At 47.3% G+C, this 62602-nt stretch overlaps 3 protein-coding genes across 3 annotated transcripts; 2 read left to right on the top strand and 1 right to left on the bottom strand.

The window, feature by feature from the left end:
* Positions 1-24193: 24193 nt before the first annotated feature.
* Positions 24194-24508, top strand: EI90DRAFT_3022343 (uncharacterized protein; the record flags this gene model as incomplete). The annotated part of the gene is made up of 1 exon (XM_039057758.1): positions 24194-24508. One exon carries the CDS (start codon positions 24194-24196, stop codon positions 24506-24508), a length of 315 nt encoding a protein of 104 aa, XP_038908582.1.
* A 1483-nt stretch (positions 24509-25991) lies between these two features.
* On the top strand, positions 25992-26324 carry EI90DRAFT_3022342 (uncharacterized protein; the record flags this gene model as incomplete). The annotated part of the gene is made up of 1 exon (XM_039057757.1): positions 25992-26324. The coding sequence occupies one exon, from the start codon at positions 25992-25994 to the stop codon at positions 26322-26324; it is 333 nt and encodes a 110-aa protein (XP_038908581.1).
* Positions 26325-35452: 9128 nt separating this feature from the next.
* On the bottom strand, positions 35453-36018 carry EI90DRAFT_3136055 (uncharacterized protein; the record flags this gene model as incomplete). The annotated part of the gene is made up of 2 exons (XM_039064766.1): positions 35453-35517; positions 35568-36018. The coding sequence occupies 2 exons, from the start codon at positions 36016-36018 to the stop codon at positions 35453-35455; spliced, it is 516 nt and encodes a 171-aa protein (XP_038908580.1).
* Between the last annotated feature and the right edge of the window lie 26584 nt (positions 36019-62602).

Below are 62602 nucleotides of genomic sequence, written 5' to 3'. Positions count from 1 at the left end.
GGGGGGTTCGGGGCGCAGCCCTGATGCCCTCTGCAGGAGCTAGAGTCCGAAGAACGCGTGGGTGTGCGAGGAACGAGCACCCCACGGGTTTAAGGTCTCTAGTATATAATAAAGTCAGGTTGAATATATTGTTCTATTCAGTTTTTGAATGGGTCAATTCAGTTTAATTAACGTAAGCAATGCAGTTCTCTGAGCCGTGGGACCTGTTTCAATGTTAACAATTGTACTAGATGACCTATCTTGGTGTAATAATAAAAGATGGAGGGGACGTTTGAGCGATTCCAGTGCAAAAGACCCCATGAAAAACGGTTGAAAACTGAGGGAGATACGAGTGGTGGCCCATCCCAGCGCGAAGTGTGTGCGTGGGAAACAGTCTCCACGGCCTCATACAGAATGTTTGACGATATGTACCAATAATACAAAATATAGAGGACGCTAATAGAAGCTCATTAAAAAAACCCGACGAAAAACGAATGAGATTTGACAGAGATATGCATGTACATGTCTTTTGTGTGTGAAAAAATGTGAAAATCCGATCTACTGCCTCATAGACCCTCATTCGCGATTGACGCCAATAATATAAGATAATAAGGGCGTTGTTACAGGTATGTAAGAAAAAAGACGGTGAAAAACGAATGATAATTGACAGAGATACGAATGTATATGCTTTTTTTTGTGAAAAATTGTGAAAAACCATCCCACTGCCTCATGAACGCTCATTCGCGACTTGCACCAATAATAGCAAATGACCAAAGAATTAGTTCGGGCCCATTACAAGAAACCCGACGAAAAACGAATCAAAATTGACAGAGATACTGATCTACATAGTTTATTTGTGGAAAGATCGTGCTACTTCCTCATACACGCTGATTCACGACATGCACTAACAATACCAAATGTAGAGAAAGTTAATCCGAGCCCATTAAAAAAAACCCGACGGAAAACGGTCAAGAACTGAGGGAGATACCAATCCAGTGTCAGCTCCGCGGCTGATCTGTGCGTGGGAAACGGTCCCCAGCACCCTACAAATGTTTCAAAAATATATAAAAATACCAGGTACTTGCGCTAATACTATATAAAATGGTTCGCAAAATTTCAGGACATTCAGCCCAGTATCAAGCGAGATATAATAAATTATGTGATTAATTTTCACTTGGCACCCTCAAAATCGCATAATATCGAGTTGAGGTAATAATACAAATTGTAGAGGACATTAATGCGCGCCCGTTGAAAGAAACCCGAAGAGAAACGAATAAGAACTGACAGAGATACGACTACAGTGTCACCTCTGCGCATGATTTGTGCGTGGGAAAACGGTTCCCAGCGCCTCACAGATGTCTTAAAAATATAGAAAAATGCCGAGTACTTGCGTCGATACCATATGGGATAGTTCGCAAAATTTCAAGACATTTAGTCCAGTATCAAGCGAGATATATGGCATTTGTCCACTTTGCTACCTTTTCAATTCAATGGAACAAGTCATGTGACTTTGATCGGTGATCGGATCAACATCTCTCTCTCTCCCTCTCCCTCACACACTCTCTGGGCTCTCTGCTAACTGTAGCACTCAATCTTGCGCTTGGGATATCCCCAATATTGAGCAACTCAACACTCTGTTGCCACTTCTGGGGGAAATCTTGCAAAATCTTGCAAAACTGCGATCACAATGTGAGATTCCCTCTTAAACTCAATCATCAACTGTGTTTCATGCCCAAACTTTAGGGCTGATGAAAGACAATCACGGCCTGAAGTACGAATACAATGAACACCAAGCCCTGAAACTTTTCGACGTACACACCGCTCAGAAAACCGTGATGAACGCCGCCTCCATTCTCCAACAGGACGGCGCGCTCCTGCTCCTCCCCAGCAGCCCCTTCAGCCACTGCCACATGATCGGTGGGCACAGGAGTTAGACCGCATAAATCAGGGAGATGCTGCAGCTCTTGAACGCTTGCAAATATACAATCAATTGCCCCCTCATCCACAACGCAATGCATGTGGAAGGCCCCGTGGAAGGCCCCGTGGTCGAGCAGGCCATGTTCGTAGCCAATCTTTGCCAAGCCAAGGGGGGCATGGACCACAACAGGGTCCTAGAGGTGGTATCGCAAGCTGTGCCCAATCACTTGGCCGCCGCTTCCCCTCTCCTCCACCAGCACCACGTGCACGTGGTCACAATCTCCCTCCTTCCCCACTTCGTCACCCAGTACCCCTTCATCCAGATCATCAGATCGTCCAGCAGTATTGGCTCCCATATCAAGAGGGTCCAAATATACATACTGCATCAGACAATCTCGGTGGAATGAATGTTCGTTGCCCCCAATGTGGCGCTTTGCACTGGGAGAGGGAGAAACTTGCAAATTCACGAGTCAATCACCCACATTTTGGGTCTTGCTGTCTGCAAGGAAAAGTTCAACTCCCTCACCCACGTCCCCCACCTCCACTGCTCCAACGTCTCCTCACTGTGCACTCTCACTCTGCAAATGAATCGGAAGCATTCAAGACCAAAGCCCAAGAGTTTCGAACAAACATTCGTCGCTATAATGCTGCACTTGCATTTGTCTCATGTGGGATGAAAGTCGAGGATGGTTTTGTGAATCGCATGAACCAGCGAATCCCAGGTGCTGGGCCATACACGTTTCAAGTCCATGGGACGTTGTACCATCGCATCGGCTCACTGCTGCCACAACAAGGGGAACAACCAAGATATGCTCAACTCTACATCTATGATCCCCAGGACGATGCAGCAAGACGCCAGATGAACCAGCTCCGTGTGGATCAGAATGCAGACCAAGACCCACAGCTCATGCTTGACCTGCATGATCTCATGGTGGAGCATAACCCTTGGGTGCAAGTATATAGGTGAGTCATGCAGTAAGCTCTTATCCAAAGAAAACAGTGCACTTATATATTGTAAAACAGAACTGGGCATGAACGAATGCGCGATACCCCTCTTGATCGGCGTGACCTCCCTCTACGCATCCATGTTGACATCCAGCAAGATCAACGGCGCTATAATGCTCCTGTCGTGGATGAGATTGCAGCCATCATTCCTGGAGATGGTACAGATGCTGACAACACCCGTGACATCATTTTACATCGAGTTGGTGGCCCACTTCAGCGCATTTCTGAGACTCATCCTGCCTATACTCCCCTCCACTATGTCCTTCTTTTTCCATATGGAGAGTGTGGTTGGCATGTTGGAATCCCTTTCCACAATGCCCAAGCTGCTGATGAGGGTGAAGGTCAAGATGATGAGCGCAACAATGATGAGGATGAGGGACCAGGCATCGCTGTGGTGCAGAGGAAGGTCACTAAAGTCTCTCACACTCGATTCCACGCCTATCGCCTGTTCAAGCGTGAGATCCAAAATCAGAACGGTCAGTGGGTCTCAGACTCAAGCCTTCTTTTGCATGGTGGTATGTAATTCTAAACTATATATATATGATCACTTCACTCACATGTTATTGTAGGCCGCTTATTCCTACAGTATTTGGTCGATCACTGGGCTGCAAATGAGCAGATGCGACTCAACTGGATCAGGGAAAACCAGAGGACCATTCGTGCAGAATGCTACCAAGGTCTCATCGATGCTGTTCGCAATAATAATGACCCTGCTCAGGTCGGTCATCGAATCATCCTCCCTTCCTCCCATCCTGGCAGCGTTCGCAACATGCTCCAGCTCTTCCAAGATTCCATGGCCATCACCCGCTTCTTTGGCTTTGCATCATACTTTGTCACAGTCACAGCCAATCCCCAGTGGCCAGAGGTTCAAGCCGCTCTCGAACCTGGCCAGAAAGCTTCTGACAGACCTGACATCGTTTGTCGAGTCTTCTATCAGAAGCTACGTGCATTCCTCAAAAATCTTGACAAAGATCCTCTCTTTGGCAAGACAATTGCACGTATCCATGTCATCGAGTTCCAGAAGCGTGGCCTTCCCCATGCTCATATCCTCATTTGGGTCCAAAATGAGCATCAGCCAAGGGATGGTAATGACATCGATGCCGTTATTAGGGCTGAAATCCCTGATCCACAGACAGAGCCTGCCTTATATGCATTGGTCGTCCAGTGCATGGTCCATGTCTGTGATCGCAACCGGTGCCTTGATGATGGTGGACATTGTGAGAAAGGTTTTCCCAAACCCTTTCAAGATTCTACAACCTTGGATGAAGGTGGTTATCCATGCTATCGCCGTCGGGATGATGGGAAGATAGTCGAGAAGGCTGGCAAACAGCTGACCAACAGGCATGTCGTCCCCTACAACCCCCATCTCTTGCTCCGTTTGGGATGCCATGTAAACGTAGAGTTCTGTGCAAACATGTATGCAGGTGAGTATCCCCCACCCAACTATCACTGATATGTGAATGCTGAATTTCTCACAATATAAGCAACCAAGTACATCCACAAGTACCTTGCAAAGGGTCCAGACCATGTAACTGTCATGCTTGGTCGGGACGATGAAATCAAGGTCTACCTGGACACTCAGTGGATTGGTGCATGTGAGGCATTCTGGCGCTTTATGGAGTATGAGCTCCATGTCCACAAGCCCAACATCGTTCGTCTCCCTGTGCATGAGGAGGGTATGCAGCATGTCATGTTTGGTGAAGAAGATGATGTTGAGGAGACTCTGAGGCGCAATCAGCAGACAAAGCTCACAGCCTACTTTGCAGTAAGTGATTTGCAATATTTTTGGGTACATACAACACCAACTAATTTTTTCTATCAAAGGCCAATTCTAACCGGCATATTCGAGGTTACGCAAGGCACTTCCTCTATCAGGAGTTTCCCCAGCACTTTGTCTGGATGAAGGGAGACAAGGTTTGGAAGCCACGTACTCGACCTGCCATTGCCATTGGCCGCATGTTTGCAGCTGCACCAGCTTCAGGTGAATGCTTCTACCTTAGGCTGCTGCTTACAGTCGTTTGTGGTGCCACTGGCTTTGAGAGTCTCAGGACTTTTGATGGTGTCATCCATCCAACCTTTCGCCAAGCCTGTCTTGCCCGTGGACTGCTTGAGGATGATGGTGAATGGCGCCTTTGCCTCAGAGAAGCAGCTCTCCTTCAAACTGGATCGACACTTCGCCGACTCTTCACCTCCATCCTCCTCCACTGCAATCCCTCTCAGCCTGAAGCCCTCTGGAATGAGTTCCGTTCCAGTATCTGTGATGACCTCCAACGAATCCTTATTCTGAGGAGGTTACATGAAGCACCAACCCAGGAAGAGGTCTATGACTATGGCCTTCACTTGATCAAAGTGTTGATGCGTCAGGCTGGAAGAGACATGGCCATCTCCTGTCCTTCTATGCCCCATTCACAGATTGACTGGGATCACATCATTGGCAATCCTCTCTTAGCTCAGCACAGACGCTATGACCATCATGCACTTCATCAGGAGGTTCGTCATGCACTTCCATTGCTGAATGCTGAGCAGCGGATCGCATTCGATGCCATCGTTGCAGCTGTTAGGGATGCAAGGGGAGGTGTCTACTTCGTCCATGGTCCTGGAGGCACAGGCAAGACCTTCCTCTACAACCTCATTGCCAAGGCCATTTGTGGCAGTGGCCAAGTTGTGTTTTGCACTGCCTCATCTGGAGTAGCTGCTATTCTTCTCCATGATGGTGCCACAGCTCATTCTACCTTCAAATACCACTCCTGATACATGAGGATTCCACCTGCAATATCCATCGTGATTCTCCATTAGGTGACATTCTCGCTACTCAGACTGTGTTATGCATCTGGGATGAAGCCCCTATGCTGTCATGTTATATACCTGAGGCTCTCGACAGGACTTTGCAGGAGTTACGCAACAATAATTGTCCATTTGGAGGTGTGACCATGGTGTTTGGAGGAGATTTCCAGCAAGTTCTGCCAGTCATCCCAAAAGGTTCAAGAGAAACAATTGTGGGTCAAACCCTCTGCAAATCTCCCATCTGGAGAAACCTCTTGGTCTTCCATTTGACACGGAATATGCATTTGGAGAATGGGGCACTTCCTGAGGTCATCCAATTTGCTGCATGGCTCCTTGATCTGGGTCATGGACGCAACCAACACTCCCCAACTCATGTTCAACTTCCCCAATCCATGGTCATTTCAAGAGGTGCCACACTTGAAGACCTTATCACAGTTGTATATCCTGACATTGCCACTGCTAACCACCCAGATCAGTACTTTTCTGATCGTATGATCCTTGCTCCACGCAACGCTGATGTCCATGACATCAACAACCGGATCTTGGAGAGATTTCCAGGGGAGGAGACAATTTATCACTCTGCAGATTCTGCTATTGTTGAAGAGGGTGTTGATCATCCAGATCCAATCCCTGTGGAGTATCTTAACTCCATCAATGCATCAGGTATTCCACACTCAAAATTGGCACTGAAAGTGGGATCTCCAATTATTCTCCTGCGCAACCTCTCAGTGACAGATGGACTTTGCAATGGAACACGCCTGTGTGTGGAGCATTTGGGAAGGTGGGTCATCCAAGCACATATCCTTGGAGGGTTTCATCATGGGAAAGTTGCATTCATCCCAAGAATGACACTCACACCATCTGTCAAAAACCCGTCGGTTATGGAAGAAGGGGTGAATGCGTGAGTCCGAATGCAGGCGGGGGCTCAACTAGAGGGGGGTCCGAGGGCTCCGGTGATGAACCGAAGCGTCTCAGGGAGCCCGGTTCTGCTGGATGGTACAAGAGGCTCTAAGAAGGACGCGGCCTCAGCGACTCGGAGGGAGTGCTGTGCCTCCGTTACGTCTCTGTTAGTCCTTGTATTTCTTATGTCTGAGGTGTCTTGTAGAACAGAGACAGGAATCACTCAGAGGGACTTTGGGTGGCATTTTAGTCGAGATTAGAACTGAGGAACTACAGGTTCTAATCTATGTGTATTTATAAAAGTGGATAGGGAGGACTTTAGTCAAAGCCCGAAATGACAACACGGGGAAAACACCGAAAGGTACCGAATGATACCGAGAGGTACCGAAAGGTTCCGAACGATATCTAAAACGGGGAACCGAGGTGTCGGGCCAAGGAGGGCGGAGTTGGAGGCCGGAAAATGAATGGGGAAGACAAATGGGGAAGGGGGGTTAGCCGACTGAATGGTAGTAAGAAGGTAGTCGTGCTAAGAATGGAAGATGACTAATAAGTGATAGCGTGAAGGAGATCACCGTAGGATACGGTTAGCTCCGAAAGCGGAGTTGCGTGTCCGAAGGATGTTGGGTGACTCCAATAAATGAAGTAGGCGAGGGAATGGTTTAAGGACATGTCACGGGATGTCGGAGGTCCATCAGGATATCGGAGCAAATCCAGGGTCTCCGAATGTTCCGACTCGGGACCGAGGTTCCGGGATGGGAGTAGCCAAGGTTCGGTGTGCCGCAACCAGACCGGAGCTGAGACAGCCAGGAGGGAAGGTGATTTGGAGAGTGGGGAGGCATGGTGTAGGGGATGGTGAAGTTGTTAGGAAGGTGTGATGTGGTGGGAGTGTGCGGGGTCGGGATTCCGGGATATGACACCATCGGACTTGGGGGAATTCAACTTTATCCTGCAACGACGCCAGTTTCCAGTTGCATTGGCATTTGCTATGACGATAAACAAGGCACAGGGACAGTCTGTGAGGAATGTAGGAGTTGATTTGCATGCACCATGTTTCAGTCATGGACAACTTTATGTGGCACTGTCAAGGGTGACATCTCCTGAGAAGATTAAGGTAATTTTCCCCCCTGGACAACATGATCGTTTGACACCAAATGTAGTGTATCATGATGTTCTAATTGGTTAATAAATATCCCATTGCATCTTGACTTTCACCAGGGGGACTATATAACAAGAATGACGTTGCATGGGGCGGAGCCCCTATGGGGTTTGGGGCAGCGCCCCAAGCCCTCCGCAGGAGCGGGGTTCAGGGCGGAGCCCCGAGGCCCTCCGCAGGAGCTAGAGACCGCTAAACCTGTGGGTGTGCGAGGAACGAGCACCCCACGGGTTAAAGGTCTCTAGTATATAATAAAGTCAGCTTGAATGTATGGTTCCATTCAGTTTTTGTATGGCTCAATACAAATTAAATTCATAAGCAATTCAGTTTCGCAACCCGTGGGAGCTGTTCCAATGTTAACAATTGCACTAGATAACCTATCATGGTGTAATAATAAAAGATGGAGGGGACGTTTGAGCGATTCCATTGCAAAAAACCCCATGAAAAACGGTTGAAAACTGAGGGAGATACGAGTGGTGGCCCATGCCAGCGCGAGTTGTGTGTGTGGGAAACAGTGACCACGCCTCATACAGGCTGTTTGACGATGTGCGCTAATAATAAGATATGTAGAGGCTGTTTGTAAGAGCTCATTGAGAAAAACCCGACGAAAAACGAATGATATTTGACAGAGATATGCATGTACATGTCTTTTGTGTGTGAAAAAATGTGAAAATCCGTCTTACTGCCTCATAGACCCTCATTCGCGATTGACACCAATAGTATAAGATAATGGGGGCATTGTTACAAGTATGTACGAAAAAGAACGGTGAAAAACGAATGATAATTGACAGAGATACGAATGTATATGCTTTTTTTTGTGAAAAATTGTGAAAAACCGTTCCACTGCCTCATGAACGCTCATTCGCGACTTGCACCAATAATAGAAAATGGCCAGAAAGTTGGTACGGGCCCATTAAAAGAAACCCGACGAAACACGAATCGAAATTGACAGAGATACTAATGTACATGCTTTATTTGTGGAAGAATCGTTCCACCTCCTCATACATGCTGATTCACGACTTGCACTAATAATACCACATGGAGAAAAGGTCAATACGGGCCCATTGCAGCAAACCCGACGAGAAACGGTCAGGAACTGACAGAGATACCAATCCACTGTCAGCTCCGCGGGTGATCTGTGCGTGGGAAACGTTCTCCAGCACCTCACAGGTGTTTCAAAAATATGTAAAAATATCAAGTACTTGCGTTAATAATATTTAGAGTAGCATGCAAATTTTCAAAACATTTGGTGCAGTATCAAGCGAGATATGATAAATTAGTCCATTAAATTTCACTTGGCACCCTCAGGATCGCAGGATATCAGGTTGAGGTAATAATACACATTGTATAGGGCATTGACACGCGCCCGTTAGAAAAAACCCGAAGAGAAACGAATAAGAACTGACAGAGATACAAATGTAGTGTCTGCTCTGCGCGTGGTCTGTGCGTGGGAAACGTCTTCCAGTGCCTCACAGCATGTTAAAAAAATATGAAGAAATATGAAAAACTTGCGTTGATAATATATAAATTAGTATGCGAATTTATAAAACATTTGGTAAGGTATTAAGCGAGATATAAGAATAATACCATACAGTTTTGTGTGGGAAATAAGAAAATCGCCATAGTCTCCTCGGGATCGCCGAACGACGAGTCGGACTAATAATACAACATGTAGAGGACATCAAGACGCGCCCATTGAAAAAAACCCGACGAGAAACGGATGAGAACTGACAGAGATATGATAGGTTTATGTGAAAAATCACGTGTATATGTTTAGTTTGAGGAAATTCACGTGAGTAATTGAGTGTAACCTCCCACAACTTTGTTCGTGCACAGACATAAGCGAAAAAGTACTAATACCCCCACTCAAAACCAGTTTACACCCCCTCATGGGAGCAATTCTTTTTTGTTCCCATGTGACTTTGGCATGTAAAATAGATAAAATAGATAGATAAATAGATAGAATAGGTAGATAAATAGGTCATAATAGTCGTAAATAATAATAATAATAATAATAATAATAATAATAGTAATAAATAGTGAATAAATAAATAATTATAGTAGTAGTATTTTTGTTGTATAAGTTATTGTTTTTTGTCGAAAAATTGGCATGTACAATAAATGGTAGTATTGTTTTTTTTTTGTATTTTCGCTATTAGCATGTAAAATAGATAAATAAATAGGAAGTAAGTTGAAATCCGGAGTTTCCAACAACAGAACCAAATGAACTAAGGTTCCAGATAAGGTAAAAATTCGAAAAAATTCACGGCAATGTGGGACAACATGAAATAGAAACATCCAAAACAAGGTATCCTATATAGAATAAAATCTGAAAAAATTGCGGCAATGGGGGAAAGCCAAGAAAAATAATACCAAGGTATTCTATGCAAATTAAAATCCAGAAAATTCATGGCAACATGGGACAGTATAGAATAAAAAGATAGAAAAATAAAAGTAAGGTGCTCTCTATAAAATAAAATCAAAAAAATTCACGGCAACATGGGGAACACTGTTTTATAAACTTACAAGGAATTTCATGTGATGGGGAGTGGTTGGGGTGGTGGGTTTGGAGAAATGGCCAGAAAATGAAGAAAAACAATGCAGGGGCCTCACTCCCAGTGGATTGGGGAAGGTGTTTCTCATTCCTGTGCATGACTAATGGAGCGGGGTTTGGGGCGCAGCCCCAAGGCTCTCTGCAGGAGTGGGGTTTGGGGCAAGGCCCCAATGGCCCTCCGCAGGAGCAGGGGTTCAAGGGGCTGGCCCCTTGGTGCATAAATAATCACCATATATCTCATTATTTCTTTAGCACATGGGGAACAATAATAACAAGGATGTCATTGCATGGGGCGGTGCCCCAATGCCCTCCGCAGGAGCTAGAGACCGCTAAACGCGTGGGTGTGCAAGGAACGAGCACCCCACAGGTTAAAGGTCTCTAGTATGTACAAGTTGAACTTGACTGTTTGCAGTCACAAATTTTCATGCAAATCCGATGTGTGGAAAGGTCAAACTTGTTGCCGTTGCATTGAGGGTAAACGTGCATTGAGTGGTCAATTACTGTATACGAGCCATCACAGTTGGCATACCGATCAAGAATATTCGTAGTAGAAAAGAAAGATAACACTTATAGACTAGTACATGATCTACAGAAGCTCAATAGCAAAACCATCAAAGATGCTGGCTTGCCACCGCGTGTTGATGACTTCGCAGAACAATTTGCAGGTCATTCAATTTACGGGATTGCCGATCTTTACTCTGGGTATGATGCATGCACGTTAGCTCCTGAAAGCTGTCACTTGACAGCTTTTCATGGTTTTAGCTTAGGTCCGCAGCAGCTCACATGTCTCCCACAGGGATTCACGAACTCAGTGATTGAATTTTGTAGAAGATCTTACCATATAATAAAGGGAATGGCAGACAGAGCGGGGGTGTTTGTTGATGACATTGCACTCAAGGGACCTCCAACCCTGTACCAAGGAGAGACCATCCCTGAGAACCCCGAAATCCGCCGATTTGTTTGGGAATATGCACAATCGCTGCACAAGTTACTAACGAGAATCGAGATCAGCGGAGTTACTATTTCAGGTAAGAAATTTGTATTAGCAACCCCCGAATTACAATTAGTAGGAAGAAATGTGTCCATAATCGGACAAACCATAAGTCATGGTACCCTATCCAAGATCCTTAAATGGGAAAGTTGCCAGAGTGTCTCATTAGCAGTAGATAGCACACAGAGTGGTGTAGGATGGGTGTTATTCCAAAGGTTGGAGGATGGAATAGAATATCCGATAGAATTTGGGTCTAGAACATTCAATGAAACGGAATCCCATTATTCTCAACCAAAATTGGAACTGTACGGAGTATTTCGGGCAGTTAAAGCATGCAGGCGATACCTGTGGGGATACCATTTTCGGATCAAGGTGGACGCAAGGTCGGTAATCCAGATGGTAAATAACCCGGACCTGCCAAATGCGCCCATGACAAGATGGGTATCCTATCTACACTTGTTTAATTTTGAAATGGAACATGTTCCGGCAACCCAGAAAGGTCCGGACGGATGGACTGTCTCGAAGAAGACCTTCGGAAGAGGATTCCAAAGAGTCTGACAGGGAAATGGATCAAGATGACACATTTCAATATGCTAGGAATATTAATGCGGGATGGTATTACTACGAAGAACAGGATTTAGCTTCAGAAGAAGAGGATGGGGAATTTTCAGAGGAAGAAGACTATGACATGGATTTAGAAAACTCAGAAGAGGAATATGAGGCGGACTCGGAACCGGAATATTCAAGTGACGAGGAAGAATTAGATTGGGAGAATGAACAGAAATGGATAATACAACATATTGCAAAGATGGACTCAGGAGAAGAGGAATGTCTACCAGTGGAAGTACGATGGAAAAACCCTACAGTTATTTCCAATACCGGTGTGGAACCTCTTAACTGGCTAGGACGGGTAGGATACATGGAAGGTCAAATTAAACCGGAAAAACAACCCAAATCACTAAGGGAACAGCCTGTGGATTTAAAGAAAGAGGCAGATTTTTTTTGATCCAATCAAGAAATACCTGACAACTATGGAATTACCAAAGGGAGCTACGGAGCGCAGGAGAGTCCTGATGTGGGTCAAGAAATTCTACTATGGAGATTCAAGACTCTGGCGAAGAAACGGTGTACAACCACCACTTTTGGTAATAGAAGACTTAGACAAGCGTTGGGATCTATGCAAGCAAGCGCATGACGAGACCGGACATCGGGGAAAGCTCCCAACCTATAAGAATTTAGTGGATAAAGTCTGGTGGCCACAAATGTTCACATTTGTGGAATGGTATTGTCAAACATGTCATGAATGCCAGGTTAGATCTAATTACAGGCCCAGAATTCCAATAAGACCGATGTATGTAAAAACAATTTTGAAGAAATTTGCATTGGACATGGTCCATATGCCAAAGAGCCGGAAGTATAATTATATAGTGGATGCCAGAGACGACTTGTTGGGTTGGCTTGAAGCGTGAATGCTGTATGACAAAAGCTCAATCGGAATAGCAAGGTTTATTTTCAAGGACATAATGTGCCGATTCGGCTGTATTCCACAAATAACTACAGACAACAGATCGGAATTCAAGGATGCAGTTCAAACATTAGTAAAGAAATATAATGTTCCAGTAATTCACACTTCTGCGGAGAACCCAAGGGCAAATGGAATGCTAGAAGTAGGACATAGGTATTGGCTAGACGCAATTTGGAAGAATTGCAAGGGAAACAGAAACAAATGGTCCGAATGGTTTTATTATGCTATGTGGGCGGATAGAGTAATGACGCGTAAAGCTACAGGATTTTCACCATATTATTTACTATATGGACAAGCACCTCTATTCCCCTTTGACATCTCCGAAAGAACATGGCATACATTGGACTGGCATAAAGTAGAATCTACAACGGATCTACTAGCGCTAAGAATGGCCCAATTGAAGGAAAGGGATGACAATATAGACCAGGCATCAAAGGATCTAGAAGCCCAATGGCGGAAAAAATGCGCAAGCATTTTGGGACAAATATGGAAAACCACAATATAAAGATCCAATCAAACCCGGTACTATGGTATTACTATATAAGAATTTCCTAGATAATCAACAAGGAAATAAAGGAGCGCTGAGATGGTTTGGGCCATATTATGTGGTAGAAAACCGACCATCTGGGGCGTATGTCTTAGCGGAGTTGGATGGAACAGTATTGTCCAAGCCCATAGCAGCGCAATGGGTAAAAATGTTTTATTTTCGCGAGAACAATGAGCCTATCATACACAAACAGAAGCCTGAACAAGAGGGAAAATGGAAAACAATTGAGAAATGGCATAATTTGGAAAGGAAACAGTGGTTAGGAGAGGAGGAGGCTGATGGGACCCCATCAGAAGAGAGTGAGAATGGGGATGACTCAGGAGACGATGACTCAGGAGGATTATCTGACGAAAATCCAGAAAGTCTGGAGAAGGTGATGAATCTATGAACCTGATGGGGACGATTTCGTGGAAATAACATTTGAAATACCTTACAAGGAAAGCCAGGCACGGTTAAATAAGGAAATATTATATTGGGATGCAGTGTGGGATAGATGGACCATCAGAAAACAATTGATAAAAGAGGGAAAGGATTTGCCGAAAGTAATTGACTCATTAAGTGAACGGGCAAGGGAAGCAGCGAGGTACGATCCACGATGGGACTATAGGGACCATGAACGGAAACATCAGCCCGGGTCATATATGAGGTATAAAAGTCCTGAATCACCGAGAGGATGCCTCTATTTTCCTGCGCCTGTGCACCTTAACTGGTTTCACGTCTTGGAAAGGAAAGAAAGCTTCTCCAGCGAAGTTTCTTCAGTTAATTAACCCACATTAATGGATTCAGGGATCAACCAAGGCACATATAATACAGAGCACCTGCGGCAGTGGAACAAAAGTCAAAGCGTGCACGGTAAATTATCAGGGAAAAAGCTTAGTATAACCATAAAAAGCTAACAAGTTATAAAAAGGAAAAATAAAATGAAGAAGGGATGGACTTCGAGAATCTGGAAGCGTACGGTTGGCTGTTGCACACGGGAAAGGAGAGGCTGGAAGAACTGGCGATCACATCAGCGGAGGAGCAGACAGGGTGAAGAGTTCCCCCTTGAAGAAGTGGCTGAAACGATCGTCAATGACCCACCAACACCTGAACAGGTACAACGAGTAACCAGCAGACCGCCAGTAGTGGAATGCCTGGCTTTTACATATCGGTATGCAGTACAGGATGTGATGGCAGTACATGGTCTATCTGAAGGACTTGCTATGATCCACATAGACAACTACATAGCCAACGGACAGGACTGGAGGGAAGCGTGTCAGATACTGTGAGGTCTTAGGGTGGCTCAGCACACAAGGCTGTAAGTGATACAAGATAGTGTATTTTACGGTGGTGTGTAAGCGGTTACCCGGAGGTTCCCACTTGCCCACGTGACTATATGTATCTAGCTTACATGTGACTCGGGGTTCAGGGCTATTGCCCTGACATTCTCCCCCCTTGCGTTGCATTTGCGATGCATACAAAGTTGATAGTGAAATAAAACAGAGTTTTAATAGTTGATTTACATTGAGTTTGGAATTATCAATGAGTGTTTTGTTGTCGCCACTTTAAAGTGGGCGATTTTGTACATGTCGGTGAAGAAAAGAGAGGGGGTTTAAGGAATGAATGAGTGTGGGCCGTTACTTTGAAGTAAACGGCGATACATTGGTATCGCAGGGAGAGAAGAGAGAAAATGGTGGAGTTTGTCGAAAATGAATTTCGACCCAAAGGTTGTATGTCTTTGGTGTTCCTCACTTGTTCTGTGAGGGTTCATGTGTAAGTGGTGTTTACACACGAGCGGTGGTGGATGTGGGTCTTTTGACGGAGTGGAGATTTCCGCAATTGTTACTTGCGGTTCCTCGCATACAGTATTGTGTGCGGGGCCTCGAGTTGGGGGAAGGTGTTTTCACAGGCGCCTCGGTGGCGTATTACCGTGTCACTTTCCCTTCTCTCAAGGGTGGATTCATTGCCCCGGAGGAGGGTTTTCCTCCGGGTTGTTCATCTGGACATCCGATTGCTGTGTCGGATGCGATGACATAGCCTGGGCTACATTGTCAGGCTGTGGGCTCGACGAAGTGGGTGCTCCCTGGGTGGGAGCGGGTTGTTGTGTTCCTGAGCTGCTTGGCTCAGGTGTAGAGTACGGTAGGTCTACCGTTCTTCCCGTGGGGAAGGGTGGTTGTTGGGCTGGTTGTCCAGCATGGAGACTCGTGTCTCTTTCCCGGTATTTGGAAGCTTTCGCTTCCCGTTCCGCAGTTCTTGCGGCATGTTCCTCAGGAGTCCTGAGTGGTTTGAACTGGGACTTTAAGTAGGCAGCTTTGCCTAGACTTTCCCAGGAGATTTTTCCCTTATTCTCTGGGGAATTATATTCCTCCGCGAGTCTTGCGATACTCGGGAGTCCCAAGAAGTATTTCTCGGTTTCCTTCGCTTTTTCGCGAAGGGTTCTGTGTACCTTGCCGCTTTTGAAGGCGGCTTCGGCCTGTTCGTACCAGTGTATGAATTCTTTCCCACTCACGCTTGTCCACCAAGCGTATGCGGCGTCATGTGCCGCTTCTGACCCCGTTATTCTCCTCATGGGGAAGTTGGGGTCGATTGTTATGTCGACTGGAGCTTCGACTTTGCCGAACTCGTTGAGTTCGGCAGTCTTGTATAGCATGTGGACACTTCCCTGCAGGGTAGCTTGCCCATGGGGTGCTGAGGTACTCAGCGGCCCGCCGCCTCTGGCAGTGGTCCCCGTTTTAGGGTCTGCCGTCGGTTGCCTACCACTCTCCCTCTTCCCCTCGACATGGGTTTGCCCCTCTGAGGGCGGGCCCTTATGCAACCTGGACAGGGTTGCCTGCCCATGGGGTGGCGGGATAGTCGGTGCCCCGGCACCGTATCCCCTCCCCCTGACCTGGGAGGCCCCCATCATGATGGGTTTGGCAGCGAGGTCTGCCAGTGTGCGTGCCTCTCTGAGCTCACGTTTCAGTAATTTGATCTCCCTTTTTTGGAGATCGACTTCTCTCTCTGTGTCTTTCAGAGAGTCAAAGATGCCCTCAGCATCTCTTCGTGCTCTGTTGTATTTGCGCCTCCAGTGGGCGCAATGGTCGCAGGCGTCTTCTGACGCCCTCGAGTTATCAGACCGTGCCCGTTTGGACGGTCTGGATGAGGAGCCGCTGTCGCTCCCTCGTCTCCCTCCTACGAGGGACTTCATCTCTTTCGGCTCCTCACGGAGCTGACCTGTCTGAGCAGCTACTGCTGACGCGATAGCTGATTCCCAGCCTGCGTTTGGCTGGGGTGTTGTTGGACCTGGGCCGAATTGGCTAATCCAGGGGTTGATCTGGCCAGGGAAGTTCCCTGGGGAGTATGCCTGGGGCTGCAGCAGCAAATGCTGCCCCTGGAATGGCGCTTGTTGCGCCATCAGTGCGGTTTGCACCGTGTATGGTTGGAAGCCTCTTTGGGGAGGCTGGGGGTATGTGGTGCCTGTTAGCAATGCGGATGGTTGTTGGTTCGCAGCACTCATTTGTGCTGCATGCGTCGTGTAATCCATGGCGCTTATCTGCGCCTGGTGTTGTTGTTGTTCCGGGGAGCCTTGCTCCCTGGGTTGTCGTATTTCGATATCCGGTGGTTTGTTTGGATTGAACCGAGGGTTGCCTCCCCCAGAGAATGACATTTCGTCGTTATGTTACTCGTGGTGGTGGGAGGGGTTTTCGTTCTTGCATGCATGGGATTCGCCGCAGATGTGTGTTCTTTTGCACGTGAGCCTGTGGTTCACGTGGTCTAGGCGGGTTACTCACCTAGCCCATGTGATTTCTAGTACATGGTGTGGCTGTCCGGGCGAGTTACTTGCCCAGAACTTTCCCACGCTCTTGGCTGTGGGCCATCATCCCTCAGCTTTACTTCCTCCGCCTCCATTTTTGGGGGCGTAGTGATGCCGAGAGTTCCCTGTCTTCTTTGATAGGGAGTTTTTCTGGTTCCCTTACATTTTGTAAGGTGAGGTACTCGTCCAGGTGGACGAGGTCGTTGCAATTTCCTAGGGGTTCCCATGTGGTGTCCCCTAGTTCCCATTTAACCTTAAACCAGAGTTCGTTGTGAACCCATGCGTGGTTTAGGATTTCGCGAACTACTGCTTCGCAATCGGGGTCTTCCCCAAAATCGTAGAATATGTTTACTTCCCTATTTGGGAAGATTTCCTGGTCATTCAGCTCGTGGGGTGCAAGCCGGGATACATGGAATCTTGGGTGGATTCCACGTTGTTCAAGTTGTGGTGGCAACTTGAGGACGTAGTTTGATGTTTCTGGAAATGTTTCCAGAATTTCGTAAGGCCCTATGTATAAGGGCTTTAGTTTTCCTGCCCTGCCTTTGGGTAGGTTCAGCTTATCCGTGGATAAGTATGCGAGCTCGCCTTTTCTCAAAGGCGGGTCCGGGCGTCTTTTCTTATTTGCCTGGATTGTTTGAGCAGCGCGATTATGTATTCTTTTCCCTTTCCTTTATCGGCTTCTTTTGCCATTCCTCCTTCTATTTCCCTGTTGGGCATTTCCAACCCATTCGTTCTAATTATCCGTCCATCTTCAGTGTAACGTATCTTGCCATTCTGTAGCAATAATAACGTCTCCGGACAATTCTTGAGTCCGAATCTATGAGTATTTATTTGACCACACATTGTCAGAACCGTGCGAAGGTTCGCCGAGGGTAGCCATAGGCGACTGAACATTGCCCGCTAGTGATACAGGCGTCCTATACATGACCAAGCTTCAGCGAGGAATAACCTCACCAGTCTCGAGGCCGAGGCTGCTTAGGCGAGAGAGCCAGGATTTCGGCTTCAACGACTTGAGGAGGAGTGTTGCGCCTCGTTCTCAACATGGTCCCGATACTTCAGAAGGTCGGGGGTCTTATGGGAACAGAAGTAAGCTTAGGGGTGAATGTCTAGTTGATTTCGAACTACAGTACAAGCATTAGTTACAAGCTGTATATAAGCGCTAGGGAACTGAATAGGGAATAAGTCGCCAGATCTCGCGGAGATTGCGGGTGGAGAAAAGAAGAAGGAAAACAAACAAGGAGCATGTGTTCAAGACAGCGAAGGTCAAATGTGACCTTCGCCGCAAGATAACAAGGTGCAGCGAAACATGGGACAAGGGTTGCAGTGCTCCGTGCCACTAGGTCGTTCAACGACAATTAGGAGAGGGGTCATGGAGAGGTGGCGGGAAGTGGTTAGGCGGCAACGGGCAGCAAGCGGAGTGTGCGGGGAGTGTTTGGGACTGAGAGAAGGTCAGGGAGGAGGTCATCTGACCCCAGGGAACGCTGGGTCGTGACACACATCCAGCATGCCTTAGGCAGTCCGAATGACGGTCTCTAGTTAATATTTGTGAAAGTAGCCAGCTGAATTTCTAATCGCTTTAATTGTTCGGTGAGGCTGTCTACGTCGCTTTGGATGGAAGAGGATGGTGTCGATGGGATTATTCCTCGATACTCTTTATTAGAAAATTTCCCCCTTTCTACGTCTGGGACCTTAGGTGCAGCTTCTTTCTCTTTGGGTCTGCTTTCGTGTACATTTTCTGTACTCTTACGCTTATTCTTTTGTACTCTCAATACCGGGGGATCCAGTTCGGGATATAAATCCGTGTCACTTTGGTCCGAATCATACCTGTCATCCGAGCCGACTTCCTCTTCATCCTTGGAATATTCTTCCTGATAAGCGTCATCTTCTAATAGAGTTCGTACTATAGATACTACTCTATCTAGGCTGGGGGGTGCTGTATATACCCAGCACTGTGTAACCTTTAGATCTTCTTTAACGAGCCCCTGCAAGGTTGGCGGAAGTCCTCGGAAGAATCTATGGTTAATAATCTTTTCTGTGATTAAATCTTGTCTTAATAATGATTGGGCGATTACAATGAAAGATCTATGATACGCATCAAACTCTGAGTGATTATTAATGTTGCGCTTTCGATGAGAGAAGTCAACTAATGTCTTCATCGTATATTTCTTCCTATTGTCCGTGGCTCTATAGAGGTTTAACAATACCGCCTTAGCTCCTGCCCAGTCATTGTCCCGGATCTGCAGTAATGAGCTTATGACCTCTTCTGCTGGTCCTCTTGAGTATCTAATTATCCATCTACATTTCTCTTCTTCCGTTAGTTGTGCCAATTCAGCTAGAGCTTCAAAATCTGATAAGAAATCTTCTATATCACTTCCCCAGAATGCGGGTGCATCCCGGGACCATTTTCTCGGCATCCAAGTTCCATTCATTTCTGAATTAGTGATTTCCGATTCGGGTATTGTTCCTACCGATCCAAATTCAGAATCAGTTCTGTTGGTTGTGTTTATCTCAGCAATGTTTGTTTATTTGTTATAAGAATTCCTGTAGAGTTAGCTAGGTTTTATACACTACCCCTGTAAGGACCACCAATTTTGAAGGAGAGAACGAAGGAAGGTCAGTTGGGAGGTTCAACCGTGACCACCACCAAGCTGTTCCCTGGTTCTTTAGTTAGGATGGGGAAGTGTACTAGTATTATTTGTTGTAAATATAGTACCAATCCGAGTGTTTTGGCTAATTCTATTTTTATGGGTTAGTTTAAAGTTTCTGGGAATTGACTTACAGATAAACCGAGCCCTGTGGAGCTGTTATTTTATTGAAATTTCTTAATTTGTCTAGGTGTAATTCTGTGTAGCGTTGTTTAATTTGAAATTTAACTTGAATTAAATCTTCTACTCAGTTAATGGATTTAGATTGTGTCTGAAGTGTCCCTTGAGTCTGTTTTATTTTTGTCTTATTTTATTGCTTGTTTTAACAGTAGCAAAATAACTGTTTTGTGTTTACACTTTGAAATCTGGAGTGTTAACCAGCTCTGCTGTTGAAATATCTACTTAATATTTCCCTCCTTAATTGCTGCCTTTTACTACAGTGGCAATCTTAACTGTATATCACTTTTTCATGCTGGAGTGACAACCAGAAATGCTTGAGAAAAATAATACTCTATTTTCTTACTTCTTTGAGGGGGGTGAAAGGTCGCAGAAAGGGTCTCCCTTTTATACTTTTTGGGTCGCCTTCCTTTTTCATGCTCTACCTCGTATTTACAGGATTTATTTACAGTGTATTTTCCTCAAACTGAATAAAAAATGAAAATTTCATGCTATAGTTCTACTGCACTCAGCTGCGCTGAACTGCGGCTCTACTGCAGTCAGACTGCACCTAGAATCCTTATTGTCCTTCCTCACCTAAACTATTTTAATGGTTAATTAGAACTTGACTGCGCTGCATTTGTCGCAGTTTCCTATTTCAAATTCCTCATATTTACCATTAAGTTCACTATGACTCGGTGATTCTGAATTCAAACTTCGCATTACTATGTGTACAGCTGCGCTGAGACCTACAGCTGATTTATTCCATTTTTATCCAGCGACATTTAGTTAAAATGAGACTTGAAATGGTAAATGAGTGAATTATTCAGGTTTAGAACCGAAAGAAAAAGTTGCTAGTAGTCAAGAATTACTCAAACAAATGTATTATAGCTCTCCACTTCATTAGAATATTGTTCCCTAAAATCCCCACCATGGTCCATCGTAGTTTAGTGGTTTTTGTTAGAACTGGGCAAGGGCGGACGATTCCGGAGGGGAACCAGAGACTTAGCAAGGAGGGACCTTGGCCTCAGCAACTCAAGTGGAGCGCTGTGCCATTGCTGTTTGTCCATTTGGTCCTTAATTTCATAGGAGGCGAGCAGGACGTCTCTAGGGGGCATTTCAGGTCGATTTTAGACTAAGGCCTAAAACGAGTATGTACAAGCGCCCATATATATATGGAGAGGGCGAAAGCACAAGGAAACAAAGGGGGTCCGAATCGGAACGAAGGCATCCAAACGGGAACAAAGGGGTGACAGAAGTGGAGTGGTACTGAAGGTCATAGGGCTGAACCTGTGGTACATCCGAAAGGAGATAAGGAGGGTGAAGCCCAGAGGGGCAGGAGGATGAGGGGAAGTGGGGATGGTGACTAACTGGCTAGAATGGGAAGAAGCAGCAGTCCAAATAGGGATAGGGGGAAATGCGAAAGATACATTACAAGTGGTGAAAGTGCCAAAGACGATCCATGGAGCTTGGAAGTCATGGAGCTTACAGAGCTTATGGAGGCAGGGTTGAAAGTCCAAGGAATATTGGCAATGGTGTTTACATAGTATGAGGTCACCAATGCAATGGACTAAAGCCGAGGTGGGGTCAAAGTCCGAGGTAGGAACTATGACGGAGTCTTGGAGCGAAGGTACAAGTGGTGTCCGGGTACGAGGTACGGGACAGTGGCGGAAGGTTGTAACTTGGCAGAAGGTCAGCGGAAGAGGGCCAGAGGGAAGAGAGAGGAAAGAGGAAAAGGGAGAGGAGTGGAGGAGGGGAAAGGTGTCAGGTCCGAAGGTGAGTATCGGAGCGGACAGGCGAAGGGTAGGGGAATGACGGAAGGGTGGAGGTGTTGTGAGGAGGAAGTGGAGGAGTGGGAGGAGGAGTAGGAGGAGGGTGGCAAGAGGAGTGGTGTTTGGTCCGAGGTGAGTATCGGAGCGGACGGAGATAGGACAGGAGAAGGATGGAGGAGTGGAGGTGGCATGAGGGGTGAGAGGAGGTATGGTGTCAGGACCGAAGGTGAATATCAGAACGGACAGCGGTAGGGTAGGACTCCGGAGGTGGTGAAGATGGAGGTCCAGGAGTCAGGTCGGGATTGGGTATGCACGGATATGACAGTTTTCGTGGATTTCATCCATCTCCCCTGATTCCCCTTTGTATTATCACATCCTAGTCCTCCATATGTATTGTTCGTTGTCATAGTAGGTCGTCCTCGAAGATATCATATTTTTATGTATTTTATTTAGGGCTCTGGACCTCTTGAAGCTGTCTTCCCACACGTTTTCAGGTTTCTAACTTCATGTCCTTGTATCTCATTCATTTCTGGATGGTTTTTCACGTTCTTGGTATCATAAATTCTCATTTATTCCCACCTTTCCAATGGTACTAAAGTTGTGTTCTATTTCCTGGTATTCGTCAAGTTAGCAAAAATTCGCGTGCACATTCAGTAATCATGTGCATCGTTCCCATAGTTGTTCATATGCGGGTGCCGATTGTTCAGGATTTATGGTATGCGCGGGTGTTTGTATCCTTCATATGGGCTTCCGTGATTTATTTCAGATTTTTCCCTCATGATCTAAGCTTAGTTGTTTTGTACTTGTCAGGGCATGCCCACCTCACCTGGCTCCACCTGGCTCCACCCCACCCGCTACCCCCTTCTTCCCCTTCCTGTCTCCTCCTCCCTCCACTTCCCCCTCTTCTTATTTCTTCTCTGTCTCATTCTCTGTTCTTCCTATTTCTATTTACATGGACGACTTTCCTTGACCGATGTACTACTAACCCACCCATGACCCATGCACGACGCTGTAGGCGGGCACAGCCGGTACCACCCAAACAAGCCGATTATCGCGATTCTACCACCCACGTCAAGCATTCCACTTCCGAAACACATCTACCACTGTTCCAGATACCCCTTCCACGTTTCCCATATTTTTTCCGATTTTTTCAAGCCATTCCTGACCACGGACAACCATCAGTTTCCAAATTGGGTAACTGTCGCCCGCATATTCCGCCGCTTCCTCCATATCTCCATCAATTCTCCACCGATCCGGACGAATTTGGTATCGTTGGAAAGCCCTTGTCAACACAAGTCGAACGATGTTACGAGTGACGTATTTGGTTCAGCAGTTGAGGCGATCGCCATGTTTCTTTATTTCCTTAACAACGTTAATATTTCTTTGATATTGCTTTTTTCTTAAGTGTTCCTTGTGGATCTGTTGCCTTCCTAAACCCGTCGGATCATTCGGATTTCCACAGATACTTTTTTTATATTTATAACTGCCTCTTCCCTGTATTTACAAAAAAAAGGACTCCCCCAACAGAGAGGTGCTCCCCAATGAACATGAAGTTTTAGCAGACGTTATCAGTGCCCAGAGCGGCGAATACGAAGCCAAAGAGGCTCAAGACATAGTGCAGGGACAGAGTTCCCATTAGTTTGATTTCTAGTGAGATTTACGAGTTTTTCATTTTTATCACATCGCACCCGGACCATTCCCCCCCCCCCTCCTCTTCATCCGAACCTCCCCTGAGCACTACCAACTCCATGGCCCCCTCTCTTTCTCGTTAGGGTGGTAGATCCCTTGCCCCCTTGCAACGCACCCAGCCCCGGATGCTCCAGACGACTCCCGGGTATGCCCAGCATGCGTGCCTGCAGCGGACCCCTTCGGGATCCCCCATGGGAATACCTGGGTGGCTGGGGCTGTGCATGGGGACGACGTGGCAACTCTCATGTGACCTGAGCACCATGTATATACACCATTCCCACTTCTGGGACATCTGCCTGTGCCGGACCCGTTACTGTATGCGCCTGCTTCACACCCCACCGGGCCCTCAGCGCTGGGCAATATACCCGGATGCTCTCAACCCCGGACCGGTCCCTGACAGTACTTTCCATGCTTTGTTTTGACCAGGGTCTTCCCTATTTGGACGGAAATTGGTCTTCGCGATCTGCTGAAGTGCGGATCTCGGTTCCGACAGCCGGTTCCCTTCGCATTGCCACCCTCACATGTCTTTAAACATGATGTGGATTTCTATCTTCCCATCGTTGGTACAGTCAACTCCCTCATAACACATACCCTGCGTAACCCATACTCTCTTCTAACCCATACATTCTTGAATTTCCCGAGTTGGTTTACAGTAAGTTCAAGTAGATACCCCATACCCCATACCCCATAGCTATGTTCGAGTACAATAACCCATACCTTGAGTCGGGTAATGCCGAGTGTTAATCCCAGGATGGCAATTGCATCCCGACTGCTGACACCGAACTCATTCCTTTCCATGTTGTGATGAAACAAGTCAACATTCTCAAAAAGGGGTTGAAAAAGCTTCAAGATGAGACTTCAGACCGGAAACGGAAGCTTGAGGCTGACTTACAGGCACTACGACCAATTTCAGAGGTTGATGAAGAATGGTTGGATAATACCGGAAATCTGGTTGATGAGGAGCGTGTTGTAGGAGAACTGGAGACTGCATCAGACCTTGAAGCAGCCTACGAAGCACTGGGTCCACAAGATCAACTTATTGTGCAAAAGCTGCAGAGGCTTGCAGCAAACGGACAGAAGAGTGATGATATTTCGAAGAAGCGCAAACATATGGATTAAAATTCTGATTTTTAAACTTGCTAAGCTATTTATAGGCCCGAGCCAGAGTGGGGCGAATGCTCCTGCCAATAAGAAATGTTCCAAGTTGCAGGAACCCCAGTGAAAGGAAAATGCAACACTCCAACAACGCATTGAGATTCTTGACTGGCATCACTGCAACGGGAAAAACCAGTCCAAGACAGCACGGTATTTTAATGGAATCTACCCTGCCCTTCATCTTAAACAGCCAAGAATCTCTGCATGGCTCAAGCATGAAGCAACTTGGCGAGTGGAGTATGAGAGCAGCAGTGGCACTGGCCGTTCTGTGAAACGTGTACGTCAGACACAACACCCTGAGGTCACGGAGATGCTTGAGCTGTGGATCTCAAAAGCATTGGCCGAGGGTGTTCTTCTTACGGGTGATGTCTTCCGTGAAAAATGGAAGAGATTTGCGGATCTTGTTGGCATACCAGAGGATGAGCGACTACACCTTAGTGAGGGATGGTTGACTCGGTTCAAAGCACGCGCAGGTTTGAAAGAGTTCAAGCGGCATGGTGAGGCCGCATCAGTATCCTCCGATGTTGTCAACAAAGAACGGCCGCGCATTCAAGACCTCATAGGGAAATCTGACTACGAGTTGTGTGACATCTTCAATGGCGATGAGACTGCATTGTTCTATGCGTATGTGAAGTTCAATCAAGCTCAGATTACAGATGGTCTGAAAGTTTATTTGATTAGCATGCCACCCGATCGCGGACTTTCCGACAAACAGCAGTCAGGTGTCAAGGGCCAAAAAAATAGGTTGACCTTGTTATTCGTGGCAAATGCGGATGGCTCAGCAAAGCTCCCACCACTCATCATCGGGAAGTATAATAAGCCGTGCACATTCAAGGGCAAGACTGGGGCACAGCATGGCTTCGACTACCATCACAATGCTAAAGCATGGATGACTGCTTTGCTCTATCAGGAGTGGCTATCACACTGGGACGAGGAATTAAGGAAGGAAGGAAGGAAGATTTTGTTGCTGCAGGACAACTTTTCAGGTCACGTCGTACCAGAAACCCTTACCAACATACAAGTTGAAAACTTCCAACCAAACCTGACTGCCCATGTTCAGCCCAATGACCAGGGCATTATCCAGTGCTTCAAAGCACACTACCGTTCCACATTTATTCACCGCTCCATCAATCTCTATGATGCAGGGACCACTCCCTCCGAGATCTACAACATCGACCAGCTTGAAGCAATGCACATGGCTTTGCAATCATGGGATGAGGTGGATGCTACGACAATACAAAATTGTTGGCATAAATCTAGTATTTTACCAACCAGGCCGGACCCACCACCCATCCAACCATCACTCCCCATTTCATCTCTTGTCCACTCCGATCCTGACCATTCACTCTTGGCAACACCCATCAATCAAATTTCACAGGCTGAGAACGACATTCAAAGTGCCTTGGATGATTTGCAGTCAATCGGAGCTTTACAAAAGTCAAATCAGATGTCACTCAGTGAGCTCCTCAACCCAGCTGCTGAGTCACATGAAATCTACAGTGCGACAGATGAAGACATCTACACAGCAGTCATGGAAGCAAAGAAGGCCCATAGTGACTCGGATGCAGACAGTTCTGGCATGCCCGACTCTGACGAACCAGCCGTTACTCGTCGCGAGGCACTCCAGGCAGTTTTGACACTGTGGAAATTCACAAAGACAATCAATGATCCTTTCTTTCGGAATGCTGAGGTGATGCTTGCATCTTTGGGACAGCGGGCACGAGCCATGGAGAGAAACATGAAGGACACTCACTTGACAGACTACTTTCCTCGTACATAGTACCCTAATATCCGTAGAAGCTATAGACACACTAAAACTTTCGTCATCCCGCTAGTCGCACATCTCTCGCATACCCCATACTCTCTCATAACCCATACATTGTAACCTCTCCCGACGGGTATGTGTTATGAGGGAGTCGACTGTATAACTTCACAACAGCTGGACCGTTTGGGCTGAAAATTTGCATAACTATTTTTCATAATTTCTGTGTAAATTTCGTTGTATGTTTTAATTATGGATCCTACGTAAACATCGTCTTTTCCCTGAGCCGGGACTTTTGATGTCGCTTTCCCATTATTGGATATCTCATTAATGCGTGATCCTTTTGTTATAAGCTACATGGGGTTCCACCAAAAAAAAAAAAAAAAAAAAAAAAAAATTTGGGTGGATTAAGATTAGATCCCTTCCTTTATCAAGCTCGTCTCGGTTGTTACTGCTTGTTCTTCATGCTTGCCTTTTAAACGTTGACCTCGTTTTCTGGGAGTTTTAGTCATATCTCCATTGTTTATGGGTAGTTTTCCCTGTAATTACTTTCATTGGGTCCGTTTGGGGGACATCTACATTTCCTATTATAAACACGACTTTGAATTTTGCATTAGTTCCTAAGGAATCCTTGTCCCGTGGTACTTCCATCCTTGGCTACGTGTGCAGGTGTGGGAAAGTAGTTTCTGTGGAGGTTCTCTGGTTGTTTTTATAGTCAAATCTTGGTCAATTGTCCTAATTCTTTGTTTAATATTTGCTATAAATTTCCCCGAGAATTCCGTCTTGTTGATGCTAAGCTTGAAGTATTTTTGCTAATTTTCCTTCTTCCAATTTATCGTATGTAGTCATAATAATTCGTAAAAATTTGTTAAAATTCAGGTTCTTCTATTTTCTCATATCTACTTGTCATATGGGGTTTTTGTCATATCCATCCCCGGCCATCGACTTCCGGTCCCTCCGATTCCTCCGTTCCAACTCCGCTCCTCCCTCACTAACCTCGGAGCCCCCGTTATTCTGCAATCCTCTCGGTACCCCTCGATGGTCACCACCCCCCCATTCCAATTTATTACCTACGCCTCCCTAAGTACGGAGCCCCGAAGACTTCCGGACAGCTCCGACGTCCGCTAGCGCACCCCCGCCTCCGCTGAGCAATACACTCGCCTGCCCTGCAGAGTCCACCTTCGGGCTTATCCCTCCTTTCCGTTTCTGGGTTATCGCCTGCCTTTCCGCTAACCCCGTGAACCGACTCGTCGGTAATATTCAGTCGGCTAATGGTTAAACCCCGTTAGCTCCGCTCCGTTTGGCTCCGCCAATTGCGGAACTGTCTCCGCTGTAACCATATATATATCCCACTTGTACATAGGTTACGCCCCAGTAGAAAAATCAACTAGAGTTCCCCCCTAGGTTCTAATTGCCAGTCAGTAAGTTAGGGCACGGACGTGTCACTAGGCACAGCGCTCCTGGCAGAAGTCGCTGAGGCCGAAGCCCTCCGTTACGGAGACATTCTTTCGTCTCAAGTCTGGTCTCTGACAGTTTTGTGATTTATCTGGCATATTTCCATAATGGGTTTTCATAGTGTGACCGTTATTTCTCCTACAGCATAGGCACCCCCCATGTGACCTTCAACCACATTGTCAGGGCTCGGTCCTCGATCAGGGACAGCCTGACCTCAGTCCTAGGTGTGCGCGGTGTCCCGGGTGGTTGGGCGCTAGACCCTGTCCTCAGCTCCTCAAACTCACTGAAGGGACTAAGCGGGGAATGAGTTGTCATGTATTACAGAGGGTAACTACAACTTGCCTAAGCGGGGAATGAGTTGAGAAGAAGGGTAAGTTTCCCTATTCCCCGCTTGGCTACTATAAAAAGGAAGTGTACTGTACAGTTCATAACGTGACTCCGGGTAGAAGCCGAGCATGTTCCCGCGACTCGGAAAAGGTGTCACATGGGTTAAGGCGAGTTGCTCGCCTTAACCCACGTGATTTTTCCCGCGGGCTCACATGCGGGCTGAAGTTGTGAGAGGTATGTAGGGATGGGGAGGTCTGGGAAGTGGGGGAAGTCTGGGGAGGTGGTTCTGGGGTGTGGTTGGGTGCCCTGACAGCGGGGTCAGGGGTCGATCCCTGACACACATGTACATAAACACAGCCTAAGTGGGAACTGAGAAGTAACCTTCTTCTCACACTTCCCACTTTAGCCTAAGTGGCCAGGGACACCCTCTTGTGCTGGGTCCATTAGTACATGCCCGTATTACACCCTATCGGGTCCTCAGTGCCGGGTGACACTTGTCATATCCATACAACTCCGGACCTCTGCTCCTGATTCTGGACCTCCATCTCCTCCTCCAGAACTCCACATCCTCCACCACCTCCTCCCCCTGTTGGTTGTTGAGAGCCCACTCTACCTTTGGCTCCAACACAATGTCCAACACTATCTCTGGTCTGACTCCGGTTTACTCTGGGTCCGATCCCAACCTCATACCTTCCAGACCAGAGCTTGTGATGCTCCACACCTCCAGCTCCAGACTCCTGCACCGGAACCCCATTGCACCTCCAGCTCTGGAACTCTGGTCATTGCCTCTAGCCAATATTCCGGACTTTGACTTCTGACTCTGGACCTCCGGAACTTACTCTGGACCCTGCAGTCTCTACTGTATGGTGTCATTTAATCCTCTTGTTGCTTCTTCCTTATTTAGATGGCTGCTTCCTTTCCATATTGGTCAGCTGTCATTCTTCACAACCCACTCCACTCCTTCCCCTCTTGGCATTGCCCTTTTGGGAAGCACCATAGAGTTCCAACCCTTGACCCTTGGGGTTGTTCCCTCATCCAGTCCCCCTTTGTCTCCTTCCAGTTCCCTTTGTTCCCTTTGGGTTCTATTTGTCCTCTGACTCCACTCCTGTATTATTATATATACACTCTGTACATAGTTTCCTGTACCCCTATGTCAGAGACCGGGTTGAGATGAAGGAGTGTCTCCGTGACGGAGGGCTTTGGCCTCAGCGACTTATGCCAGGAGCGCTGTGCCTAGTAAACACGTCCGTGCCCTAACTTACTAACTGGCCACCAGAACTGAAGAGGGTAAACTCTAGTCGATTTTATTACTGGAGTGTAACCTATGTACAAGTTAAGTATATATATAGTTACAGCGGGGGTGGGTCTGCAAATGGCGGAGCCGAGTGGAGCGGAGCTAACGGGGTTAGCGGAAAGGCAGGCGATAACCCAGAAATGGAAAGGAGGGATAGCCCTGAAGGTGGGCTTTGCAGGGCAAGCGAGTGTATTGTCCAGTGGAGGCAGGAGTGCGCTAGCGGATGTCAGAGCTGTCCAGAAGCCTTCGGGGCTCCATACTTAGGGAGGCATAGGTAATAAATTGAAAGGAGGGGGTGGTGACCATCGAGGGGTACCGAGGGGATTGCAGAATACAGGAGCTCCAAGGTTAGTGAGGAAGGAGCGGAAGTGGAACGGAGGGATCGGAAGTCGATGGCCAGGGATGGATATGACACCCCTAGTCTGAAATCAATGACTAGAAAACCAGAATCGACTGGATTGTCCCCCCAAGAGACTCCCCCTTGCTAACCTGAAATTAAGGACCACCTTGGACAACAAACCAGTGGCACAGCACTCCACTTGAGTCGCTGAGGCCAAGGTTCCTCCTTACTGAGTCCCTTCTCCGCTTCCAGACAATTATGTGCTCTATAACAACACTCTACTTTATAACAATATTCTTCTTTACCATGATCTTCTCCATTTATATGAGTTCAATTCGAGTGTTCATTGTCAGGGACAGCTCCAAAAGCGGTGAAGTCCTGGCATGCGGGACTTGGTGGGACGAATACTGGCTATATGTAGTGGCGATCCCATCATGGGGTGAGCATCCCTGACCACTTAGTCTGAAGTGGGAATGTGAGTTATCATTAAAAGGGAAGGCTACACTACTTGCCTGAAGTGGGAATGTGAGAAGAAGGCTACTTCTTCGGTTCCCACTCCAGCTGTTATTATATACATGCGGGATCGGTCACGTGGGGCACGCCATGTCACCTTCACACACAGCCATGGCTCTCCAGGTGCCTCCACAGGAGATCCTGAGAGGGCCCGCTGTGGGTGCGGGGTGAGTGCGGCAGTGGTGGTGGTGATATAGGGATGGTAAGATACAGGAGGGGAAATGGGCATGCACACCGGTGATACATTGAACAGCAGGAAAGGTGGTCCATGTAAGAGAGAGAGAAAGGAAGAAAGAAAGAAAGAAAGAAAGGAAAAGGGAGAGGAGGGAGAAGCAGTGCAGAGCGGGGAAGTGGAGCAGGGGTCAGGCAGGGCATGTCAGGGCATGCCCTGACACAAGGCCCAAGGAGGAAGGAAGGAGGATGGGAGTGGGGGATGGCTAGCTGACTGAATAGAAAGGAAGCAGCAGCCCAAATAGGAATGAGGGAGTATAGTGGAATTGAATGGGACAATGCAATAGTTGCAAGGTCCGAAGTAAGTCCGGAAAGTCCGAACTCGGAAGTTAAACTCCGGAATATTGGCAAAGGTAATTAAATGGAATGAGCTAACCAATACAATGGGTATAAGCGGAGGTGGGGTCAAAGTCCGAGGTCGGAGCTAAGACCGGAGGTTCCGGAGACGGAGACGCAAATGGGATTCCGGAGCAGAGGCCGGGAGTCAGGAGCATAGGTGTTGCATACTCGTGTCACGACTGACAAATCCTGGGGCTCCATCAGTGGTGAATCAATGCTGATAGGCGAATCCGCTGACCTGAAACCCAATCTAACCAGCCCCCAATCCAATGTCTGGCCCCCTGCCCTATCAACCATGCACTGCATCCAGACCTCCACCCACATCTGTACCTCTGCCCACCTCCACACCCTCTGGACCTCTGCCACTCCTGGTTGCCCTCCACACCCTGTGGTCAGGCCAACACTCCCCTCCAATCTTGCTGGCCATCATGCTGCCCTTGTTTGTGATGGCACTGATGGACCACCCTCTGTTGCGGACTTGTCAGCACCGTGCTGATTTCCATGTCCCTTCATGGACTTGTGTTGGCACCGCACCGACCCTGCTTATTTGCGGACTTGTATCGGTGCCGCGCGCTGACCTCCGCTTTTCTCTGGCCATCTTGTCACTCGGCAGCATACCATTCATTCCTTGCCGAGTGCCTATATTGTTCATCCATTCATTCGCTTAACTTGCCAATATTGGCACTTGATCCATGTGCTGATGCACTTCTTATTACCTGTCAATATTGGCACTTGATCCGCTTTTGTTTAGTTCATTGCCTCCCATTTCCCAGGCTCTTGTCCTTCATTCAGTTTGACAATCCTCGCTTATTTCCGCGCCGGACCACACCGGACTGACCGGTCCTTCTGTGTTTCCCTCCTGCCTATTTATATCCTGTAAATACTTTCGGGGACCTTAGTCTGAAATCAACTAGAGTACCCCCCCTGTCTGGTCTGAGTCTCTCCTTCTGCAAAGGGGGCTTCCCCCCCTCTGAGTCCGTGCTCGCGGAGTCTGCGCTCCTCCTACAGGTCCGCTCCACCCACAAGTCTTGTTTGAAGTCCGCTGTGAGTGTCAGTCTGTAAATACAGGATCTCCCCCAAACGTCAAGCTCAGGGCACAGCGCTCCACCTGAGTCGCTGAGGCCGCGATCCCACTCTGCTAACCTTGAACAGCACTTCCGGATGCACCGCACATTTCCGCCCACATATCCGCGTGTGTGTGCTCCAACAGACCTCTGCCACAATCTCCGACCTCAACTCAGACAGAACCCAATCCACCTTCTATCCACCTTTTGACAGTGTTCCGACTCTGACAGTACTTTCGACTCCAACAATAACCCAGTCTCTGACAACTCATCTGGAAGGTGTCGAGGTTGAGGTCGGACCTGGAATGTTCCGGAGTCGGACCAAAGGTGGTGTCAGAGCTGGAGGTGCTCTTGGGAGTCGGCAAGGAGACGGTGATGGAGGGAAGTAAGGCTCCAGAGTCAGTTTCGGAGTTCCGGGAGCCCGGAGTGGAGGTTGGATTGTATGGATGTGACACTAACTCGAAGCTTCTCTTCCCCATGTTCAAAGCCATCTAGCGATGTCATAGTTTGTGAGTGACCCGGGATGAAGAGATGTTGGGAATGCTGGAGGTAACCTATCCTGAGGTGATCAATGTCTGCCTTGATGTCAGCTTGTGTTTGCCCAGGATTGACTCCAGCGATGCCAATCATCCCTGTAATTCCATATCAAAGGGACCTAGACAAAAGAATATTGTGGGAGAATATTCTAAGGGGCATAGTAGAGACTTATGGTAACTGGACCAAAGATCGTCACCATGAGCATCCACTGGTCTGTGGTCAGTGAGCCCCCCACTGGCTCCCCAACAGCAGTCAGCAGTGTAGCCAAGTGCCCTGGTACCGTGAACTGAGGTCCATCAGCCCTAGCCCAGATGTGATGGGACATTGAAAAGGTTGCATGCATGTCAGGGTCCGGTCCTCATTCTGTGATAGGCCCAGGGAGATCCTCAAACTCACTGAGGGGGCTAGCCCCAGCCTTCACAGGAAATGAGTTGCTGTCAGGGCACATACCCTGACTTAGCCCGGACCCGGACCTGCATCCGGACCCACTCCACTTCCTGTGCCGCATGATCCGTGCACCGCATGCTCCGGTCCCCGGATCCTACCTTCATGTGACTTCTGGGTATCCCCGGAAGTTTTCGCCATATTGGGGCCACTGTGGGAAAGTGAGAAGTTAACCTTCTTCTCACTTTCTTACCCACAGTAGTTGTGCCTTGAGACTAGGCTGTTACAGATTAGGCTGTGGGCTATAGAGAGAGGGGTCATGGGGACCTGGGGTCCATCCCCTGACAGTTGCTGTGCATTTAGGGAGTAGCTAGTTACACTTGCCTTCACAGGAAATGAGTTGAGAAGAAGGGTAACCTTCTCAACCTCCTGTGAAGCCACTACAAATGGAAGTCGGGAACTATACAGTTTTTGGCTCTTTGCCGACTTTCCATAATTGGCACCCCCCCCCCCATGGGAAGATTCTGGGTGAGCTGCTCGCCCAGAACGTTCCCACGGGTCTGCATGCATGCAGGATTGTGGAACAGTGAAGGGAAAAATAGGAGAAAATGGGGAAGGGTACCTGAGGGTGTGTGGGGTCAGGCACTGTGCCCTGACAATGCATACCTTCGAAAGAAGGGTATGAAGTTGGCCAAGCTCATGCTTTGGCTGGATGATGTTTTGAGCAACCCATATATGATAGAAATGGTTCCTAAATCATATACAATCAGTGTGAAGGGGTCACTGGTACTGCTTCATATCGTACCAAGAATGTCAGGGTTCAGCACCCTGCCTTAGGGTGCCCTGGACTCCCCACCTACTTTACCCCCTTTATTCTTTGATTGTTGCCTTGTTGTTGCCTTTGTGTGTTGTGTACATGATAGCGTGGGAACTTTCTGAGTGAACAGCTCACCCAGAATGTTCCCACAGGTCACAGCCACAATTCTGGGCAAGCAACTCGCCCAGAATGTTCCCATGCTTACTGGGCACTGCCACCTGGATGTTCCCTCCAGGTCACACTACACAACTCTAGGAGCTGTATAGTTGTGGGCATGTGACCCATTCCTTTATATAGCAACCATGTGGGGAGATGAGACCTTTACCCTTCTTCTCATCTCATGCCCTGCATAGTGTGAGGACAGGTTAGATGGGGGTTGAGGTCAGGGAGCCTCCGAGTCCGAGGCCGGGCCCTGACAAAGAATAAGATTATGCATTGGGTCAATGACTACCATCCTGCCCAAGTCGAAATAAGGGAGATGCAACAGCTCCATCCACTGATTAGAGTGTTGTGTGGCATGTTTTTCCTTCAAAGCTCTTGTCAGGAGATCTCAATATATCTCTCCCATTCTGCGATGCTCCTCATGTCAGGGCCCGGCCTCGGACTCGGAGGCTCCCTGACCTCAACCCCTATCTGGCCTGTCCTCACACTATGCGGGGCATGAGATGTATAGTAAAAGAAAGGGAATATATACACTTGCCTATGCGGGGCATGAGATGAGAAGAAGGGTAAAGGTCTCATCTCCCCGCATGGTTGCTATATAAAGGAATGGGTCACATGCCCACAACTATACAGCTCCTAGAGTTGTGTAGTGTGACCCAGAGGGAACATCCAGGTGGCAGTGCCCAGTAAGCGTGGGAACGTTCTGGGCGAGTTGCTCGCCCAGAACTGTGGCTGTGACCCGTGGGAACATTCTGGGCGAGCTGCTCGCTCAGAAAGTTCCCACGCTATCCCGTGCGCGCGTGTGTACACAACACAGAAAGGCAACAACAAGGCAACAATGAAGGAATGGAAGGAAGGGATTGGTTGGGGAGTCTGGGGCACCCTAGGGCAGGGTGCTGAACCCTGACACCTCATTAGAATGACAAGGAAAACCTAGAGAGTAATTTCAGGCAAATAGATGAGTCATGTCTTGTGTCACGTACCTCTGACAAGAAGAGCCTCTAACTCATGCTTCTGAGACAACATCACCCAGCAGCGAGTGCAGAACATGGTGTGGCTATGAGAGCCAAATCCTCCAAGCTTATGTGCTGCAGGAGCATCGCAAACAACACGTGGTAGCATGGCACAGACATGCCTCCCTTCAGGACACTTGCTAGTTTTGACTATAATTCCTTTGTCCCACAGGTGCAGAAGATCATTGACCAACAGCTGTTGCACCTGATCAGGGCTTGGCTCCTTGGGACTGTTGGAGGAACCATGTGCTATGGGAGGCCAGACAAGTTTTCATACAGCCACATTCCCACATCCGAGCAAGGAACTCACCCAGACAGCCACAATCCTGCAGTAGTGTGACTACTTGGTCACAACACCTTTTTCTTCTTTTCCCTTAGTTCTTGCACATTAGCTTGAGACTGAGGTTAGTTACAACATTCTTTTACTTTATTTCTTATACATTGTAACTCATTGTATATTACCTTATAGCTTTAGCATTAGGTAATATCCCAGTTCTCGCGCATTAGCTTGAGACTGAGCTTTAGCATTAGAACAAGCAGTTATTCTGTTAGGAACCAGGAATGATGCCCATAAGAAAAAGATTGGATGTTTTGTATCTGTCAAATCCTTAAAGACCGATTGGAAGTGATAGTAATGATAATACTTACTTGATATGAGGAGGGAGATTTGCTATACATAGCGAAATGGGCTCTGATGAGTGGGAGGTAGACTGCTGAGATCGATGATATGAGAACCTAACATGTTATTGTTCAACCCAACCCCTAAGGAGAAAGGAAATACTCACCAATCAGCACCAAGTGTGAGTCCAATGTGAAGCTCTCCATTTGGGCCCATCTCATGATCTTCAGGTTCATTGCGAAAAAACAAAGATCCATCGGCACCGAGAAGCAAACGGGCCTGTAGCCATCAAAAATATCTTGATATATCCTGAGCTCTGGATGCCGATCAGGTAATCTGCACCATTGATCAAGAAGATCCTCTGTCCCAGGCTCTTGCAGTAAGTCATGAAGCTGCTCACTGACAGGTTTGAAAGCAAAGCGCATCATTGGATCGCGTGCCTTTGCATTCCTCTCTTTTGCATGAGTATTCTCATTCTCATCATGTCCAAACAAAGGGGTGGTCCCATTGCTCTGAGTGCATTTGGTGCAGAGGGCAGGTGTGGTGTCAAGCGCTGGGAACACTTCTTGGCACATAGGACAGACAGGGAGAACCTGAAATGAAGGTTCAATGGACATGTGTGAATGGACAGTCATTAAGGTTGTGGCAGAGACCATGGAAGGATCCAGATAAAAGTTCGCAGCACTGAGGATGAGTTGAACTACAGATAAAATGGCCCCTATCACTCGAAATGACACATGATGGTAGGTGTTGAAGGAGCAGAGCTGGATCACCTTATGTAACCAGTTTCCTATGTCCAATAACGATATTAGAGTTTGTGCTGATTTGCTTACTGACCATGTTTTGGTTGCCAAATATATAATTGTTCACTGTCTAAACAACAATCAACACCCCCCAACGATCTCACCTGATGTATAGATCGTCTATGGATAGAATTGATAGAATTCTATATTGACTTTACTATGATTTCTAGTCAATATTACACCTAGATATACCACTTTCAGTAGGATGTGATTTTCCTGATAATTTACTGAAGGAAAACTACTAATAAAATAATTCCACAATAAATGTTACTCAATACAGGAGTGACCAAACTGCTCTTTATATCACTTAGAGTGCGTGCTAGTTATCTAGCAGGTTCAGGATCGCTCACTTTTCTCCTGTGGTGTGATAACCAAGTATTGCTGAGAGATTATTCAATTAAGAAGTCCCTCCACCAAATTCTCACTAATTCTCACTATGACACTTTTGTTCAGCTGTGTCTAACTGACCCTAACTCACGCTTAGAGTGACATGTTAGTTTTATATTAGCTAACAACTAACATTTGCTTTTATCTTTTGGAGCAAACAAACCAACCACTGGTGAGGAGAATTAAACTTATATTTCTACCTGAGGTTTGAGAGGGGGCAGAAGCGGCAGCCTTTTATGCTTTTCAGAGACCTCTGTGCTCCCACGCCTCGCACTAGTTACATGTGCTACATTTGTATTATAGATAGTTCTAGAATGATATAGGGGCTTGGGCTGTGTAAGCTTAATAATGGACTTAGGACATGACTCAGCAATAAGTAATTCAGTTCTTTGTCTTTTGGGCCGATCTTAGCGGTGTCTTGCAGTGCTAAAGCTATGCTCTACACCGCCCTAATTACGAACGGTTATCTTTAGAAATGACTCAGCTATAAAGGAACTTTCTAGACTGTTCTCTAATTCACCCCTTTTTGTGAAGCTCATCATTACTAATGTTCTAGAGCTTTCCCAATTAATTAACTGATCCGCGGACTTCTGGATCACTTTATGCTTATGATCCGAGATCCAGATTATCAATCATTTCTTTGTTCCAATTTATTTGAGCTTAAAATCAAAAGGTTTTGATGAATCATGGGAAAATATACAAGATCCAGTTTTTTAGCATTTTCTCCTCTTCTGATGTGATCAAAAACTGTCCGTCCACGCCGGGCGATACTCTGCCATATGGTATTCGGTGCGCCAGACTTCCGGGCGTCAATATATTTCCCTTGAGTCACATTACTTTTTGTAAGAATTAGCAAACAAATATATATGAATTATAAGGTGTTTGGCCGTTTGAGCGATATCTCCGTCAGTTTTGAAGCTTTTAGAATGAAACAAAACCGTGGATAAAGTTTGGAAACAGTCCTTTTAGATGGTAAAAAGATTACAGTCAGAGGTTTACTGGTTCCCGAGATATTTACATTTCTTTCCCAATGTTCCTTCTTATTCTGCTGTCTATGTGCTATTTTCTTGTTGTAGGGATATATTCTTTGAATATTATATTTTCCTACGCCTATTCCAGGTTCTAGGCATGCTTGTAGTAGCTTAAAGATCATGAGATCTGTTAAACATTTGAACTTGTCACCTGATTGTTGACTATCCTGATACATCATTGTTTTATTCTTCAAATATTATTTCTCCTACAGCATGCAGCCAGGTGGCCATAAGATAAAGAATTCGGATGGGTGCAAGATGATGTGTTGCAGAATAAGGTATTCAGGGTTGCATGTCAGTGTGAGAGAGGAAAGGGTCCAGGGAGTTCTCATCCACACCACCAGATTGAGAGACACAGTGGATTAGTGGTATAGAAGGGAAAGTAGATGATGGTGTTGCTGGAAGGGTTGTCGAGTCGTCCAGAGGTGCAGACCCAGAATCGATTGGACTACTACTGGAGTTAGACTCCTCATCGCTAGATGGTTGGGATCCTGTTTCCTCTTCAGCTGAAGCCTCATTGCTGGGCTGGATTGTGTTGGAATGTGGAGGGGAATCGTTATTGCACTCATTAATAAATCCAGGCAACAGCAGTGCCAAAAATATGTCAGGCTCCGGGTGGCTGCCAGTAGGATTAGGTTGTTGGGGAAACGAGCCACTTTCAGAGTTGTCAAATATTTGCCCAGCATTATCAATATCTGAGCCAGTAGCCGAGATTGGTGAGGCAGACACTGGCACCCTTAAGACATCTGAGGCGTAGCACTGGTAACTGGCATGTCACTTTTGAGCATTCTGATGATCATTCCATGTCTTAATGTGGAGCACTTGGCCCTCGTTGCCACATTTAGTACAGAATCACATCTGTAGAGATTTGGAAATTAATGTTACCAATTCCGCAGCACAAACTAGCCAGTGGCAGACTATTACCTTGCTTTTGGGCATTATGAATCCTGTGAGAGGTGCTGGAAATTCAGACCACAGCGATCAGAACTCAGTCAGAATTCAGAGATTGACTGCTGGTTCGAGGTAGGCAGGACTCCAGCCTCTATGACTTTGTAATATTTTCAAGGACTTCACAGACATCAAATTTTCTTGGCAACATCCGCTCAGGCCTTGTGGCCATTTTGGAACTTGGAATTGGCATGTACATACAACCAGCAAACTATTAATGTGCTTGAGGGGGACCAGCTAGAGATGCGTGAGCCTCTGAAAACATCCTTTCAAACACTAAACAAAGGCTCATCCCCTTAATGAATACTCCAGCATCATCTGAAACATGATGTTTCGGATCCAGACATGCCATGTGCAGCCCCAATGACATCACATTGAGACTGTCCCAAGGGCCCAATGGATTCAAGACAGGGATGTGTCGGTCTCTGGGGAGGATGAGTTGATGCTGGTATGCAGGGTTGGCTTGCACAGCTACAATGTATTCTTGAAGGTGATCATGCAGTGCTTGAACCAGGTCGTCCATCTGAAAAAGGGAAATCAGCATGACGCTGCAAGCAGGAATCTGCTATGGTCTCCAGAAAATGGAAGGTAGCACTCCAACTCACTCCCCAAAGAGCCAGGGAAGAAAGAAAAGGGCATTAAAGGGTGTTGCAGTAGAACAGGTTCGTATATTCAATGGGGAGGGGATTTTGGGAAAAATAACTGGTAACTCTTGTTTATTTTCTTTCTGTGGTGGATTTCCCTAAAGGTCACAATAGCCCTTTACCAATCGTGTGGCCACTCACAACACCCAAGTACACGGACTTCAAAAGTAGCAGGAGGGGGGGAAATTGTCTATTCCGTTTCAATCGCTACATACATATACCCATACAACAAACATACAACTTGTGAAAAGAGTCTGAAATATATGGGTTTGGCTGAGCTAAGCCTCCACCAACAATGGCAGTAAGGTTTGGCTGCCATTGGCTTAGAATAGAATTCCAAACAACAAATGAAAATGAAAATGAAAAACACAAACTTCCTCATACCACTCCAAACACCGCGTCAAACCTCTGTCCCTTTATTCCATTCGACTCTCCTCGTCCATAGCTTTCTAACGATACCGATTTTGTGAAATTTGGTGGAGATTTGACTGAGAATGGGAATTCTCAGAAACGGAATATATATCTTGATTATCTGTGCACAGGGAAACTTGGACCAAATAATATGCCATAGTTCCAAGACTCCTCCAATGACTTCTTTAGCATTTGTATCATTTAACTAGCCCATATTCTCTTGGAATTTCACTGAGACTAGCTCACATGTGAGCATCTGCATAGTTTATATTGTCCCATGACTCCCATCATGCCCAACAATTAAAATATCTCCACAACCACTGAACCGATTAGGGTGAAATTTAACACTGAGTCTTTGGGAATTTTTCTCGATTTAATGACCCCAAAGTCGTCCTCTTCTGTCAACTTTTGACCTTGTTCCCATGGTCATGGTCAAGTGCACGGACTTCGCACATGAGGACATCTCAGGTTGAATTTCTCCACCAAATCTCAACCAATCCCTTCGCGGAAAGGCTCTTTCGGTTCGAACGGAAACCCTCTTTCTTCTTTCTTATTACTCCCCCCTATAATTCCTTTTTCCTAATAATGTACAAGGGCAGGAGCCCAATTTTTGATGTATTTGCTGGGTAAGGTTCCATGAAATTGAGCACTCCCGTTATGCACTCCTACAATGCTCACAACTAAATGTAGATTTGTATGCTCACCAGTATGTCATAAGATAAAAATGCCCAATCTCCAGTGGGGAACCCTCCATATTCGGCAGTTTCGCATGCCATATGAAGCCCTATTGCCTGGGGAACAACCTCAAACCCGATGGTCTCCCAGTAAGACTCAGTGCCATCCCTTGCTAAGATCCACCACTCCTGAGAAACCCATGGAGGAGCATCCACCTCTGAGGTGCCTACCCAGCACTGATGAGGTGTCAGGGCCTGGCCTTGGACTCGGAGGCTCCCTGACCTCAACCCCCATCTGGCCTGTCCTCACACTATGTGGGGCATGAGATGAGAAGAAGGGTAAAGGTCTCATCTCCCCGCATGGTTGCTATATAAAGGAATGGGTCACATGCCCACAACTATACAGCTCTTAGAGTTGTGTAGTGTGACCCGGAGGGAACATCCAGGTGGCAGTGCCCAGTAAGCGTGGGAATGTTCTGGGCGAGTTGCTCGCCCAGAACTGTGGCTGTGACCCGTGGGAACATTCTGGGGGAGCTGCTCACTCAGAAAGTTCCCACGCTATCCCGTGCGCGCGGATACACAACACAGAAAGGCAACAACAAGGCAACAATGAAGGAATGGAAGGAAGGGATTGGTTGGGGAGTCTGGGGCACCCTAGGGCAGGGTGCTGAACCCTGACATGAGGCAACTCTGGGCTCACGCATTGGTTGACTGTTCATGGAATGCAGTCACAAAGAGGTAACAGCTCAAGGAAAGATTTGAAGTGGATTACAACAACCAGCCTTGGCGCCTACAACACTCTTCACTCCTTTGAACTTGAGATCAATCCATTGACACTGTAAGCGGGCTAGGGATCTAACCCAGCAAGCAAACAGGAAAGGATGGGGACTGGATTGGTATCCAACAGGTCAGGGAAAAGTGGGTAAAGGGAAATATGGTAATGGTCCAGTGTGTTACAGTGCATGGTGTACTCTAATCAATCTCTCACCCCACCTCTCTGGGTGACACTAAGGCAAGGACTAATCTAGAGGTCTTCTTAATCGTATTCTTGGTTGCACTACTCCCTACTAGCTTGGGAGGGGCAAACTTGGTGGTTTCTAATCCAAAGGAAAAGGTAGATACATCCTCATGTACAGTATATATGAGAAGTGATCAGGAAAAAATGATGAAAAATATCCGATGAGTCCCATGTGTTTAGGTGGACCATATGGGAAACAATCAATATCGAAAAAAAGAAGGGAAAACAATAATCAAGAAAACAATAAAGCAATAGGTAATTTCCAACCAAAAGAATATCCAACTCTATCCATCGCCAATGAACTCCCGCTAACCATGGATCCTAATACTCCTAAATGACATGTTCCCAACGGTACCAATATCGTCCAAATCAGTGCAGTGGTTGCTGAGATAAGTGGGGTCTATTCCTTGTGTGGCTGCACTGCTGGGTGTCATATCCGTGCATACCCGACCCCGACTTGACTTCCAGACCTCCACCCTCTTCACCTCCGGAGTCATAACCTACCGCTGCCGTTCCGATACTCACCTTCGGTCCTGGCAACACACCTCCTCCTTACCTCTTCGATCCCATCTCCGTCCGCTCCGATACTCATCTCAGACCGAACACCGCCCCTCTCGCCACCCTCCTACTACTCCGCTCCCCCTTCACAACACCTCCACCCTCCCGTCATCCTCCTATGCTTCCCCCGTCTGCTCCGATACTCACCTTCGGACCTGACTACTCTCCTTTCCGCCACTCCTTCTCCCTTACCTTTCCCCTCTCTCCTCCCTCTGTTACTCCTCTGCCACCCTTCCACCAAGTTACAACCTTCCACCGCTGTCCCGTACTTCGCACTCGGACACCGCTCGTACCTTACTCCGAGCCTCCGTCATAGTCCCTACCTCGGACTTTGACTCCACCTCGGTCTTAGTCCATTGCATTGGTGACCTCATACTACGTAAACACCATTGCCAATATCCCTCGGACTTTCAACCCCGCCTCTGTAACCTCCGTAAGCCCCGCAACCCCCGAGCTTCGCGGATTGCCTTCGGCACTCTCGCTGCTTAATGTATTTCTCGTGTTTTCCCCTCATCCCTATTTGGACTACTGCTTCTTCCTATTCTAGCCAGTTCGTCATCATCCCCACTTGCCCCTCTGGGCCTTGCCCTCCCTACCTCCTTTCAGACGTATCACAGGTCCTACCTTATGACCTTCGGTACCGCTCCGCTCCTTCTACCCTTTGTTCCCGTTCGGACGTCTTCGTTCCGATTCGGTTACCCTTTGTTCTCCTTGTGCTTTTGCCCCTTCCATTATATATATCGGTGCTTGTACATACTCGTTTTGGTTTTAGTCCGAAATCGACCTGAAATGCCCCCTAGAGACTTCCTGCTCACCTACTGTGAAATTAAGGACCAAATGGACAAACAGCAATGGCACAGCGCTCCGCTTGAGTCGCTGAGGCCAAGGTCCCTCCACGCTAAGTCTCCGATTCCACTCCGGAGTCGTCTGAATCCGCCCGTTCTAACACTGGGTGGGTGTGGGAATTTGGTTTGTGGGGACTGGGAATGTGTCTGGAAAAATTGGAAAAAATCGTGGAAGGGTAGAAATGGTATATGAGAATGTGTATGACGTGTTTCGTGAAGTGGGGATGTGCTGGGATGGGGGAATCGCAATATTTGGTTTGTTTGTGCAGTACCGGCTGTGCCCACCTACAATGCACCTGAGGATAGAAGTGTTTCACCTTACATGATTTTATCACGATACTATCCTTCAGACATTGTCCAGTAGACTGACAAATGGTGAGGACATGTTGTTTCCAATTAACTGGGAGATTGACGCACAAACATCCCTGGAGCTGATAAGATCGAAATAAACATTAAATCTATAGTATCTTCTACCTACTTACCAGGTGCACTTTATATTGATACCCAGATGCAAGCCCTTGTGCATTTCGGAATGACATGTCAGTTACAAGTATGGATTACTGTGGCAGTGCCTGCGATTAGAACCAGTTACTGAAGCGCATTGAGAAAAACACACACGATTAGGTTGTTTTGTTTTGAAAGGGCAGGGTGAAGTAGTGTCAATTGTCCTCCCATGGTGGATGAGCCTCACCAAGCATCAACAGTGGATGCAGTCAAGAAAGTAAAATCAATAACACCATCATTAAATATGTGAACAGGCCTGAGCTGTACTTGACACAGGATAGAACATGGATTTCATGGAAATGAGGAATATGGCAGAGGATAGTGCAGGCACATGCACACCCCTGTTGTATTCTGGGGAAATCCTTAGTTGTGATTTTGCATGGCTTGTAAGTTCAACTTGCACCCACTCAGAGGTCTGGGATTTTGTGAGGTCTCAGGGTAGCTCAGCACACAAAGCCGCAAGTGATACAAGAGTGTGTATTTTATGGTAGTGTGTAAGCAGTTACCCGGAGGTTCCTGCTTACCCACGTGACTATATGTATCTAATTACATGTGGCTCGGGGTTCAGGGCTATTGCCCTGACATTCTCCCCCCTTGCGTTGCATTTGCGACACATACAAAGTTAATGGTGAAGAAAATAAAGTTTAAGAATTGGTTTACATTGAGTTTGAAATTATCAATGAGTGTTTTATTGTCGCCACTTTAAAGTGGGCAATTTGTACATGTCAGTGAAGGAAAGGGAAAAGGGTTTAGGGAATAAGTGAGTGTGGGCCATCACTTTGAAGTGAATGGTGATACATGGGTATTGCAGAGAGGAAAGTAATGGAGTTTGTTGAAGATGAATTTCGACCCAAAGGTTGTATGTCTTTGGTGTTCCTCACTTGTTCTGTGAGGGTTTGTGTGTAAGTGGTGTTTACACACAAGTGGTGGTGGATGTGGGTCTTTTGACGAAATAGAGATTTCCGCAATTGTTACTTGCGGTTCCTCGCATACAATATTGTGTGTGGGGCCTTGAGTTGGGGGAAGGTGTTTTCACGGGTGCCTCGATTGTTAGAACCGGGCAGAAACAGACGACTCTGGAGTGGAATCGGAGACTTAGCGTGGAGGGACCTTGGCCTCAGCGACTCAAGTGGAGCGCTGTGCCATTGCTGTTTGTCCATTTGGTCCTTAATTTCACAGTAGGTGAGCAGGAAGTCTCTAGGGGGCATTTCAGGTCGATTTCGGACTGAACCAAAACGAGTATGTACAAGCGCCGATATATATAATGGAGGGGGCAAAAGCACAAGGAAAACAAAGGGTAACCAAATCGGAACGAAGACGTCCAAACGGGAACAAAGGGTAGAAGAAGTGGAGCGGTACCGAAGGTCATAAGGCAGGACCTGTGATATGTCCGAAAGGAGGTAGGGAGGGCGAGGCCCAGAGGGGCAGGAGGATGAGGAGAAGTGGGGATGATGACTAACTGGCTAGAATGGGAAGAAGCAGTAGTCCAAATAGGGATGAGGGGTAAACGCGAGAAATACATTACAAGCGGCGAGAGTGCCGAAGGTGATCCGCGAAGCTTGGGGGTTGCAGAGCTTACGGAGGTTATGGAGGCGGAGTTGAAAGTCGGAGGGATATTGGCAATGGTGTTTACGTAGTATGAGGTCACCAATGCAATGGACTAAGACCAAGGTGGAGTCAAAGTCCGAGGTAGGGACTATGACGGAGGCTCGGAGCAAAGGTACGAGTGGTGTCCGAGTACGAAGTATGGGACAGCGGTGGAAGGTCGTAACTTGGTGGGAGGGTGGCGGAGGAGTACCAGAGGGGGGGGAGAGGGGAAAGGTAAGGGAGAAGGAGTGGCGGAAAGGAGAGTTGTCAGGTCCGAAGGTGAGTATCGGAGCGGACGGGGGAAGCGTAGGAGGGTGACGGGAGGGTGGTGTGTTGTGAAGGAGGAGCGGAGTAGGAGGGTGGTGAGAGGGGCGGTGTTTGGTCCGAGGTGAGTATCGGAGCGGACGGAGATAGGGGAGGAGAGGGGAGGAGGAGTAGAGGTGGTGTGAGGGGTAGAAGGAGGTGTGTTGCCAGGACCGAAGGTGAGTATCGGAACGGCAGCAGTAGGGTATGACTCCGGAGGTGAAGAGGGTGGAGGTCCGGAAGTCGGGTCGGGGTCGGGTATGCACGGATATGACACCTCGATGGCATATTACCATGTCACTTTCCCTTTCCTCAAGGGTGGAGTTATTGCCCCGGAGGAGGGTTTTCCTCCAGGTTGTTCATCTGGACATCCGATTGCTGCGTCAGATGTGATGACGTAGCCTGGGCTACATTGTCAAGCTGTGGGCTCGACGAGGTGGGCGCTCCCTGGGTGGGAGCAGGTTGTTGTGTTCCTGAGCTACTTGGCTCAGGTGTGGAGTACGGTAGGTCTACTGTTCTTCCCATGGGGAAGGGTGGCCGTTGGCCTGGTTGTCCAGCGTGGAGACTTGTGTCTCTTTCCCAGTATTTGGAAGCTTTCGCTTCCCACTCCACAGTTCTTGCGGCATGTTCCTCAGGAGTCCTGAGTGGTTTGAACTGGGACTTTATATAGGCAGCTTTGCCTAGACTTTCCCAGGAGATTTTTCCCTCCTCCAGGGAATTATACCCCTCCGCGAGTTTTGCAATACTCAGGAGTCCCAAGAAGTATTTCTCGGTTTCCTTCGCTTTTTCGTGAAGGATTCTGTGTACCTTGCCGCTTTTGAAGGCAGCTTCAGCCTGTTCATACCAGTGTACAAATTCTTTTCCACTCACGCTTGTCCACCAAGCATATGCGGCATTGTGCACCACTTCTGACCCCGCTATTCTCCTCATGGGGAAGTTGGGGTCGATTGTTACGTCGACTGGAGCTTCGACTTTGCCGAACTTGTTGAGTTCGGCAGTCTCATATAACATGTGGACACTTCCCTGCAGGGTAGCTTGCCCATAGGGTGCTGAGGTACTCAGCGGCCTGCCACCTCTGGCAGTGGTCCCCGTTTTAAGGTCTGCCATCGGTTGCCTACCGCTCTCCCTCTTCCCCTCAACATGGGTTTGCCCTTCTGAGGGCAGGCCCTTATGCAACCCAGACAGGGTCACCTGCCCATGGGGTGGCGGGATAGTCAGTGCCCCAGCACCATATCCCCTCCCCCTGACCTGGGAGGCCCCTGTCATAATGGGTTTGGCAGCGAGGTCTGCCAGTGCGCGTGCCTCTCTGAGCTCGTGTTTTAGTAATTCGATCTCCCTCTTTTGGAGATCGACCTCTCTCTCTGTGCTCTGTTATATTCACGCCTCCAATGGGCACAATGGTTGCAGGCATCTTCTGACACCCTCGAGTTATCAGACCGTGCCTGTTTGGACGGTCTGGACGAGGAGCCGCTGTCGCTCCCTTGTCTCCCTCGTACGAGGGACTTCATCTCTTGCGGAGCTGACCTGTCTGAGCAGCTACCACTGATGCGATAGCTGATTCCCAGCCTGCATTTGACTGGGGTGTTGTTGGACCTGGGCTGAATTGGCCGATCCAGGGGTTGATCTGGCCAGGGAAGTTCCCTGGGGAGTATACCTGGGGCTGCAGCAGCAAATGCTGACCCTGGAATGGCGCTTGTTGTGCCATTGGTGCAGTTTGCACTGCGTATGGTTGGAAGCCCCTCTGAGGAGGCTGGGGGTATGCAGTGCCTGTTGGCAATGTGGATGGTTGTTGGTTTGCAGCACTCATTTGTGCCACGTGCGTCATGTAGTCCATGGCACTTATCTGCACCTGGTGTTGTTGTTGTTCCGGGGAGCCTTGCTCCCCAGGTTGTCGTATCTCGATGTCCGGTGGCTTGTTTGGATCGAACCGAGGGTTGCCTCCCCCAGAGAATGACATTTTGTTGTTATGTTTCTCGTGGTGGTGGGAGGGGTTTTCTGTCAGAGTCCGCGCGTCAGTTCGCGCATAAGAATCTCCCCGGGAAACTAGTCGTTGTAAAAGCTGGGGGGCCAACCCAGCTGGCGATAAGGCCTTATATACATGAGTTCCGCAACTCATAAGAGCGCGGCTACATTGGGAACACATGGTAGCCGATAGAGAAGCGACATGAAATAGGAGAATAGATCATGCGGATAAGGGGGCGATAACGGGTGAGGGATGACGCGATAGCGGAAATAGCACATTGAATACAGCCTGCGTTCTAACTACGGCAAATCACACGCAGATATCGGCTTACGGGTACTCAACCTATCCGGATAGGGGTCCGAGCCGGCCGGATAACCGTCCGTGCCCTGACATTTTCGTTCTTGCATGCATGGGATTCGCTGCAGTTGTGTGTGCTTTTACATGTGAACCTGTGGTTCATGTAGTCTAGGCGAGTTACTCGCCTGGCCCATGTGATCTCTGGTACATGGTGTGGCTGTCCGGGCGAGTTGCTCGCCCAGAACTTTCCCACGCTCTTGGCTGTGGGCCATCGTCCCTCAGCTTTACTTCCTCTGCCTCCGTTTTTGGGGGCGTAGTGATGCCGAGAGTTCCCTGTCTTCTTTGATAGGGGGGTTTTCTGGTTCCCTCACATTTTGTAATGTGAGGTACTCGTCCAGGTGGATGAGGTCGTCGCAATTTCCTAGGGGTTCCCATTTAACCTTAAACCAGAGTTCGTTGTGAACCCATGTGTGGTTTAAGATTTTGCAAACTACTGCTTTGCGATTGGGGTCTTCCCTGAAATCATAGAATATGTTTACTTCCCTATTTGGGAAGATTTCTTGGCCATTCGGCTCGTGAGGTACAAGCCAGGATACATGGAATCTTGGGTGGATTCCGTGTTGTTCAAGTTGTGGTGGCAACTTGAGGATGTAGTTTGACATCTCTGGAAATGTTTCCAGAATTTTGTAAGGCCCTATGTATAAGGGCTTTAGTTTTCCTGCCCTCCCTTTGGGTAGGTTCAGCTTATCCATGGATAAGTATGCAAGCTTGCCTTTTCTTAAAGGTGGGTCCAGGCGTCTTTTCTTATTCGCCTGGATTGTTTGAGCAGTGCAATTGTGTATTATCGCGTCATGTGCTGCCATGAGGTTTTCCTTCGCCTTTTGGGCAAAGTTGTTTACTCCCGGGTAGTCCGAGGGTGGTGGTGTTAGGCACATCTTTGGCATATGGCCATAGATTAATTTGAATGGGGCAAATCCTGTCAATGTGTTTGAGCTCGCATTGATCGTGAATTCCGCCATCAACAGTTTTGCTGCCCAGTCGCATTGATCTGGTCTAACCATCGTGCATAGTATTTGTACTACTTTTTGTATCATTCTTTCCACTTGGCCGTCACCTTGTGGGTGGAATGCAGTTGTGAATTTCAACTGCACACCGAGTATTCGGTGTAGTTCACACGAAAATTTTGACATGAATTTCGAGTCTCAATCTGATATGATCGAGTGTGGTAGACCATGGAGTCTTACAACTTCACGAAGAAATACGAATGCTAGTTCTAATGCATTTGTTGTTGTTTTTATTGGAATTAGGTGGACTGTTAGAGATGGGCGGAAACGGACGACTCCGGAGTGGAATCGGAGACTTAGCGTGGAGGGACCTTGGCCTCAGCGACTCAAGCGGAGCGCTGTGCCATTGCTGTTTGTCCATTTGGTCCTTAATTTCACAGTAGGTGAGCAGGAAGTCTCTTGGGGGCATTTCAGGTCGATTTCGGACTGAAAACAGACGAGTATGTACAAGCGCCGATATATAAGGAAGGGGCAAAAGCACAAGGAGAAACAAAGGGTGACCGAATCGGAACGAAGACGTCCGAACGGGAACAAAGGGTTAGAGGGAGCGGAGCGGTACCGAAGGTCATAGGGCAAGACCTGTGATACATCCGAAAGGAGGTAGAGTGGGCGAGGCCCAGAGGGGCAGGAGGATGAGGGGAAGTGGGGGTGATGACTAACTGGCTAGAATAGAAAGAAGCAGTAGTCCAAATAGGGATGAGGGGGAATTGCGAGAAATACATTACAAACGGCGAGAGTGCCGGAGGCGGTCCGCGAAGCTCGGGGGTTGCAGAGCTTACGGAGGTTACGGAGGCGGGGTTGGAAGTCCGAGGAATATTGGCAATGGTGTTCACGTAGTATGAGGTCACCAATGCAATGGACTAAGACCGAGGTGGAGTCAAAGTCCGAGGTATGGACTATGACGGAGGCTCGGAGTAAGGTACGAACAGTGTCCGAGTGTGAAGTACGGAACAGCGGTGGATGGTCGTAACTTGGCGGAAGGGTGGCGGAGGAATGAGAGAGGGGAAGGTAAGGAAGAGTAGTCAGGTCCGAAGGTGGATATCGGAACGGACGGAGATAGCGTAGGGGATGACGGGAGGGTGGAGGTGTGGTGAGGGGGGAGCGGAGTTGTAGGAAGGGTGGCGAGTAGGGCGATGTTCGGTCCGAGATGAGTATCGGAACGGACGGAGAAGGGGTCGGAGAGGTAAGAGGAGGGGTGTGTTGCCGAGACCGAAGGTGAGTATCGGAAAGGCAGCGGTAGGTTATGACTCCGGAGGTGAAGAGGGTGGAGGTCCGGAAGTCGGGTCGGGGTCGGGTATGCACGGATATGACATGGACATTGGATGTCAACCTGCAAATGATTACCCAGAGGTAATCATATCCCAAGGGGAATGGACCTGTGAAGTCCATGGCTATTGACGACCATGGTGTTTCCAGGGTCGGGAGTGGGTGAAGCAGTCCGGGATTTCTCCTGGTGCTTTTCTTTGTTGTTTGACAAGTTCCGCAAGACCTGCAGAACTTGTGGGTATCCTTCCTCATTGACTTCCACCAGAAGTATCGATGGAGGGTTTCCACTGTTTTCTTGGATCCTAAGTGTCCAAGTGTTTCGTGGATGTTTTCGAGGATTATTCCTCGAATGGACTTCCTTTCGTAGTTCCCTTTCAGGACTACTATTTGGGTCGTTCCTCCTTCTCCAAGTCAGGTTATCAGCCCATCTTTTTGAAATTCCCTGGGTTCTCTAGGATTTCCTGGTGGATCTGGCTTTGCGAGTATCCAGATTTTATTGCCTCAATGAGGTCTTTTCCTTCAAATTGTTTTCGAAGGTTCTCTTCTGGAATTATGATTTCTTCCAGGTTTTGGGCGCTCCCCCCTAGAGCTTCCTCTAGGGTATTTCTTGCACGTATTGCTGTGAGTCTCTTTTTCTCTGAGTTTTTACTTAGGGTACTGCTTAGCAGCAGTTCTTTGTATTCCTCAATTCTGTTGGGGATAGTATCTTCTGCATTTTTGTCCAGATGGATGTCTGCCAACACATAGTCGTTGAAATGCAGATCCTTGTCAGTTGATGAGTTGTAGTACCATGAGAGTGCATCTGCCACTTTATTCTTGTGGCCTTCCACATATTTTATTTCGCAATTAAAGCTTGTGAAGAAGGCTTGCCATCTCAGGTGTCTACCTGAGTTGTGCTTTGAAATATTCCAAAGCTTTGTGGTCCGTGATTACTGTGAATTCACGGCCTCCCATGAGGTCATCTTGCCATCTCATGAGTGCTTTGAGGACACCCAGTGCCTCGAGCTCATAGGCGAAGTACCTACATTGTGTGTTGGTGAACTTTTTGGACATGAATGCGGCCAGGCGGCAAGTCTGCCACTTTTCGCCTTGTCCAATTAGTGCACCCATGCCTGCTGGGCATGTGTCTGTTATGACCCAGATGTGGAGTTTGGTCCTCTCTTCTTCTGAGAGGCTTCCCGGTGGATTCCACTGGACGGGCTTCAGGATCGGAGCCCTGCATGCTAGACGTTTGATCTTGTCAAAGCATTTCTGGTGGAGTGGTGTCCACCTGAATGTCTGCTTGTTTGAGCAGATTCTTTGCAGTGGTCCTGTGTAGCCACTGACATTTGGCATGAATATCGATAGATATTCTACCATTCCCAGGAATCTTAGGACTCCTGTGTGGTCTACTGGCTCTCGCCAGTTGTGGATTTTTTCCATTTTATCCACTTGAGCATGGATGCCTTGTTCGTCCATGCAGCTTCCTCGAACATCTAGGATTGGGGCAAATGGCAGGAATTTTTCCGGCTTATGTAGAATTTCACTCCCTTGAGGCGAGTGAACAACCACAATAATGCTTTATTGTGGTTCTCCACCGAGCTTGTGCTGGTGAATATATTGTCGAACCAGATGTGTAGGCATCTGCCTACTTCTCCTCGTAGTTCCCAGGTCAGTGCACGCTGGAAAGTACAGGGAGCATTGCAGTCTCCTTGCTGCATCGTGTTCAAGTTGTACGTCCCATGGGGCATAGAGAATGTTGTCCTATGGATGTTGTCTGGATCCACATGTATTTGTTCATACGCGTCCGACATATCAATCTTAGATCGGTATGTTGCTCTGGCGACTGATTCTTGGATCAGTCACATGTCTGGCATTGGTGTGACGTCGAGGATCATGTTTGAGTTGTGATTCCTCGTGTCTATTACCATGCACAAAGATCCATCTGCTTTGTGGATACACAGTAGCGGGCATGCTCGCTCGCTGTTTGCAGGATACCACCATCCTGCTTTTACATAGCGATCTATTTTGGTCGCTAGTGCTTCCCACAGTGCTGCAGGACATCTCAGGGTGTTTTCCCAAAATTTCTTGTTCGGGTCCTTCAACAGGATTCGATGGTTCACCTCCCTCAAGGGAGGCATTTCTAATGGCGCTGGTGCCATTACAGTTTCAAATTTCTCTCTCCACCACTCCCTGAGTATTTCGAACTCGGGGTTGTTCATGGAGAGACCTTCCAGATGTGGTACGTCTGGAAGTTCTAGCCCTTCCAGACTAGGATTGGGCCAACCTTCAGGGTACTTTCTTTCGATTACCCTGAGGTGTGTTTCAATCCTGCCTCCCTGTCAGGGGGCTTCTTTTTTGGTTGTTCTCGAGCTCTTGCTCAAGTTTTCCATCCATGTGATCTCGTCACATGGTCTTCGCTAACTCCAAGGGTATTTATGTTGCCCTTGTTCACCATTCTCACTTTGTGGGACCGGAAGTCTAAGCTTACCTGGTTTTTGTTTAACCAGGGGGCACTGAATATGGCGTCGTATCTATCGATGTTGATTACATCGAAGTAGTGTTTTTCTATGTGGCCGTTTATCTCAACATCCACATTTGTTCCGAACAGGATCTGTGATCTTGTTCCTTTTGTCCCCATTTGAAGGATGACTGGGTTCTCCAATTGGAGAATTGGGATGTGGACCGCGCAGACGAAGTCCGGCAATATAGTGTCCATTTCGGCTCCACTGTCGAATAGCGTGTAGGCTTTTATGCCTGCTATTTTTATGTGAGCTGTCAGCGTTCTCTTTGTTGAGAGTGGTCTGTTTGTGGGGTATTTTCCTGTGTCTTTTGAGATGCGGAATTTCGCATCAAACAAGGGGGTTTGGCTTTCGATGGACTTTTGGTCCTTCTTCCCTTTCTCCTTGTTTTCCTTGGGTACTTTGGTGTATTTCCCCAAGGCATCTTTTCTTGGTGTTTCCACCAAGGCTTTGGCAACTTTTTTGTCTGCCATGTTTTCTAACTGGCATGCTACAGCCAGTTTGATTTTGTAATTTATGTCGTCATTATCGATGACTGACATTGGGCCCATCCTTATGGTCCCGACGTTGACTTCCTCACCCTCTGAGTCAGGTGAGTATTGAGGTCCTTCATATGGGTCCTCTACTTCGAAGCTTGATGCTCCAGAGTTACCAGAGTCGTTCTCTGGTTTTTCGTCTGATGAGTCTTCTGACTCCTCTTCTGATGCGTTTGCGATCTCCATGGTGGCTATGCACCTTGGTTTTTCATCGCTCATTGCATTGTGTCTTGGGCAATCTTTCATTTGCCCTATTTTGCCGCATTTGCCGCAAATTGGAACTGACTTTTGGTCAGTTTTCTTCGAGTTTTTCAAGGATGTATCCTCTTTCCATCTGGATTTCGGCTCTTCGGCCTTTTTTCCTGATGGGAGGGCTCTACTGCGGCTCATGGTTGCCATGGTAGTTGTTTGGGTATAATATCCCGATTTGTAGGCTGAAGACATCTTCAGCCCATCAATTATCTCGTCTACATGAGATATTGCTTTTAACATCTCCTTGTTTGAGGAGAAGTCTGCTCTGATTCTATCGTGAGCGATCATTTCCCTCTTCCATTCAAGGGGAATGTAGTTTAGGAACCTGGTGTTGAATGACGCCTGGTCTGGCAGCATCACCATCTGGGATGCTGCTTTGGACAGTTCTAGGTAGAACTGTTTTAGGCCTTTTTCCGCTTCATATTTAACATTGCAGTACTTCTTTGTCACGTTCAATGCGGCAGAGGCTTTAATGAAGGTTCTCATCAATATGTTGAGAACTTCGAGGAACATGCCCTCGTCTCCTCTGAGGAGAGTTTCATCTCAGAGCCTTATTCCGAGGTCAAACGCGGGTCCCCCTAATCCGCAAATCAAGCAGTCCAGATGGACTTCGTCAAATTGGGGACCTTTGCATCCTTGAATCCCAGTAGTTCTGTGAACCACTGCCAGAACGATTCCATGGCGTTCTCCCCTGACCATTTTTTGTCAGGGAAAGCCAGCCCATTTTTTAGGGCTTCAGGCTTCACTCCCTCTGGGTAGGGAGTGAGTATTCTCACTTCGGCCATTCTTATGGCCTTTTCGTACCATTTCTCCAGGTACTCCTCTTGCTCCCCTGCCTTCATGGGGTCACTATCCAATGGAGATCTCTCCTTTGGGGGGGTTTTCGCTGGGGGGAATCTTCCTCGCAGCGTTTCTTTGGTTTCAGGCAAATTCACCTGAAGTTGTATTTGGATTCTCTCATTGTTTTGAGAGAGTGTGGTTAAGTTACCTCTCTGTTCAAGAGGTTCATCGAAGGTGGACGTTTGGCCGAACCTTTGGTACATGCTGATTCTCCTCCTAATTTCTGAACGATGCCTTCTTTCGGCATCATCTTCTCCTATCCTTGGGAGAAGGATCTCCTTAGCATCTCTGTCGAGTCGCTGATGATATTCCAGTGTGCTTTCACTGGTGGTTCTTTTCGTGAATTTTTCACGAGTTCTGTTTTTGTCCTGGCCCATGGCCCAGGGGTATTTTTTTTGTTTCCTCACTATTTTGTGAGAAGTTTATCTCCTTCAGCAAGTCCGTCTGCTTGCTGATTTTTTCAGTCAACCCATCGATTGTGTTGGCCATTCTTTCTAGAGTTATCTCTAGATGAGCCATACTATTGTGGTTTGTTTCCTTGATCTTTTTTTGGATCGAGTTTATCGTGTTTATTATGTGCGATTCCTGGTTTTCCAGGAGGAAGTTTGGTTGGGTGAGCAGTGACTCTCCCCAGTTGACATTGCCGCTTCTGGGGGTTCCAGAAGGGGTTCTTGGAGTGAACACTCCATGCTCGCTTTGTTTGGGTGAGGCCATTGCAGAGGGTGCTTCCCTTTCACAGAGGGGTCTGTTCGCTGGTTTTTCCTTACTTTTTCGTAAGGCTTCCTCAGCAAACTCCCTCATTTCGGTTCGCCTCCTCTTCATTATCTCGGAGACCTCCTCCAAAGTTAGCAACCCTGCCTTGTCCGGCATGGTGTGGGGTAGTGTAAACAGTGGAAGTTCTTTTGGAGCTTCCGCACTCTGGGAGATCCTGCTCTTAGGGCATTTTTTCATGCCTTCTCAGGCTGGAAGCCTGAGAAGAAGTTGGTCTTCGCTTTCCATCCTCCATTTGGATGGAACCTGGAACAAGTCCAGTAGTTTTTCGGATAGCCGACACAGAGGCTCTTCCCTTTGTTTCCCTTTGTCTGCCTTTGGGGCTTGACTTGGGGACATGGGGGAGGACTCCAGGGGATAGTTGGGCCCTGGAGTTTCCTGCAACTCTATCCAATCAGCTTTTTGGGCTGATCATTCAGCACTTACATGTTTATCACGCAAGTCAATCACCTCGTGAGGAGGTGAGGGATCTTCCCCAGCTTGGGTTAGATCGGTATATCGTGGAGTTCTAGGGGTATTGTGCCCTGCACTTACTCCACGTAAGTTTCTAAAACCTTCAGGGGCCAGCCCTGAGGTGGTTGCTATTACCAGATTGTGTTGATCCTCGTCGTCGTCTGACGATGGCTGTTGATTTGAATCTCCCATGATGGGAGATTGCGGTTTCTTAATGAACTGCTCGTTTCTTTTTAGCATCGCTGCAGATGTGACCTTGCCCTTGCAGGCATGTTTAGGCACCATTGGCGCTACCGAGTCAGGTGTTAAGATTGATGAGTTTTTGTGGGTTGTGTTGTAAACACACCTCATACACTTAAAAAAGTGTGAGGTCTCAGGGTAGCTCAGCACACAAAGCCACAAGTGATACAAGAGTGTGTATTTTACGGTAGTGTGTAAGCAGTTACCCAGAGGTTCCCGCTTACCCACATGACTATATGTATCTAATTACATGTGGCTTGGGGTTCGGGGCTATTGCCCTGACAGATTTCTCAGGGAATAGCTCAGGATAACACTGATTCTGTATTATTCAGCATCGAAATTTGTCAGGATCCGGACCTCAGCTGGGAGTTGCTGGAGGGCGAGACCAGGTGTGGAAGCTGGGTACTCTCCCCAGCTGCTAACTCCTCAAAGTCGCTGAGGGGACTAGCCTCAGCCTTCACAGGGAATGAGCTGAGAAGAAGGGTAAGCTTCTCAGCCCCCTGTGAGGCCAACACAAAAGGACCCTAGGAACTATACAGTTCCCACTTGCTGCCAACTTTCCATAATGGGTGTGACCCGTGGGAAAGTTCTGGGCAAGCAGCTTGCCCAGAATGTTCCCACGGTCACGTGTCCTGGGCCAGAAAGTTCCCGCAGATGTGGCTGTGCATTTCTGGGCAAGTTGCTCGCCCAGAACGTTCCCACGGTTCGCGTGCATGCATCATTGTGTGAAACAGTGGGGGGAAGGATAGGGGGAATGGGGAGATGTGGGGAGAGGGTGGTTAGGGAAAGGGTGAGGGTGTCTGAGGGTGAGTGGGGTCAAGGGCTGTGCCCTGACAAAATTGTACACAGGATAATTTTGCTCTAAATGCAGTGATTACAACATCCACCTCGACGTGGTCTAGGGGCTGCCTGTAACAGCTTCACAAACCAAGTTAACCCTTGGCTCTTGTGACTGGGGCTCCAAGAGACGTCCACCAGAGATAGCATAATTAATATTAGAGGTATGTTCTTGTCTGTTGTTTACTTTGTCTACTGCTGACCTCATCCTAGCCCATCCTCTTTCCTTCTCACCGGCCCTCTGCTCGTTCACACAGCTACCCCAATCCCATTCACTTCGTTCTTGCAGATGGTTTCTCTTTCTCTTGCCCTGACCTTCATGGCTCATAATGGGCCAGTTCCCACCCCAGCCATTCACCCACTTCATGCAGCTATCCCAATCTCAATCACTTCCTTCATGCCAACATTCTCACTGGCTCTCTGCTAACCTCATTTACATGGCTATCCCATCTTAATTTCGCTTTCTCTTGCTCCATCTGCTGACCTGGTGCAGACTGATCTCCCTTCTCACTGGCTCTGACTCATGCAGCTACCCCAATCCTATTCACTTCCTTCTTGCCGACATCCTTACTGGCTCTCTACTAACCTCACTCATGCAACTACCCCAATCCTATTCACTTCCTTCTTGCTGACATCCTTACTGGTTCTCTACTAACCCCACTCATGCAACTACCCCAATCCTATTCACTTTCTTGCCAACATAAATGCTGTGAACACCTTTTCAATAGTCAAATGGACACGAATACCTTTGAAGACAACTTGCAATTTATATATGTCGCCCAGACTTCTATGACATATGCAACATAATCCTAGTCTGCATTTGCAGCTCTCTTTGTGAGTGTCTGTCAGGGGACGTCTCATGGGTCCCCATGACCCCCCCCCCCATGGCCCACAACCCTAAAGGAAACACAGCCCTGTCCAGGGCACACTGCTATGGGTAAGAAGGTGAGAAGGAAGCTAACTTCTCACCTTCCCACAGTGGCCCAATATAATCGAAAACTTCCAGAGATATCCAGAAGTCACATGAGGCCCAAGACCCGGGGCCCAGGGCATCCGGCCACATGGAGCGTCCAGCACAGGGTGCACACAGGGGTGCAATGGCCAGGTGTGCATTGTAGGAGAAATAACGGCCACACTGTGGAAACCCATTATGGAAATATGCCAGATAAATCACAAAACCTCATACGACAAGTAGATATGAGAACATAGAAGGACCTGAATTTTAACGAATTTTACGAATTTTTACGAATTATTATGACTATACACGATAAATCGAAAGCAAGAAAAATAACAAAAATACTTCAAGCTTACCATCAACGAGATGGAATTCTCGGGGGAATTTATAGCAAATATTAAACCAAGAATTAGGACAATCGACCAAGATTTGACTATAAAAATAATCAGAGAACCTCCACAGAAACTACTTTCCCACATCCGCACACGTAGCAAGGATGGAAGTACCACGGAACAAAGATTCCTCAGGAACTAATGCAAAAGTCAAAGTCGTGTTTATAATAGGAAATGTAGATGTCACCCAAACGGAACCAATGAGAGTAATTACAGGGGAAACTACCCATAAACGACGGAGATATGACTAAAACTCCTGCAAAACGAGGACAATGTCTAAAAAGCAAGCGCGAAGATTAACTAGTAACGACCGAGACAAGCTTGATAGCCCATTAGAAAGGAAAGGATCTACTCTTAATCCTCCCAAATTTTCATAATAAAAGGATCATGCGTTAATGAGAAATCCAATAACGGGAATAGCGACATCAAAAGTCCGAGCTCAGGGACAAGACGATGATTGCGTAGGATCCATAATTAAAACATACAACGAAATTTACACGGAAATTATGAAAAATAGGAAACTATAGTTATGCAAATTCTCAGCCCAAACGGTCCAGCCGTTGTGAAGTTATACCCATGACGGGAATATAGGAATCCGCATCATGTGTAATGACATGTGAGGGTGGCGATGCGCAGGGAACCGGCCGTCGGAACCGAGATCCGCACTTTGGCAGATCGCGAAGACCAATTTCCGTCCAAATAAGGAAGAGCCCGGTCAAAACAAAGCACGGAAAGTGCAAAACAACCTTAGATCATGAGGGAAAAATCTGAAATAAATCACAGAAGCCCATATGAAAGAAATAAACACCCGTGCATATCATAAATCCCAAACAAATAAACGAAAACGGCTCCCGCATACGAACGACGCACGTGATTACCGAATGTGCACGCGAATCTTTGCTAACTCAACGAATACCAGGAAATAGGACACAATATTAGTACCATTGGAAAGGTGGGAATAAATGAAAATTTATGATACTAAGAACGTGAGAAAACATCCAGAAATGAATGAGATACAAGGACATGAAGTTAGAAACCTGAAAATGCGCGGGAAAACAGCTTCAAGAGGTCCAGAGTCCTAAATAAAATAGATAAAAATATGATATCTTCAAGGACAACCTACTATAACAACCAACGATACATATGGAGGATTAGGATGTGATAATACAAAAGGAAATCAGAGAATATGAACAAAATTCATGAAAACCACTAAACTACGATGGACCATGGCGGGAATTTTAGGGAACGATATTCTAATGAGGTGGAGAGCTATAACACATTCGTTTGAGTAATTCTTGACTACTAGCAACTTTTTCTTTCAGTTTCAAACCTGAATAATTCACTCATTTACCATTTCAGTCTCATTTTAACTAAATGTCACTAAATAAAAATGGAATAAATCAGCTGAAGGTCTCAGCACAGCCGTACGCATAGTAATGCGAAGTTTGAATTCAGAGTCATCGAGTCATAGCAAATTTAATGGTATATATATAGAATTTGAAATAGGTAACTGCGGCAAATGCAGCACAGCCAAGTTCTAATTAACCATTAAAATAGCTTAGGCGAGGGAGGACAATAAGAATTCTAGGCGCAGTCTGACCGCAGTAGAACTGCAGTTCAGCGCAGCAAAAGCACAGTAGAACTATAGCATGAAAATTTCATTTTTATTCAGTTTGAGAAAAATACACTGTAAATAAATCCTGTAAATAGAAGGTAGAGCGTGAAAAAGGAAGGCGACCCAAGGAGTATAAAAGGGAGACCCTTTCTGCGACTTTTCGCCCCCCTTAGAGAAGTAAGAAAATAGAGTATTATTTTTCTCAAGCATTTCTGGTTGTCACTCCAGTGCGAAAAAGTGATATACAGTTAAGATTGCCACTGTAGTAAAAGGCAGCAATTAAGGAGAGAAATATTAAGTAGATATTTCAACAGGAGAGCTGGTTAACACTCCAGATTTCAAAGTGTAAACACAAAACAGTTATTTTGCTACTGTTAAAACAAGCGATAAAATAAGACAAAAATAAAACGAACTCAAGGGACACTCCAGACACCATCCAAATTCATTAACTGAATAGAATCTTTGAAACTTCACCAAGTAGAAGATTAAATTCAAGTTTGAATCCAAATTAAACAACGCTACACAGAATTACACCTAGACAAATTAATAAATTTCAATAAAGAAACAGCTCCGCAGGGCTCGGTTTATCTGTAAGTCAATTCCCAGGAACTTTAAAACTAACCCATAAAAATAGAATTAGCCAAAACACTCGGATTGGTACTTTATTTACAATAAATAACACTAGTACACTTCCCCATCCTAACTAAAGAACCAGGGAACAGCTTGGTGGTGGTCTCGTTTGAACCTCCCAACTGACCTTCCTTCGTTCTCTCCTTCACCGCTGCTCAGCATTCAGCAATGGAAGTGCATGACGAACCTCCTGATGAAGTGCATGATGGTCATAGCGTCTGTGCTGAGCTAAGAGAGGATTGCCAATGATGTGATCCCAGTCAATCTGTGAATGGGGCATAGAAGGACAGGAGATGGCCATGTCTCTTCCAGCCTGATGCATCAACACTTCGATCAAGTGAAGGCCATAGTCATAGACCTCTTCCTGGGTTGGTGCTTCACGTAACCTCCTCAGAATAAGGATTCATTGGAGGTCATCACAGATACTGGAACGGAACTCATTCCAGAGGGCTTCAGGCTGAGAGGGATTGCAGTGGAGGAGGATGGAGGTGAAGAGTCGGCGAAGTGTCGATCCAGTTTGAAGGAGAGCTGCTTCTCTGAGGCAAAGGCGCCATTCACCATCATCCTCAAGCAGTCCACGGGCAAGACAGGCTTGGCGAAAGGTTGGATGGATGACACCATCAAAAGTCCTGAGACTCTCAAAGCCAGTGGCACCACGAACGACTGTAAGCAGCAGCCTAAGGTAGAAGCGTTCACCTGAAGCTGGTGCAGCTGCAAACATGCAGCCAATGGCAATGGCAGGTCGAGTACGTGGCTTCCAAACCTTGTCTCCCTTCATCCAGACAAAGTGCTGGGGAAACTCCTGATAGAGGAAGTGCCTTGTGTAACCTCGAATATGCCGGTTAGAATTGGCCTTTGATAGAAAAAATTAGTTGGTGTTGTATGTACCCAAAAATTGCAAATCACTTACTGCAAAGTAGGCTGTGAGCTTTGTCTGCTGATTGCGCCTCAGAATCTCCTCAACATCATCTTCTTCACCAAACATGACGTGCTGCATACCCTCATGCACAGGGAGACGAACGATGTTGGGCTTGTGGACATGGAGCTCATACTCCATAAAGCGCCAGAATGCCTCACATGCACCAATCCACTGAGTGTCCAGGTAGACCTTGATTTCATCGTCCCGACCAAGCATGACAGTTACACGGTCTGGACCCTTTGCAAGGTACTTGTGGATGTACTTGGTTGCTTATATTGTGAGAAATTCAGCATTCACATATCAGCGATAGTTGGGTGGGGGATACTCACCTGCATACATGTTTGCACAGAACTCTACGTTTACATGGCATCCCAAACGGAGCAAGAGATGGGGGTTGTAGGGGACGACATGCCTGTTGGTCAGCTGTTTGCCAGCCTTCTCGACTATCTTCCCATCATCCTGACGGCGATAGCATGGATAACCACCTTCATCCAAGGTTGTAGAATCTTGAAAGGGTTTGGGAAAACCTTTCTCACAATGTCCACCATCATCAAGGCACTGGTTGCGATCGCAGACATGGACCATGCACTGGACGACCAATGCATATAAGGCAGGCTCTGTCTGTGGATCAGGGATTTCAGCCCTAATAACGGCATCGATGTCATTACCATCCCTTGGCTGATGCTCGTTTTGGACCCAAATGAGGATATGAGCATGGGGAAGGCCACGCTTCTGGAACTCGATGACATGGATATGTGCAATTGTCTTGCCAAAGAGAGGATCTTTGTCAAGATTTTTGAGGAATGCACATAGCTTCTGATAGAAGACTCGACAAACGATGTCAGGTCTGTCAGAAGCTTTCTGGCCAGGTTCGAGAGCGGCTTGAACCTCTGGCCACTGGGGATTGGCTGTGACTGTGACAAAGTATGATGCAAAGCCAAAGAAGTGGGTGATGGCCATGGAATCTTGGAAGACCTGGAGCATGTTGCGAACGCTGCCAGGATGGGAGGAAGGGAGGATGATTCGATGACCGACCTGAGCAGGGTCATTATTGTTGCAAACAGCATCGATGAGACCTTGGTAGCATTCTGCACGAATGGTCCTCTGGTTTTCCCTGATCCAGTTGAGTCGCATCTGCTCATTTGCAGCCCAGTGATCGACCAAATATGTAGGAATAAGCAGCCTACAATAACATGTGAGTGAAGTGATCATATATATATAGTTTAGAATTACATACCACCATGCAAAAGAAGGCTTGAGTCTGAGACCCACTGACTGTTCTGATTTTGGATCTCACGCTTGAACAGGCGATAGGCGTGGAATCGAGTGTGAGAGACTTTAGTGACCTTCCTCCGCACCACAGCGATGCCTGGTTCCTCATCCTCATCATCCTCATCATCATCATCATTGTTGCACTCATCATCTTGACCTTCACCCTCATCAGCAGCTTGGGCATTGTGGAAAGGGATTCCAACATGCCAACCACACTCTCCATATGGAAAAAGAAGGACATAGTGGAGGGGAGTATAGGCAGGATGAGTCTCAGAAATGCGCTGAAGTGGGCCACCAACTCGATGTAAAATGATGTCACGGGTGTTGTCAGCATCTGTACCATCTCCAGGAATGATGGCTGCAATCTCATCCACGACAGGAGCATTATAGCACTGTTGATCTTGCTGGATGTCAACATGGATGCGTAGAGGGAGGTCACACCGATCAAGAGGGGTATCGCGCATTCGTTCATGCCCAGTTCTGTTTTACAATATATAAGTGCACTGTTTTCTTTGGATAAGAGCTTACTGCATGACTCACCTATATACTTGCACCCAAGGGTTATGCTCCACCATGAGATCATGCAGGTCAAGCATGAGCTGTGGGTCTTGGTCTGCATTCTGATCCACACGGAGCTGGTTCATCTGGCGTCTTGCTGCATCGTCCTGGGGATCATAGATGTAGA

This window comes from Cantharellus anzutake, assembly GCF_015039405.1.
Source record: "Cantharellus anzutake strain C23 chromosome Unknown EI90scaffold_151, whole genome shotgun sequence".
NCBI lineage: Eukaryota > Fungi > Basidiomycota > Agaricomycetes > Cantharellales > Hydnaceae > Cantharellus > Cantharellus anzutake.
The sequence above is the reverse complement of the archived record's forward strand: the minus strand, read 5'-3'. Positions and strand labels throughout refer to the sequence as shown.